Consider the following 72,089-nt stretch of genomic DNA (forward strand, 5'->3'; position numbering starts at 1 on the left):
GAACAGGTCACAAAAATATTCAAGAAAGGTAGTAGGAATAATGCACTAATTTACAGGCCCATATCGTTAACGTCGATATTCAGCAGGATTTTAGAACATATATTGGGTTCGAACATTATGAATTACCTCGATGAAAAAGGTCTATCGACACACAGTCAACAAGTGTTTAGAAAACATCGTTCCTGTGAAACACAACTAGCTCTTTATTCACATGAAGTGTTGCGTGCTATTGACAAGGGATTTCAGATGGATTCCGTAATTCTGGATTTCCTGAAGGCTCTTGGCACTGTTCCACACAAGCGGCTCGTAGTGAAATTGCGTCCTTATGGAATATCGTCTCAGTTATGTGACTGGATTTGTGATTTCCCGTCAGAGAGGTCACAGTTCGTAGTAATTGATCGAAAGTCATCGAGTGAAACAGAAGTGATATCTGGCGTTTCCTAAGGTAGTGTTACAGGTCCTTTGCTGTTCCTTATCTATATAAACGCTTTGGAGACTATCTGAGCATCCGCCTTCGGTTGTTTGCAAATGACGCTGTCATTTATTGACTAATAAAGTCACCAGAAGATCAAAACAAACTGCAAAACGATTTAGAAGAAATATCTGAATGGTGACAAAAGTGGCAGTTGACCCTAAATAACGAAAAGTGAGGTCATCCACACGAGTGCTAAAAGGAGCTCTTTAAACTTCGGTTACACGATAAATCAGTCTAATCTAAAAGCCGTAAATTCAACTAAATACCTAGGTATTACAATAACGAACAACTTAAATTGGAAGGAAGACATAGAAAATGTTGTGGGTAAGGCTAACCAAAGACTGCGTTTTATTGGCAGGACACTTAGAAAATTTAACTGACCTACTAAGGAGACTGCCTACTCTACGTTTGTCCGTCCTCTTTTAGAATGATGCTGAGCAGTGTGGGATCCTTACCAGATAGGACTGACGGAGTAAGATAGGACTGTCGGAGTACATCGAAAATGTTCAAAGAAAGGCAGCTCGTTTTGTATTAGCGCGAAATATGGGAGAGAGTGTCACAGAAATGATATGGTGTTTGGGCTTCTCACGAAATTCCAGTTACCCACTTTCTCCTCCGAATGTGAAAATATTTTTTTGACACCGACCTACATAGGGAGGAACGATCACCACGATAAAATAAGGGAAGTCAGAGCTCGTACGGAAAGATATAGGTATTCATTCTTTCCTCGCGCTATACGAGATTTGAATGATAGAGAATTGTGAATGTGATTCGACGAACCCTCTGCCAGGCACTTAAGTGTGATTTGCAGAGTATCCATGTAGAAGTAGATGTAGTTGTAGAACGTGTCTACGACAGTTATGGAAACCGACATATACCAGGGTTATCACAAATGCCTATTATGTCATCTTCAGCGCTGTAAAAGAGTATTTTTCAAATTCGTTGCCTTATCGTGTACTATTCCTGCCTTTACAAAAAAGTGAAATAAAGAAACAAATCGCTGTAACGGAGGGTTGTAAAACACTTAAGAAAAATTTAAGAGAATCGAAATGAATCACAATAAACGATGATTGACTGTTCGCGAATAGTAAGACAACGCGGGAACTAATTATAATGCTGCCACATATAATTGCAAAATTTCACGCAAAACTGACCACTGTTAACAAAAAAGGTCTGGAACGTTAGATTATATTTTACAATTAATAAAATTTCAAGACTGCGTCTTAGTCATAAAACTGTAGGCAAATCATATAGGTCGTTTATTTAAGACAGTTTTTAAAGAGCATATACGTGGTGAATCATAAAGGGCTTTATAACGTTGTAATTATTCTGGAATTTATTGAGATAACTTAAAGAATCGATAAAAGTGTAATTTTGTTTCGAAGAACCTCAAATCTGGTTCATATAGTGCATCGGGACTCCCTTTCGTCACTAGGAGCGTCGGCATAGTATACATTTAAAATGGCTGCTTTCATTGCTGCGCATCGTGCTCGCGGTGTGCTCTGATTTCATCAAACAAACCCTGTAACAACTTTTCGGCGTAAATTTCTCGCCTACAAGGAGGCCTACGGTTGAATCTTGGCACAAGAACTTTGTTGAGACATGATAAACCACCAGTTTCGTATGGTCAATCGCATGGCCACCTCTCTCCCCAGACTTGACACGACTAGATTTCTTTCTCCGGAGTTTCGTTAGAGAACGTGTGTATGTTCCTCCCCTGCCAAACAATTTAGCGGACCCGAAAAATTGAGTCTACGCTGCCGCTGCACAAGTATTTCCCGGTTTGCTGCAATGAGTGTGGAAAGAAATTGATTACCGGTGGGGTGTTTACCGCATCACAAATGGTAGTCACATCGGATCAATACGAGCTTAACACTTTTATGTGAAAACTGAGGATGTTTGCTACAAAAGACGCATTTACGTGAGCCAATTTCTACATCATTCCAAAGTGGCCAGGGTTCGATTCACGGCAGAGGACTGGGTGTTTGTCCTTCATCATCATTTCATAAGAATTGAAACGCATGTCACCGAAGTGGCGTAACTAAAAAGACATGCCCTAGGCGGCAGAAGCCCGAAAGGGGATATCCCGACCAACAAATGCTGCACAATCTTTTCATTTTTTGTAAAGCCGTGTTTGACTCAACCCGTATATTCAAATACAAAACGACCTTTAATACGTACGTTCCTAAAAGTAACTACTCTACAATAGATGTAAAACAGAATGTATGTGTGTTACATACAGCAAATAAAGGACGAAAAGTCATTGTTCCATAGGAAATCTAAATTTTCAGCAACAATAATTACTCATGAGCGATATTAGTTAGAGTTGTAAGTTAAAAAAAGGGTTGTAGCTAATGACCAGATATTTTGTCGTTACACTTTGAACTGTGCTGATTTAGAATTCGGAAACAATAGTGGTTATGAGGTTTCCTGCCTTGTACAACACCAAAACGACAGCGAGATCTCTTCCTTATGTCCCATCTACATTCGTCAGCGCTAAATCAGCGACTGGAAATACCACAGGAAGCTAGAAGATGCCAGCAGAAAGCTTTCCTAATTTGTCATTATACAGCGTTTGATTCTTCTATCACCTTCAGTTGGCTTTCTGCCATTCATTTTCGTGTATCATGTTTTCATGTGATAAAGGAACTGTGACCTCTAGCACGTGGCCGTTTGGTTCTTCAAAGTACCATCACAGAATATCCAGCAGTTTTAATGACACATCATGTTTTAGGATACGTTTAGCGAGGTTTTCATAGTATATCTCCGTTACTTTTTATATGCAGTATGTAAATTATGTAATTGCTATAGTTCACTTTCAGTGCTCCGTTCTGTCTATTATTAGTGTAAAGTCTGTCGCTTGATCAATCAACTACGCTCATCCAGCACAAATTTGCAATCATCTGAATGTTAATTTTATATTCAAAGTGTTTTCAACTTACGTTTGAATTCCGCGAACAAACGTTATGTGTTAAGACGAGGGCAACGGAGTAGCTGGGAGTAATTTAGCTGTCGTGCACTAAAGTGATTAACAAAAAATACTGAAAGTAGCTGTCAAGCGTATATTTCAAAAGCATATGGAATCACAATTATGACTTCGGAACCGTCATGACGTGACAGTTTTATCTTTGACAGTTGCTGAAAGTTAATCGAATATTGGGAAACTCCCTTAATGTGTCGCAGTACGGCGGCCTTTCTTGTCATCCACATTGATATGAGGTTGTTTATCTGTCACAGTGGGTATATAATGCCTCAGCGAAACACTGTTGGGTATCTTCTAACTACTGAAGACGCCCAGAGTGACTTGTATCTCATCCATAATGAAGGGTAAGTGAAAGTTCTGTTGTATTTTAAAGTGAAAAGAATAATTCTTTTGGCGATATTCTCTTGTAAGGTATTTGTCATCTGCATATGCGCAAGACATTCATTTTTACACGCAAAATGAACATTGGCAGCCAATTGAGTAGCAAACGTTTGTCACTCAAAGGCATCTGAAGAACTGCTAGTTACTTAGTTAGAATGATTTCAAGTGAGTCCAAGATGCTGTGCCATGACACGAGCATACACTCGGCCAATAAACGTTGATGCATGTGAATGCTTTGTAGTCACTATGTCACAGACATATATAGTTAACATGTGAAATTACATACAAAAATTAGTACATCGATGACTGGCAGTTCACGAGTCATTAGACCTGTTGCGTGACTGTAAGTTATATTAATCCAGCTCATTGTATCAGGAAGGGGATATGTTACCTCCTATTTCCTATTTGTTTGGATCAGAATTCAGTTGTTACGAATGTAGCTACAAAGTAGAGACCTCCTAATTAGGATGATAGCTCTTTGGTCACAGAGTGATGGAATTTCAACTTTCTGGTGAATCTTCCAGGCCATGAGGCTTGCCAACTCAGCTCTACCAGGAGCACTTCGGAAAATATGGATATGTTTAGAGCAGCTCTGTAGGAAACATTATGAGCTAAAAAACCTTTTCCGTCTATGGCCATACAGGCCAGAAGATTCATCAGCAACGGTGACAGTTAGTCACTTCATTGTATAAGGGCTATGACTACTGAAATGTAAATATATATTATTTAGCTATAAGCCTTTCTTGCTTTTCGTTAATTAATAATAATGGAAGCAGAATGTGTGCACCAAATTATAAAAGGAAATAATAAACTAGTTGAAATGGGGATATATAAGGAATAAAGATAAGATAATCAGAGATAGCACACATGACGCTCAAAATTTAGTGTTATTGAGGTTCTTTGTGACAAAGAAGCCATCATGCCACAAATTAGAAAAAAGAAAATTAGGTTGAAGTGAAGTAGCGCAATCACTAGGGATAAGGATTGGAAATCCTGCTGAAGGTATCATTAAAAGGAAATTTGTCTTCAAGTAGCACTCTCAAGCCAATTCCTTCGGCTACAGAGGGCCCACTCAATGTTCTACATCTACATCTACATCTACATTCATACTCCGCAAGCCACCCAACGGTGTGTGGCGGAGGGCACTTTACGTGCCACTGTCATTACCTCCCTTTCCTGTTCCAGTCGCGTATGGTTCGCGGGAAGAACGACTGTCTGAAAGCCTCCGTGCGCGCTCTAATCTCTCTAATTTTACATTCGTGATCTCCTCGGGAGGTATAAGTAGGGGGAAGCAATATACTCGATACCTCATCCAGAAACGCACCCTCTCGAAACCTGGCGAGCAAGCTACACCGCGATGCAGAGCGCCTCTCTTGCAGAGTCTGCCACTTGAGTTTATTAAACATCTCCGTAACGCTATCACGGTTACCAAATAACCCTGTGACGAAACGCGCCGCTCTTCTTTGGATCTTCTCTATCTCCTCCGTCAACCCGATCTGGTACGGATCCCACACTGATGAGCAATACTCAAGTATAGGTCGAACGAGTGTTTTGTAAGCCACCTCCTTTGTTGATGGACTACATTTTCTAAGCACTCTCCCAATGAATCTCAACCTGGTACCGGCCTTACCAACAATTAATTTTATATGATCATTCCACTTCAAATCGTTCCGCACGCATACTCCCAGATATTTTACAGAAGTAACTGCTACCAGTGTTTGTTCCGCTATCATATAATCATACAGTAAAGGATCCTTCTTTCTATGTATTCGCAATACATTACATTTGTCTATGTTAAGGGACAGTTGCCACTCCCTGCACCAAGTGCCTATCCGCTGCAGATCTTCCTGCATTTCGCTACAATTTTCTAATGCTGCAACTACTCTGTATACTACAGCATCATCCGCGAAAAGCCGCATGGAACTTCCGACACTATCTACTAGGTCATTTATATATATTGTGAAAAGCAATGGTCCCATAACACTCCACTGTGGCACGCCAGAGGTTACCTTAACGTCTGTAGACGTCTCTCCATTGATAACAACATGCTGTGTTCTGTTTGCTAAAAAATCTTCAATCCAGCCACACAGCTGGTCTGATATTCCGTAGGCTATTACTTTGTTTATCAGGCGACAGTGCGGAACTGTATCGAACGCCTTCCGGAAGTCAAGAAAAATAGCATCTACCTGGCAGCCTGTATCTAATATTTTCTGGGTCTCAAGAACAAATAACGCGAGTTGGGTCTCACACGATCGCTGTTTCCGGAATCCATGTTGATTCCTACATAGTAGATTCTGGGTTTCCAAAAACGACATGATACTCGAGCAAAAAACATGTTCTAAAATTCTACAACAGATCGACGTCAGAGATATAGGTCTATAGTTTTGCGCATCTGCTCGACGACCCTTCTTGAAGACTGGGACTACCTGTGCTCTTTTCCAATCATTTGGAACCCTCCGTTCCTCTAGAGACTTGCGGTACACGGCTGTTAGAAGGGGGGCAAGTTCTTTCTCGTACTCTGTGTAGAATTGAATTGGTATCCCGTCAGGTCCAGTGGACCTGGACAAACTAGGTAGTCAGTATTTTTGAAGGCAATGGAAACATGTAAGGCGATGCATACTACAACCAACTCCAGAATTGTATGACCTTCTCCCTAGTTAATATTAACTTAGTGTTAAGATCATGATACTTATTTAAATGTTGCCACTGTGGAAAATGTTGTTGTGACTTTCAGTCCAAAGACTGGTTTGACGCAGCTCTCCGTGCAACTCTACCCTTTGTAAGCCTCTACGAATACTGCAACCTACATCCTTCTGAATCTGCTTACTGTATTCATCTCTTGGTCTCCATCTACAATTCCCACTCCCCTCTCCGCCAACTCCACCCAGACCCACACCACTCACACACAGAATTCCCTCCAATAATAAACTGGTGGTCCCTATATGCCTCAGAATGCGTCCCAACAACCGACCCTTTCTTTTAATCGACTTGTGTCACGAATTTCAGGTCTCCCCAATTCTATTCAGTACTTTCTAGTTACTTATATGATCTACCTACCTCACCTTCAGCATGCTTGTGGAGCACGACAAGTCGAAGGCTTCTATTCTCTTCTCGTCTAAAATGTTTATCGTCCATGTACCATGTGGAAAAATATTTTCCATCAATCCTTGTAGCGCAACATGAGCAGCGTTATTTGTTTACGTTCTCAGTGCCATTTAGTCACTTGTTTTTACTTTTGCTAACTGATTTTTCTGTGCAAACATGTGCAGCCTTTGGTGGCGACAGTCTACATCTGACTACTCTTTCTGTTCCAGTGCTGGCTTCTCTTCTGGCTGTGTGCGTGCTGGTAGCCGTGGTGTCGGCGGCCCCCAACTGCCCGCAGTACGACGGCTCCACGCCCGTCTTCTTCCCTGACGAGAACGACAGCAGCAGCTTCTACGAGTGCAGCAACGGCAGGTCCGTCCACATGGCCTGCCCCAGTGGCACCGTCTGGAACTCCAACATCAACACCTGCGACTGGCCCCAGTCCAGGAAGTAGAAGGCACCGGATGAGTAGATCTCTGACATTTGACATAATATGGAATGACGCTAAAAATGTATTCAAGTAGATTTCACAATGTACTCTAATGTAATAGTCAACTTTAAATAAACAGCACTAAGAAAAGCAAAATGATTCGTTGTTATTATAAAAGAAGAACCTCGAATAATCTTACTCGCAGGTTCAAATCCTGCGTCGGGCATGGATGTGTGTGATGTCCTTAGGTTAGTTAGGTTTAAGTAGTTCTAAGTTCTAGGGGACTCATGACCACAGATGTTAAGTCCCATAGTGCTCAGAGCCATTTTTGAATAATCTTACAATGCAAGGTATTAAAAATTTCTTGATTAAGTTAATGAATGGGAGGCAAAGCGCCAAATGTGTTCTTCGCCGAACATGGTGATGGAACATTAGCCTCGCATTCAGGAGGATAATGACTGAAGTCCTTCTCTAGTCATCCAGACTGAAATTTTGTGTGGGGTCCCAAACTCTCCGCTATAATTCCTTACGTAGTGATGCAACCAGCATTATTCCCCGTTCTTGACCATTTCTAAATCGAAATCTGATATTGAACCGTAATCCTCCAAACATCCTTCCTCGAATGTTTAGTGTTGCATCGATAATATTCTTTACTTTGTCGTTTGACAGGTAATAATGCAAGTATGTCCTCTTCTTATATGGGAGTGGGGGGTGGGGGAGGGTAAAGGGGTGGTCGGATGGAGGACAAAGATGAATGTTTTAAGGAAATTTGAGAGATCGTCAACACATGAATATGATGATCTAACACAGCTCAATATTCACTAGAAATCGACCAAAACTGTGAAAAAAATGTTTTGGCTCTTCACTTACTACACAGTACTGAATTTTACTTCCTGAATATTACGTTCAAATTCCACTCCTAAGTGTGACAAAGATGATAACTGGCAAAAGCCTACACAGGGCGATGCCCGTTTTTTGTTGTGTATTTCCTCATATTTTTTTTATTCCTGTGGCGTTTTCTTACAGTTTATGCAATGACACTGCAGGTAATGTTCGTAAGGTACATTAAAAATTCTTTAGATTTGCATTATTGCCACTGATACTGTGTCCTCTGCTTTATGGTGTTCATTTACAAATGCTTGAGAAGGAGTAACTTTTACGAAAGTCGTGTGGAGATTTAATATTGCAGTCTGGAGCACGCCTCCAGTAAGGTATTTAAAAAATGTCGTTCTTCCCGATGTTACAAAGACAAGTTGAAAACGAGCTCATGAAGACGACTCAGCAAACAAGAAAACAAGTTCTTCGAAGAGGAGATTTGCTGATCTGACATCATATCTACTTAGTTCGAAAATCAGAGTAACCGATGACGACAAACAAACAAGGATTATTTGAGGATGAAAAGAAGTATACATATGGTTTGCACTAGTTTAGCCAGATAATGTAAGGCCTACCACAAACAGAGTCAAATATTTGGAAACTGTATGTAGTTTTCCTCACAGACGACTGCCAATAGATACTTAATTTGCGCATGCAATTAGTTAATACTGTACTGAAAGATAATGTGGAATAAATTTTCGTTTAATGGAGTATGATGGCAGTTATATAACAGGAAAACTCATAAAATCATGTGTATGTTTTCACAGACATTTGGAGAGCTGTAAAAATCCAGCTAAAGAAGATATCAAAATTATGTTCCAAAAATAGTGATGTTATGTCAGACTTTGTACGAAGAGGCATTAATTTCTTCTGACAGATCTTTCAAAAAGGGAACGTATGTACTCACCTCGTTGAAAAAAGCCCTATTGTTTATAATTAAAACTGTATAACGTCAATAAGCATGAAATTTCGTCATTTTTATCTGTTTTCCCTTAGCTGCTCTTAATTCGTGGAGGTATGTTCCGTCTATGCAACTAAATGAAAGCAGTTTGTTGCTATACTTGTTTCGCTTCTTTTATTTGGGAACCATCATCAGTGGCCTCAAATACATGATCCTTTTTATTATTTGATAGATATAATATGCTGCTATATCACATTTCGTCGTGTTTTTCTTTTGCTTTTTATGTTCAAAACAACTTTTGTTGCACAAGTTCCGTATTGTGAATGTGTCGTTCGGTGATATGGTTTCCAGCGCTGTTAACACATAGTTGTGTTCCTGGAGATGTATTTGTTAGTCTTCATACTCCAGTTGGCTAATTTTGGCGTTCTTTCATCCACATTTGTGACATCGCATATTTCACTTTCACTTTCCATTTAGTGATCAACATATGTGTGTTTTCGATGTGTAGTGTTGCCAACTGTTGTGTGTTTGTTGATCTTTTGTTTGTGTTATGTTTGATGTTCTTCATTTGTTGTGTGTGTGTGTGTGTGTGTGTGTGTGAGCACTCGCACGTACACGTGTGTTTGTGTATTCTGTTGTGTCCCTTATTTTTATGTGAGACTGTGTGTGTATAATAAATACGAGTGCATGTGTCTGTCTGTGTGTGTGTGTGTGTGTGTGTGTGATTGTGTGTGTGTATGTGTATTTTCCTGTGTGTAAATGTATTTTTTTACATAAATATGAGTTCCTGTGGGTCTGTGGGTGGGTAGGGGGATGGAGGGTGTGGGGAGAGACAGAGAGAGAAGAGAGGAAGGAGATTCATTAATTTATTATCCTGGTTACATTTCGGTTTGTTATGGGATTGGTGGCTAGCATGATCAGAGAGTTGGTGTTTATATAGATTTGGTTGTTGAGTACTTTCTTTTCCATTACAATGGTTGTTTGTATGTGAATGTTTTCTTGCAATGTCAGGGGCTTTTTGTTGGATTCTGATAACTGTCATGTCACATTCCATGTTGGATGGTTCATGTCTATGTTTTATCATGTTTTGGCGAAGGTAGAATGGCTATTTTCTTCTTCCCAACAACTTATATGTTCTTTATATCTAATTACAAAGTTTCTGCTTTCATCCCCAGATATACTGATTTACATTATTGGCACTGTAGCTGGTATATACCTGCTCCTTGGTATTTGTCTGTTTTGTCTGTTGTTTGTAAATGTGATTGGATTGAAATATGTTTCTTGTTCTGTAACCTACTTGTAATCTCTGTTTCTTTCGTATATTTGCTGTCTTGTGTGTTGCTTTGTGTTTGTATGTAAGAGTGTACCATTTTTTCTGTTATTCATGTCGTGAGTATCATTGTTTTGTGTTTACGACTGTGCAGTAGTGTCTATCGGTTTCTGTGCTCTCTGCTTGTTTTGATATTTCTTTAGTTATGATTTAATTTTTTGATTGAGTTTGTATACTATATGGGTGCTGTGACCATTGTTTGTGGCTATGAGTTGTATTGTTTGTAATTCTTTTTCTAAGTTTTCTTTGCTGAGTGGAATGTTATTAGGCTGTGTAACATGTGTCTAGGGACGCTAATTTTTGATTTTGTGGTTGGATGAAGTATGTGTAAGTGTATATATATATATATATATATATATATATATATATATATATAAACAATAAAATAAAGTTGTTATATTAACTTAAGTATGTTGTTAAATTAACCTAATTATGTCATGATTTTGGAAAATTCGACTCGTTCCACATCATTACGAAATATCGTATTCATGATCTATGGAACTAGTATTAATCTAATCTAATCTAATCTAATGCCTGTAGCTGTTGGCTTTCTGAAGATGTCAAATATGTGTTTATTGTTATATTCAAGAAATGTATTTGCTCTTGTGTTTCTTTTTCCATGGTTAATTGAATATTTTTATGTATGTTGCGTATATGTGTATGAAGTTTATCAATTTTCTCTGTTGGTTCATCTACCATAGAGATTATGTCGTCCACATATCTGTACCAGTAAATAGTTTTGTATCTTTTCTTTGTGATGACTGTATCAAAGATAGTTTTTTCTATGTGGCTGATGAATATGTTTGCTAGTGTTGCTAAAATTGGCGATCCCATTGGAAGCCCATCTTCTTGTAAGTAAAATTCCTTTTCAAATTGGAAGTAATTTTCGGATGTGATTGCTTTGAGGGTTTTAGTTATTTCATTAATATTGTCTGCAGGTAGTTTGTTGTATGTCAGTAAGTTTTCTTCAATTAGTTTTATTGTGTCTGCAGTGCGTATTGAGGTGTACATGTTCTCTTTGTCAAAAGAGATGAGTGCAGCTATTTGTGGGATGTGCAAGTCTTTTATTTGTGTTATGAGTTCATTTGTGTTTTTCACTGTTCTGCTGTTTTTCATTTCATAAAGTTACATTATGATTATGTTCGTGTGTTTTGCCACATGGTATGATGGTGCATTCATGAAATTAATAACAGGCCTCAATGGAATCAAGAGAAGTAAGTAATTATTTTGAATATTTAAGATCTGATGTTAGTATCAATCATCATTTCTTTTACATGGACTATTTTTCCACACAGCCTCCGTTCATAATAGTATTTCATCGACTTGTTTAGTCCTTTTAATAATTTTGAGTACTCTGATATTTTTTCTACCTTCTATGTCCCATATAAATTATATAGTTATGTACCATGTAGCCTCTAACTGAGGTCTAGAAATACTGCAAGAACAAAATACTTCTATAGGCGTCTGTGTACATGGTTCTGGGTAGATAATAGTTTTGTATCAACAGAACTTTTCATTTGTTTTAGTAAGGTCATAAAATTATCCCGAGTATGCACTGAGTTTACATACATATTTTGTCTTACAGTAATGTCAAGTACTCGCAGCTATCATGTTCATACTTATAATTATAGCTACGGATATCACCGACGAACAAGAACTAACTTCTCTGGCATCGACTCCAAAATTAAAAAAGAGGAGCACTAATGAATGCATAGAAAATAACGCGAATCTCTGCCCCACTTCAACATAGGTGGTAAAATCCAATTAATATTTGGTTATAGACATGATGTGTTTCTCGTTGGTGTCAGAAATAACAGGGCTGCTACGTTGCCCCAACGTAGATAGAAATTATTCATTTGGGATCTCTTCCTGCCTACTACGTTTCTAATTTAATTTATTTTTCAGTAGCGTGGCAGAGATATTAATCTTCTAAGTAGTTTACGATAGTTTGTATAGAAAGAAGTGTGCAATGCAACAAGTGACAAAAAAGACAAAACAATAGTTGCTAAAAGTGTGATTAACCTGAAGGTGTAATATACACTGCTAAAAGTAAGAAAGAATGGAAATTTTCTGGCAAACCTCTGGATAGTTCCTTTAAGGTCAGTAGCGTTATTTAGTAGATAATCTACAACATGACTCACTATATTTCCACATCACCATTTGTTTCATATTTCATATTCACATTAGCCAGTAATTTCTCGCAGCCATTTTTCTATATAGTGGTTGCAGTACTTGTTCGAACACCGCTCCATGACGCCCTCAAAACCATGAACATACAGTATTTCTAGACACATTGTTGAAGTTAACCGAGTCCACGACAGAGACGAAACGAGAGTACAAATTTCGGGGTAAGTGATCAGCTTCTTCGCGTTGGAGAGTGTTCGAACTTCATCACCGATTACAAACTTCCAGTAAGTTTTCAACTCACAGAGCTCACACTACGAATTATGTCGTCTAAAAGCTCGTCATACTGGCAGCACAGATAACACATGCATGACCATGTGTGACATGTAGTGTACACCTTTAAAAAATACATCACAACCCCCGACATAGATATGTCACTAGAATTTTCAGTCCAGAACGAAAAGTACATTGATCGCAAAAATTAAGAACGTAAAACAAACTTATCTATAAATCTGCAACTTCACCTTCTCTCATACAAAGTATTTATTTTCAATAGGAAGCCCCATATTACGTATTTCATTACGTGGGTGCAAGCTGGACCGAGAAAATCATAATTCTTTGCACAGATGCAACTATCCTTCACAGGGAACCTCTGAGTTTGTTCTCGAAATTACTGGTAAAAAATTATGAAGAAGAAAAGCAGTGCAATACCTTGTCCGATCAGAGTAAGATACCAAAAACACTGGTAGATAGTCAATGAGAGTTGATTAGCTCTTCATTGATTAGCTCTTCACGCAAATAAGATGTACAAGAGAGATTCACTTTCTTGCTGTCATATATCCTAATCCTACAGTTCTATACATACAAAGAGATATTGTTCAACTACGATTATGTGGGTTCCATAACTACTATCAGAAATCATTCTTACGTTAACACATGAAAAACACCTTACTTTCTAACACAAAGACGACTAATAAGGCTGTGCTAAACAATAAGTCATACTAGAGCCTGTAACTGAAAGACATTTACTTATGCAATATAACAAGTATTTAAATGACTTGTAAGCCTGTCAGGCGTAGCAAAAATTAGTGTTCCCTTTAAAATAACGAACGAGAAAACTTATCACTACCAAATGAAGCTTGAATCAAAATTACCTTGATTTATTTTGAGAAAGTTATTGATAAAACAACTAATAAACAGTGGCAACGTTAATGTAATAAGACCTTGGCATATCTGACACAGGGGTTAGGAGATGATGCTAACAATCGTGGAAGTTAATTAACTGTAGCTGCATAGCGCCAATTGACTGTGGTGGTTTTAACTGACAACAGACAGTACTAAATAAGGGAATACGTTACACCTGTGGTTGTATTTGAATGCAGACTGTTCACTGATTCGAGGTACAAATCTCCAAAGTGAAGCTTGAAGTGACTGAAATATTATAAAATGATTTTAGTTTCCCTATACATTGTATCGTGGTTGTCGCTCGATCTCACTGTAGTGTTGTACGTAGAGGCTGAAGTGGCTCCAAAATCAGTCGCTGGCGGAACCAACGACTCTCGTCAAAGTACAGATCGACACATCAGCCCTGGTGGCGGCACTCAGAGGTGATCAGGTCGAAGACAGGCCTCAGATGAAGTTGATTATGCTAGAAAAGATACGTTGGGGCCGAGAGCCATTGTTTAGTTTTATTCACACTCCAAATAATACGATATTTACTGTGGCCATGCTGTCACAAAACAAATGGTAACTATTACCATGATATACATTAAAACTTTGTCACATGGCGTAAGAAAAAATCTACACATCACAAGATAAAACAAATAGTTTAAAATACGCAGAACGTGAAGCATAAATCATCATAAAACAAAGCACATTGCTAAACACTTATACAAGATAGTATTTACACACAGTAAAATCTCTATAGAATTGTGAAATCATGAAAAATTATAACAGTTGAAGCACAAAAACCAAATCATAACTCTTTATGTAAAACTCTTGTGTCACTGGTTGTGACTCAATGTAGGAGTCTGTAAATACGATTTCGATTAATATTGAAGCTTTAAATTATCTTTGTTGGAGCTTAGCATACCCAAAAATCAGTTATTCAAGCAAATACCATAACTATCAAGTGAAAGTAGGACACGATTGCCAAATCAGTTGTAACATTTATTTGCATGACCTACATATGCAACATGATTCTATATCAAATTCACTATGCTCTTGCTGGGTATCGTTCCTGAAAAATCATTGCAGAAAAAGAGAAAAACTAACTGCAGTTCGAGTCATAATGAGTTTTTCGCATGAGAAGTTCAGTGTAAAAATCTAGGTATTACATGTACGTGGTGTAAAGGTCGCAAATCAATGTATTCGATGTCTGTTCACATCATAGCAGCACTCACGACAATCGTAGTAGTGGTCTTATCTTGACCTAAGACAACCTGGTTGCTATATATGACCGCCCACAGTACAGTGTATTTCCTTGGTGTGTTGTGCACGCACATAAATTAGTCAAAACTGAATTATTCACAGTGATGTGATCTTAATATGGTTATGTAAGTTCAGGTCCTTGATCAGACCATAGCTGGCTACACTGAAATCTTCAGTTGCAGATTTTAAATCAATTAAGTAACGTCATTTAAATATTGAAAGTTTGATGTCCTTCTGCTTTTAATGTTATCTGCTGTGACCAGTGTTGATACAAGGATGGTGGGCAGACATTTGCTTTCACACAACAACAGTTTCCATGTTCAGTGGTGTGGCACTGCAGAATCATATTGTTCTTTCTGTATGAAAGGTCTGTGTAACAATGTAATCAACGAGCTACTTGAAACATCTCTAGGTATTGCAAATAGTGTATCTTTGAATGACTCTGCCGTCGATTGCTCGTTGGTGGGGTGGAGAAGCAGCAAGGCTTCATGCAGGAGCAACAGCGGCTCATGTAAGACCAGGGGATCAGCTTCTGGAACCATCCCATATATTGTCATCACCTTAAGCTTTGGCACATGAGTCTCCATCAGGAGGCAGCTTCAAGTGACATTCTGTAACCGCAGCCACTTGCCGTAACTGTACGGTATGCTGACCCAGTTTTGGTGTGTGCGGCTCATGCCTGTCTATGGTTCAAAACACATCCAGTGATCTGTATCGTCTCCCATCGGCGTTTTTTCTCGTAGATCTGGTTCTTGTTGTTGGTTGTGCATCCTTAAAAAAGGTTTACAAGGAAATCATTAGTGATGAAGTTTATATATACAGGGTGTAAATTTTAAGTTGACAAACCAGAATAACTCGAAAAATAAGCTTCACACGAAAATGTGTGTTGAATCCAAAGTTGATTATTTTCGAGGGTGACATCTGCTGGTGATAAAATTAGCCACCCACGCGAGCCCCCTGGAGGTGGGGCGGGAGGCCACTTAAAATTTTTATTGCAGAATCAGAAAACTCCCTACATTTTGTGTTAAACATTTGTTTTGTTTCTTGAGAGCTGGCACTGAAATTCAAGAACATCCACGTTCTCATTTTTGCGTGGAAAATGGTTATGGATAAATAAAAAATACTTATTTACTTCGTAAATTTAGATTCGCTAAAACTAAAACTCTCCCTCTCTCCCCTGTAAACAAGTAAATACAAATATACACTCCTCTCTCATGTTCACAATTACTATGAATATGTTCAAATTATTTCTATTATGTCAATATGTGCAAGTGTTCTATTTTATTTAATGCATTTGGTTGCTGTTATGTAAAGTGCTGATCCTCACTTAGGGTTCTTAGTTAGTTTGTATGTAAAAGGTGTAGTGGTTCCCCTCAGGAATGGAAGTGTGGTTGGCCTAGGTAGAAAAGGTGGAATAAGAGTCAGTCGGGGACGAGCTACCAAACTGTGCACTGCCATGTAAAAGTGGGATATTGTCCTGGTTCTGAGAGAGGCTTTTTCTGCTACTTTCCAATGCCTCGGATGGATGGATAAATAGATGGAACGATTCTGGAATTGGTATTCATCATCGCCACCAAGAAGGGCCAGAGTCCAGCAATTCTGTCTGCGAATCCACCTACCAGCATGCAGTTGCCACCACATTGCGCAATCACTGTAACGGAATACTGTAATGACGTACAGTGAAGGATGTTTTAGTGTGCACAAATATAAGGTAACTTATAACTGAATTTATGTACCTACCTTAATTTTTTCCTTATCATCACACCTCTCAGGTTCCTCTCCGTTTGAACTAGAGTGATTACCGAGTGTCCCTACTGAAAGAACATTAAAGACTAGTTTTTTGCTAATTAATGCCTCTTGAACATAGTAAAAAGAAAGTTAAAGTTGATGTGGTAAGAATGAGTTAAAGTAAATGATGCTTACTGAAAACAATTTTCCTATTAAAACTGCTTATTAAAGTGTTGTTGCCAACTTCAAAATTAAAAGTTCTTAAGACTGAGGCTTATAAAGTTTTGCTTAGTAAATGATCACAGTTCTGCCTGTAGTAAATTTTAAAAGGTGAGTCAGTTTCTTGTAAATTTGTCAACATTGTGTCTCACTGTAGTAAAATTCGTGAACTGCATTTACGGAAAGTTATACACTTATGCTTGCTAAGCACTTGTTTCTTTTGGGTATTGAAAGTGCATATTAATAATGTAATAAAATCCACAGGTTATCCTTTACCACTATTTATGAAAACAATAATTTCTTTATTCAAAAGATATTGAGAAGTAACTTGTTAGTGAATTCCATTCAACTCTCATTTTAAATAGTAAAGTATTTGAGAGAGACTTATCCTATGTCCAATTTATGATCCTGCAGTGAATGTTAATAGTAATGTTATAAAGACCATAAGTTTAAACAAGTCCTGAAAGTAATAGAGTGTTTCGGTATCTGTTATATGTTTGCAAATAGTTTGTGCTGCTCTAGCTGCTAGCTTCAATCTTACCTTAAACATATGTATGTGTCAGAGTTCATTGCACTCGCGTGTGACCAAGTATAGGTTGTGTTTATCCGTTAAAGTTACTCATAACTACTTTCTTAAACGAGAACGTTAATCTTTCTCTTGCCTAATTAGGCTGGCGACCGTTTTCCTTATTCTCTAAGCAGTATAGCTAGGCAAAAATATTGTTTGTTACTGTTCGAATATTTACGAAACTCTGACTTTCATTTCCGATAAGCCATTTCCGTTAGGTACAACACGGTCAACCTAGCAAAATTCCTCTGAGAGAGTAACACTGTTCTGTTACGTTATACCATAATTACTTTAATAAGATTGTTTTATTTCACAACCTGCCTCCAGCTTCGAGGTTATGGTGTAGCTGTAGCAGACAGTAGTGTTATAAACTTGGTGGCATGCATTTATCGTATTTTTGTGCATTTAAATGCGTAATCTAAACAATTATAGGACATTCTTCATGCATAAAAAATAAATGTATCTTTCAAAAACATTTCAAATCTGAATATTTATAGAAAAGAATAAAAAATTGTTTGTGACTGTGCAAGGAAACGCTGATAAAAAAGGAAAACTTGTGCTTGAGTTGGGGGTTAACTCTACAAGGTGCAAACTGATCATTGTACCTAGCTGGCGGAACAAACAAACCAATCACTCGCTTCATATACCACTGTCACTGGACGCTAACGTCGGCAGATGCTCTAGCTCAACTCACATGAGGAGCTAAGGCACAATTACTGTGCTAGCGGAGAGGATTGCAAACATTGCTGGTGCGATAGTGAGTAAGATGGTCCCCCAGCGGTGCTCTCTCGTTGTGGCTGAGTTACAGACTGGTTGTATCAGTCGCTCAAACTCGTGCACGACCGGTTGCACATTCGTGTCGATCATCTCTATGACTGGACCTTCGTCGCCTTAGAGTGGTGAGAGTATGTTACAGCGGACATGAGAGCTGTAACTACTGGGAAGATATTGCGTTTTGAGATACCTGTCTGTTGAAATGACTTTGTCAGCAATTTGCTGTGGATCTCTAAAGTGATATATTTTATGAAAGTAGGTATATAAACTCGTTATGTATTACACCACCTGACTGCTCCAAATGTAATTTTTCTCTTGTCTATTTTGTTCTTGTGTCTTTTAACTTCACCTTTCTTCTGTCTTACCTCTTCTGTATTTGTTCTTGTAACTTATTTCTCTTCTTACTTGCCTCGTCTGTTAGCTGTGACGCATTGGGCCTATAAATCAAGAAGTCCGGTGGATTTCCGAATATCATACTCATGCTGATGTAGAATTCCGAGAGAATACATGCCTGCAGTGAGTCGGCATTTATGAGGGGATTTGTAAAGAGTTCTGTATGTCAATGACTTGTGCATTGAAGAAGCTGTTGACCTACTTGTCCACAGTGGGATTATGCAGTGTTAGTCAACAGACGACCAAATGTTACAAGCAAATGAAGCAACTTCCTTAAACCTCTTTTAAGCTATTGACCCTTTCAGCTCTGTCACAACGACCTCGGCAGGCCGTCGCTTTCGGCTACCCCCAGCAGGTAGATGCGGTGCTGTTTGCCAGATGTCACAATGGCCGTGCTTCCACAACAGTGACGTGTGTCAGTTCCCGAGCCACTTTCACCCCTCTGCGACGTTTGTCCACTCCAGCTGGCTGTTCCTCAGTCTCGGTGAAAACTTTTGTTTTCAACTGTCTCACCGATGTTTCGATGACTCACTGCACATACTAAAGCCAGTGTCTTATTTCCAATAACTACACTGACATACATAAGTGGCCATATGACAGTAAAAGCTTATTTATCGAAAAGAATACATTTATCTTTTCAAATCATTCAAATCTACATAATTATAGAAAAGTACAAAAATAACTTTACAAAAAAATGTTTGGTTCCTGCAAAACAAGATTTACAAAAACATGTCTTTTAATTCTGTTCTTTATTTAAGTCTATACAGAAATATACTATCAAACTCATTCATCAATTCATTCATCTTTGGGAAATGGAGTGACAAGGGCTCAAAGTTGTTCAAAGATCATCTGGATTAGTGGACTTAGCATTTGCCCAGTATCCCACGCTGTTGGTGGACATGGTAATCTATATGTTAGTCATCAATGTTCGCCTCTACTCTTCTGAGTGCTGGCTCCTCCTTGTATCTTTGTCTGGTTATTTATCATCATGTGAACAAACACATCCTACCAAAAAAAAACTTTTTTTGAGAGTTGCAGTTATTGAGTCTACACATAATTAAGCTATAAATTTATAATTAACTTGTACAACCGCCATTGATGTTATACCGTCCCTTACTAATGTTATATCTTACTAATCTCCTCTGATCTCTTATACTCCTCTTCACACATGTTGTAATGTTGTGCCAATATGTATTTACTATTTTACTGCAATGATACTCTCTTCTCATTGTTAGTTTTCCTGTTAAGTATCAACGAATGATAAGAAATCTGTAACTAAAAACATCGACTTTACGTGTAGAAACCCGCTTCTCATGCAGTCAATAAACTAACATGTCCCTTCTATTCCATAATTCTCACGCATCCTCCATTAGACCCTCTAAATTTTCAATAAACACGCGCTTCCGATTGCGGTCAGCTCGTCCTAACGTCAACATCACAAAATACTCCACCGCGTCTCTGGATGGCCAATCATATCACCATAAACATGATTTTTTTGTCGATCTCGACATGGGGAAAGATACAAACATTAGAAACAAGTCGCATTGATTTGAACATCGACGGCCGGGCCGGAGTGGCCAAGCGGCTCTAGGCGCTACAGTCTGGAACCACTGAAACGTCCCCTTAGAAAAATTATACATGACTGTGTTTAAACTGACACACAATATTTTTTAGCGCAACGCAATCTGACTTTCAGTAATCCCTACCAGAGAATGGCTCTGACTAAATGAACCTATACGTTTCACAAATCACTTACCTCACAAACATCTTCGTTTCACGAACTACTACAATACAGCGAGCGCCACTACTGCTAGCTAAATAAAAGATTCAAACTACGGAAGGCACTAACTACTGATAGGCATAGTTAGCAAATGAAAGGTTTTAATAGAGAACAAACAATGTATTTACCTTAATAGTCATAATATATATATATATATATATATATATATATATATATATATATAAGTTCATGACATCCATTCTTACAAATGTACTGTTTCTGATGGACACACCTGCAGATTATCCATTCTCAAAAATCCGCCATCGTACTTCCCCACATCCACCACCGCTGGCGGCGCGCCTCCAATTGCGCAACACTATGTGCTGTTAACATCCAGCTGCCCAACACTACAATGGCAGACAACAATGCAAACTAGCCACAGACTGCACACAGCACAGCCAGTGATTTTCATACAGAGCGCTACGTGGCGTTCCCAATATCAAAACCTAAACAGCCTACTTACATAGCCCCCATGGTCCCCACAAAAAATTTTACAAATTGTTTTGGGTAGTGGCCAATACAGATTTGAAAAAAATTTTTCATAATTACAATAACAAAGAAATCATATGCACACACTTATTGATACAATGTTGGTAAAAGATAAAATTTTTTCACAGTCCATAAAGACAGTCCTGATCATTCATCACAGTAAAATTGCAGTGTTTTCTTTTTTCAAAGTCTGAGCAGTAAGAGAAAATGCACATGGAACTAGTGGATTTCCATGCAGTCTTGAAGAAGTTTTGTTGTCCTTTCAATGGAAAGACAGTGCTCACTCTTGACATGCAGGCAGGTAATGGGCCACAACAGAGCAAACCCACAGTGGAGTCAGTCGAAGTTTTGAAGAATAATGGTAGGTAGGTCATCACAGAGCAGACCCACTGTAGTCCTGGTAGAGATTACGGTAATGGTGGGCCACCAGAGGTGCAGACCCACTGTAGTCTTTGTAGAAATAATGGTATTGGTGAGTCATCAAAGGTGTAGACCCACTGTAGTCCTTGTAGAGATGGCCAGCAGCCATCTGCTGCGACTGTGCAGGTGCACAGTCACCATCGAAGAGTCTTGCAGACAATATAGCAAGTTCATAAACCACCACTTGTCCTTAGAACCATCAATGCTGTTAATCAGTCCCTTGCTGAATTGTTAACACACGTCCAACCACTAACAGTCCCAACTTCTCACATATTTGGCATATACTATGACTATCAGAAATTTGATGAACTGGTGTCAATTACAATTTTATAACATGAGAATACAACAACAAAGGTACAAAATACATTATTAAAGAACATAACAATACAGATAAATTTGTAGTAGTACAGGCTTTACAAAAGAATAGAAATAAACAGATACATCAGTGTTACAGGAATTATGACGTAAGTGAATGTATAAAATAATGAGAATAGTTTTCGAAACATTAATTTCACAGATGAGCATTAAAACAGAACAGAATAAATAATGTCTAAACATCTTTACAAAGAAAATAACAGTATTTGAAAAATTCTACAACATAAATCTTATTAGCTAAACACATAAAGACAGGAAAAAGAAAAATACACAAGGATACATAAACACATAGCAGAATAATACAAAAGGAAAGATAGGGTTCGTTTTCAGGGTAACATTTGGTACTGCAGTCCAACCCAAAACTTCATTCCATAGATCTTTCGTATTATTTCAACATTTGTTTCCACCAAAAAAATTCAATGCAAGTTTGCTTTCTGTATTTATATGTTTACATATTTCTTACCTCATTATTTATTTTCCATTATCTTACCTCATCATTTATTTCCAAGAAAATCCTACCTAAATCTGTTGTCTCTAAACCCTACTTTTTTGTTCATATCCTCTTTCAAAATACTTTTTGGCCAAACCATTTTCTTATAGCTTCTCAATGCATTTCTTCCAATTCATCACAACTCGGTCTCTTATATAGCCTACCCCGTCTTAAGCTTACTTAAATCTACTGAGCTCAGATGCTAAACTAAGGGATGGGTCAATGCAGCAGCACAAAACAATTAACACAAACAGCAATGACAAAAAATGCAAATTGGCAAAGCAAGCAGCAATATATATATATATATATATATATATATATATATATATATATATATATATATATATATATACACTCCTGGAAATGGAAAAAAGAACACATTGACAACGGTGTGTCAGACCCACCATACTTGCTCCGGACACTGCGAGAGGGCTGTACAAGCAATGATCACACGCACGGCACAGCGGACACACCAGGAACCGCGGTGTTGGCCGTCGAATGGCGCTAGCTGCGCAGCATTTGTGCACCGCCGCCGTCAGTGTCAGCCAGTTTGCCGTGGCGTACGGAGCTCCATCGCAGTCTTTAACACTGGTAGCATGCCGCGACAGCGTGGACGTGAACCGAATGTGCAGTTGACGGACTTTGAGCGAGGGTGTATAGTGGGCATGTGGGAGGCCGGGTGGACATACCGCCGAATTGCTCAACACGTGGGGCGTGAGGTCTCCACAGTACATTGATGTTGTCGCCAGTGGTCGGCGGAAGGTGCACGTGCCCGTCGACCTGGGACTGGACCGCAGCGACGCACGGATGCACGCCAAGACCGTAGGATCCTACGCAGTGCCGTAGGGGACCGCACCGCCACTTCCCAGCAAATTAGGGACACTGTTGCTCCTGGGGTATCGGCGAGGACCATTCGCAACCGTCTCCATGAAGCTGGGCTACGGTCCCGCACACCGTTAGGCCGTCTTCCGCTCATGCCCCAACATCGTGCAGCCCGCCTCCAGTGGTGTCGCGACAGGCGTGAATGGAGGGACGAATGGAGATGTGTCGTCTTCAGCGATGAGAGTCGCTTCTGCCTTGGTGCCAATGATGGTCGTATGCGTGTTTGGCGCCGTGCAGGTGAGCGCCACAATCAGGACTGCATACGACCGAGGCACACCGGGCCAACACCCGGCATCATGGTGTGGGGAGCGATCTCCTACACTGGCCGTACACCACTGGTGATCGTCGAGGGGACACTGAATAGTGCACGGTACATCCAAACCGTCATCGAACCCATCGTTCTACCATTCCTAGACCGGCAAGGGAACTTGCTGTTCCAACAGGACAATGCACGTCCGCATGTATCCCGTGCCACCCAACGTGCTCTAGAAGGTGTAAGTCAACTACCCTGGCCAGCAAGATCTCCGGATCTGTCCCCCATTGAGCATGTTTGGGACTGGATGAAGCGTCGTCTCACGCGGACTGCACGTCCAGCACAAACGCTGGTCCAACTGAAGCGCCAGGTGGAAATGGCATGGCAAGCCGTTCCACAGGACTACATCCAGCATCTCTACGATCGTCTCCGTGGGAGAATAGCAGCCTGCATTGCTGCGAAAGGTGGATATACACTGTACTAGTGCCGACATTGTGCATGCTCTGTTGCCTGTGTCTATGTGCCTGTGGTTCTGTCAGTGTGATCATGTGATGTATCTGACCCCAGGAATGTGTGAATAAAGTTTCCCCTTCCTGGGACAATGAATTCACGGTGTTCTTATTTCAATTTCCAGGAGTGTATATATATATATATATATATATATATATATATATATATATATATATATATATATATAGCATAGCAAATGCAACATTATCACTAACATGAGCCAATCTGCAGCAACAAGAAATATAAATCAGTAGTAAATCTGGCTTAACAGAGTAATACAAATTGAAATTTAGTAGCACTATGCCTTGCAAACAGCAGCAGCAAACGCAATAACTTATACCTAAACATGACAAAGCTCAAGCAAAAAAAATATTACAGTAAAAACAACAATGCAGATAAGGGAAATGTCTATTCACATCTTAATGTCTATGTAGTTAAAGTGGTGCACCACAACTTATTCTACGAGAAATATTACCAAGTAGTTGAAAAGAAAATTATGTATGCAAGTCCTGTGAAGGGGAATGTCTTTTTGTGCTCCTTCGTTTTTTTTTTTTAAGTAGAACATACAGTTATTATTTACTGGATCTGTAGGCATAAAATATCTATATTAGTACATCCATTAAATTTTATTGTAACCAATGCTGCAGTGCAGCTAGAAACTAGATATGAAACAAAATAGGCAAAGCAAGGCGTGAAACGTCATTCACAAGCCATATGGCGTTTCATAATGCAGTAAACAATCTTTCAACTAGCAAGACAATAGACATGAAATGTTTCTCATCATTTGATTTCAGTAAATATCATAAATTAAGAGCTCCACAGTGTAATCATATGTTTTCAGGTTTGGGCGTGTCGTATTTGCGATGCTTTCTACAAAGAAATGTCAATAGCGAGGATAATGGCCTCTTTTTTTTCCACCTGTGCGTCTGAAAGGCACACACTAATGGCTTTTTTCCAGGCGACTGTCGCGCAGCTGGGTGCTTACAGTGACCTACCTTCCTTACCGAAATATTTACGACACTAGTTGGCACTACAGTGACAGTCTCATATAAAAAATTTTACAGGTCGAGAATTTGCGTTGCAAATGTGTAGAAACAAAATCCTATGAATATAACAGTGTGCAAAAAATTTTCGCCTGCATTGTGATACATTCACGTATTTACACACATTTCATAACACTTAAAGTACGATTCTCAGCTTATTGATCATAAACATACCTCAACAGCATAATACACATCGTCATCGTAATAATAAAATCATAACAGATCAATCACATCTCAGAATCATTGCAGCTTCTTTCAATAATTTCAAGACCTTCAATAAAGTCATCTACCTCAAACGTACTTAAAAAATCATGGTCCCTTACCAAATACATCATTCAAAGCTCTCATAGTATCACAATGTTTCCGAAAAAATATGAACAGTTCACAAAGTACAGACCAAATACATTTTCATAAGTGTGAAGTTATTCAACTGTGTAATTACGTAAACATCTGTCACTGATGTAGTAAAATAAATGTTTGTCTCTCCCAGTTAAATGATCAGATAGCTGTGTAATTTATGTGTTAGAGAAATATGGTACCAATGTGTAAAGTTGTATAAGCAAATATCATATTAGCTAGGGCTCCTTGTGCTTGCCAAACACATGGTACACTAAGTAAGCGTGTACCCCCCTGAGGATTAATGTAATTATACCCTCAGGTGTTACAGATTACAGCAATAGAATGAAATGTATCACAGAAAACCTTTGTATCTTTTTAATTCAAAAATCTTTAAAAATACATGTTTTAAGTACAAAATTAGTCACTCAAATACGTGTACTGTAGCGCTAAACTGTGCGTCTGTAAGATAATCTCTGTGGAAGTGTCGTAGTTATCGTCCTCTGTAAGCAAAGTTCTGCTGAAGTCAATGTACTTACCTCATCATAAACGAAAGGGAAATGCTTTGCGTATAGATATCGTAGTTATTACGTACCTTACTGTGATCAAGAAAGTACTATAATGTAACGTATTGTTGTGCTACGAAAAAGGCTGTCTCATTGTAGCTATACCACAAAAGTTACTACTAAAACATGTTTTACTTTCCAGAAGAATTCAGAAAAACTGTGCAGATACAAAACAGAAACACCGCAAAAGCAACATTGTAAATGGTCACTCATTAGTAGTGCCGTGATAAAATCGTGTAGCTGTCACATAAACTAACCACTGTGTCGTCTGGTATCTCACAGAAAGTACTTTAAATCCAGAATGTATTTTCAAGTAAACCAAAATGTTGCATTAAAATCCCATTAGCAGTGCCAGTATATGTTCTAAGTATGTAAGTCTGATAGTCGTTACGTAATCGTGCAACTAACAAGCAAGAATGTACAAATAACAACACTGTGTCGTCTGTTCACTATAACAATGCATTCGTAATTTCTGTTTAAAAACGTTCCCTAGGTTCTAGGCTGGATAGTTAACTTCAAAACATTGTTGCATGTTAACAGTTTCTCAGTGCGACAAATTGTACTAGTAGCGTGAAGTGAAACGTTTTATGGCAAAGACTAAGTTAAAAAACAGATTATCTTTCAATAAACGGTTTTACATGTGAAATGTGGTGTAAACCTTTACTCTTCCTAGTACGCAGAGTTTCAACTTCAACGCAATTATCATGTGGTATACGTCGGATTCTGTAAGGTCTATTGTAAACTAGAAAGAATTTGTGACTCAAGTGTTTCTTCTTATGTGACAATGAATGAGCTTTAATGAGAAGTTTCTGACCAGTATATAATTTCTTTGCATTTGCTTTACCGTGTAGTTTTCTCCTTTTGTCTGCTGCAGATTTTATATTTTCGATAGCCAAATCAATTATGTCTTTGTGTCGAAGTTTACGTGTATTTGGAAAAGGTACAGGCTCTCTGATTCTGTTCGGTGGTTCTTCATTCTTCAGTACAAAAATAGGTGGTAAAGCAGTGGAGTCATGAGGCATTTCATTCAGCACGTTTTCAAATAAGTGTAAATATCTGTCCCAATGCTGATGCTTTCTCTGACAATAAAGTCTGTAAAGCTTATTGATTTCTTTCATAATCCGTTCAGACGGGTTACAATGTGGTGAGTACAATGAAATAAAAACAGGTTTGATTTTATGGTTCCGAAGCATACGTGACCAAACAGCAGATCTGAATTGCGGTCCGTTATCTGAAATGACTTTACTAACGTGTCCAACTTCACGTAAGAAATTTTTAACAAAGTAGTTGGATACCGACCGTCCAGTGGCTTTGCGTAACGGAGTGAAAGAAACAAATTTTGAAGTAAGTTCAACAGCGACTAGAACGTAAGAAAATCTATTAGATGTTCTGACAAGGGGTCCCAAGAGATCAACAGCAGCAAATTCTTTTAATTTAGAAGGAATGATAGGAAACAACAGAGCACGATGTGACACAATAGATGGTTTAGCCTTTTGACAGAGTTTACAAATAGACAAGACTCTTCGAATTCTCTTTTCCATATTGTTAAAATAACAAGTCGTTCGAAGAATATGATAACATTTTCGTGGACCAAAATGTGCATAGCTGAAATGAATGTACCAAATGAGCTTATTAACAAAATCGCCAGGAATGCAAAGTACCCATAGCTTGTCATCAACAGTGCAGCGTTTGAACAGTATGTTGTTTCTAACCAGATAATAATGTCGAATCTGTGTGTGTGTCTTTTCATGCCATTTACTTTTGATGTCTTTCCAAATCGGATCTTTATCTTGTTCATGAGCAATGTTCTTTAAAGATGTGGTGATGAAGTTTTCAAAGGCGACTTTCTGAATGTAAAAAATACTGAAATTTTTCTCGAGGTTGCCTTCTGTGTTACCTTTCTCAAGCCCAGCCGGTGCGCGTGACAGTGCGTCCGCAACAATGTTCTCCTTGCCGAGAATGTAGACTATTGTGAAGTGGAATTCTTGCAGAAACAATGCCCAACGTTTTAACCTGTCATGATTTAATTTTGAAGACATAAGAAATTGTAATGCACGATGATCACTGTATACTTTTACGTGCTTACCAGAAAGAAAGAAACGGAATTTGTTAAATGCCCAAACGATAGCTAAAGCTTCTAATTCAGTAATGGAATAATTTTTTTCAGATTTTGTTAGCACTCGGCTAGCAAAAGCAATGGTTTTCTGAACAGTAGTGTCATTTTCTATGGCTTCTTGAAATAAATGGGCACCAAGACCGACTTTAGAAGAATCCGTGCTAAGGCAGAAATCCAGTGACAGATCTGGATGAGCTAGTATTGGCGCGTTAAGTAACGCTTCTTTCAAAGAATTGAATTCCAATTGTGCTTGTTCGTCCCAGTTCCAAATAGTATATTTTCCAGTGAGAGAACAAAGTTTTGGTGTAACTAGAATTTGCAAATTCAGAAAACGACGGTAAAAATTTACGAGACCTAGAAAACTGCGGACTTGTATTTTTGTGGATGGAATTGGAATGGCTCTGATTGCTTCTAACTTGTCAGGATCCGGCTGAATGCCTTCAGAAGAAATAATATGTCCCAAAAACTTCACCTTTGTCCTACCGAATTCAGACTTTTCCAAGTTAACTGTAATTCCAGATTCTGCAAAAATATGTAACACGCTGTTGAGGATGCGATTGTGTTGTTCCCATGAGGCTTCTGCTATCAGAATATCGTCCACATATAAGGTGATATGACATTTTAAGAACTCAGGTAATATGGAATTTAGCCCACGAATGAATGCTGCCGAAGAAATGTTCAAACCAAAAGGAAGTTTCCGAAACTGATAACAAACGACGAAACAAAGGAAAGCTGTGTATTTTCTACATTCTGGATGAAGTTCGATCTGATAAAAGCTGGATCTGAGATCAATAGAAGACAACACTTTTACACCATTAAAATTTTGAAGAAGTTCTTCCAACGTTTGCAGCCTGTCCGTTTCGGGAATGATGATAGTATTGATTTGTCTCGAATCTAAGACAAGCCTGATCGATCCATTTTTCTTCTCAACAACATGTAATGGATTGTTGTATGAGCTTACTGCAGGCTCAATAATGCCCTCGTCAAGCATAGATTTTATTTCTGTTCTAACACGGTTCCTATAATGTGCCAGAATTATGTATGGTCTAACACAAAATTTAGAATGCTCACGAACACGAAATTGGTATTGAAATCCCTTGATTGTTCCTGTTTTGTGAGTAAAAACTGTGGAATGTGGTTGTAAAATCTCAAAAGGGTCGTCCCTATCAGTGTCATTACAATTCTCAATTGTTTGAATTTTATTCTGAATTAACACATTAGTATCAAATGCGCCATCGATATCATCCCTGTCAGTACTTGCAGAGTGATTGTTAGTGTCAAGTTCCGTCGAAAATTCCGAACTGTTGTCTAACAGGAGTTAAAGCTGATTAATTTCTTCGTCATGGTTTGAGAGCCAATCTTCAAATTTCAAAGCTATTCACTTACCTTCTTTCTCTAAACTTATTTCAGCATCGTGAAAGTTTAAGATTGCTTTGTATTCATTCAAAAGGTCTACTCCCAATATAATTTCCGTCGACAATAATGGAACAATACGAAAGTTCATAGAGAAGCTGTGGCTTTGACAAAAGAATTCTAAGTTGGTTTGTTGGCATACATCTACATTTTTTCCAAAGATTGCACCTTGTAATTTAATCTTACGTATCGGAAGTGTGGGGCAATCGTTCGATTTGTTGCATTTACTAAAGGCTGCTTCACTAATTACTGAAATGGGACTGCCAGAGTCAATTACTGCCGTAAATTTTACATCATTTACTGTAATGTGAATCACAGGATATACAATGTTGTTATGTTTTATGTCGTGTTCCTGGAGTAAGATGTCCCTAATGTCTTCCATTTTTACGTAATTACTAGCTATGGCAGCTGCATCGTCAGTTTCATAAGTACGTTTTGTGGCTGCCAGCGGTATGAGTCATTGCCTATTGTCTTTTTGTTGGCGCGTGTCGTTATTGAGATTTGGAGACCTAACTTCTACAAATTCACCTTGTCGAGAGGGCCCTGCCCTGTTTGAATCCCGCCAGTTCTGATGCAATTCAGGTCTGTCGTTACGATCATATCGTCTGTCGTCATGTCGGTAGATTCCATAGTTTCTTTCTTGTCGGTCATGTGTTGGAGAATTTCTCCGGGAATCGTAACTGCACGCTGGACTGTTGCGTCTGAAGTTATTCTGTCTCCCTTGATAATAATTATTTTGGTTCCCATATTGTCTGTTTCTCTGATTGTCTCTGTGATAGTCACTACCACGGAGAGGTGATCTTTCCCTGTAATTATTACTACTCTGCCAACGGTTGTCATACGGGTGGTGTCTGTTTTGGTCACGATTTGTGTTGTGAGAATAGCCTTGTCATGTCCAGTTATTATTTCTTTCATCGCGGAATTGCGATGGATGCGACCTGTAATTGTTGTGTTCCTGTTTTTGCGTTCCGCGATTGTCAGTGTCAATTTCTAATTCTTCTAAGAGTCCCTGAAAAGCTCCAATGTCATCTTTGCAACGTCCTGCCAAAATAATATGTCGTAAATGTTCAGGCAATTTGATTAAGCAAATGCGGATGAGTTCTGAGGGGCTGTATGGATTTGACAGGTACTGCTTCTTGTGCAACATGTCTTGAAAATATTTCACAAGACTGGAAAATTCAGATTGTTCGAAATATTTAATCATTATGATGCTATGTTTTACTCGGTCTTGAGTAGCTTGAGACCAATATGCTGAGAGGAAGGCATGATAAAATTCTCCTTCACTGTGACAATCGTGAATGACCGATCGCATTCTTTCAGCTGGTTCATTCTCTAAGTAGCCACACATAAATTCTAATCTGTGCTCTAATGACCAGTTGGGAGGAAAACAATGAGAGAATTGATGGAGCCACACTTGTGGATGAATGTCGTTGCCAGAATTCTTAAATGATTTGAATTTACGTGTAGTAATGAACAGCTTATAGTCAAAATCATCGTGTCGGCGAGTAGCATATCGGTCATTGTTACGTCGTGTCGGCGGTTCCATCTCAAAATTCGTTGCACCTTGCCAATTTCTTTCATAATTTCCGAAATGCCCTGTGTTATTATTTTGTGGCTTTTCCGTATTTCTAAGTTCCTCTTCCCGTGTTGGAGCGCGAGTGTCCTCTGAAATATGTAATTTTTGTATTACTTGTGCCAACTGATCTTGTACTTCCCGGATTTCTCTTTTGTGTTGCGTATTAATTTGATTCTGATTTTGTTTGAATTTCTTAATTTGTTCATACTCTTTTGTGTCAGTGATGGCTACAGGTCTTGTGTCATTCAGATCAGATAAGTTAGTGAATAACTTAGTGAACTGATCCGAAAGTTCGGCTACTTTCTCCGATAGTGTACTTATTTCCTCAGTGTGTTTTTCTGAACCAAATTTCAGAGTGTCCATTTGTGTTGAAATCGTATCTACTGTGTCCTTTAAGTTTTCCTGAGTTTTTGCAAGTTGCATAACCGAATCGGTAGATGCAACTGAGTCAATTTTAGCTTGCAAGGTCTCATGATTTTCATGAACAATAGTTTGTAGTTCTTTTATGGCTAATTCGTGATTCTGTAATGTATTTTCATGCTGCGAAAAAATAGGCTGGAACTGCTCACAAATTTGTGTTTTTACGTCATTACAGACTTTTTGACATTTTCATTCGATTTTATGTAACTCAGTAGTTAAATCTTCACGTGTTTGTTCAAGCGTATGTTCCACTGAGTCTAACTTTTGAAGCTTTTGTTCCTTTATGTGTCTAACTTTTGAAGCTTTTGCTGTGTTTGTCTCTGATTTTGTTCCATTTGTTGCATTAATTGCAATAATAATATATTACTGTCTGGAATCTGTTCCTCTGTGCTTTTCGGCAGTGCATTTGCACCGTCAGCATTCACATTTTGACAAGCAGAAAACGTGTCTTGACTTATTGAGGACGCAAAACCTGAATCTACAGTATTTGCAAGATTGTGTCCTGTCATTTCGGATTCCTGAGGCGAGCTGTTGCCGACCGATCAATCGATAATGCTTCCCTGTTCACTAATTGTTTCACTGCCTACACCATTATTTGCAGCCCGCTCCATTTCCCTATGCACAATTACCAAATTACTACTTTGAACATTAGTTAATTCATTACTCGACGGCGCTAACACACTGCTTTCGTCTTCACTGTCATTTCTCAGTTTACTTTGGAGCCTAGTATTACGCTTTTCACATGCCATTATTGTCACAATATTTCACACGACAACACAGAAAACCACAATTTGAAGAGTAAAATAAGAAAACACATTAACATAGCATTGAAAATAATATCTCGTTAATTGCAAGCGCAGCTGAGAAATACTTGGTGCAAATCTACATGCATGCCACAACTGTTTTACTGTACAAGAATGAAAAACTACAACTACAAAGGAAATTCTGTCTACAATTACGCGCTAGCAATAAACGAAGGCTGCACTAATTACACACACTACAAGAAAAAATCAGAAGATTCCAGTGAGGTATCCTCGGCTAAGGGTCGACATATGAAACGTCCCCTTAGAAAAATTATACATGACTGTGTTTAAACTGACACACAATATTTTTTTAGCGCAACGCAACTGACTTTCAGTAATCCCTACAAGAGAATGGCCTTGACTAAATTAACCTACACGTTTCACAAATCACTTACCTCGCAAAAATCTTCGTTACTCGAACCACTGCAATACAGCGAGCGCCACTACTGCCAGCTAAATAAAAGATTCAAACTATGGAAGGCACTAACTACTGATAGGCATAGTTAGCAAATTAAAGATTTTAATAGAGAACAAACAATGTATTTACCTTAATAGTCATAATATATGTAGCAGTTCATGACATCCATTCTTACAAATGTACTGTTTCTGATGGACACACCTCCAGATTATCCATTCTCAAAAATACGCCATCTCACTTCCCCACATCCACCACTGCTGGCGGCTCGCCTCCAACTGCGCTACGCTACGCACTGTTAACATCCAGCTGCCCAACACTACAATGGCAGACAACAATGAAAACTAGCCACAGACTGCACACAGCACAGCCAGTGATTTTCATACAGAGCGCTACGTGGCGTTACCAATATAAAAACCTAAACAGCCTACTTACACCGCGACTGCTACGGTCGCAGGTTCGAATCCTGCCTCGGGCATGGATGTGTGTGATGGTTAGGTTTAAGTAGTTCTAAGTTCTAGGGGACTGACGACCTCAGAAGTTAAGTCCCATAGTGCTCAAAGCCATTTTTTTGAACATCGACCTAAAAAGACAGCAATATAGTCGCAACACAGACCTTTAGCTCCTGCTCTTTGCCATTACTTAGGACTATATATGCATCATTTCGTGTAGGGCTCTGTGGTTCCTTTCCATCTAATATAATGTTTTTTATATATATTTACAGAGGAGGAATCCTACATTCGTTTGTTAAGTCTTTAGTCTCGTACCTCAACTAGCAAATTCTGTTCACAATGTCTGATAACATATCGCTGGTACAAGGCTCAACATTCAAGACAGTAACTGCTTTCCATCACTCAAATCTAGAGCTCAGGGATTCCCTCAGAACAGTGTTCTGATACGAGTAGTTCCATTTTTTAATATATCCTCCAAACCAGCCTCCCCTTCCTTAAATACAAAGAGATATCTAACCCAATATTTACAAAAAGAATGAATGTTCATTTTTCATCTTACATTAAGCAGGAGGACAAAGAGTTTGTGCATTTTATTAGTGTGGGTTGCCTATATCAGGGCCAAGTAAGTACTCAGGGGCAAACCTTTTGTTGTCCTTTGACAGGTATTGACCCCCTGGGGATAAGCTACCCTTTTGATTGACGGGTCCTGAACCCTTACCCCCCCCCCCCCAAAAAAAAAACAGGGAACCTCCAACCCACCCCCTCCCTCTCGCTGATACAGGTACACTTTCAGGTCTGAGTTATTCGAATAGCCCCTTCTCATTCGTATCAATTTCATTGACTACTTAATTAAATTGATCACTTAATTAATCCATCTCCTCTGGGAACCTCTACACCCTCTCTCCCCTCTCCCCCTCCTGTCCTCTACCTGGAAATTGGCGGCTCTGTGGTGGAGAGGAAAGATATCATGATAGAAAAATTCAAGGGCATACAGTTAAAAAAAAATTCGGTTTCTGAGGGTTGGATTTCTCTTACTCATCATTCTCTGCTTTTTGGAAAGTTGCAAGTCTTGTAAGAAGTAATGAAAACGATCGCCTTTCTTTTTATTACGGTCGTGCAAGGAATACTGTCATGAAACACCTATCACACGTAATTACACAGTTAAAAATCTTTCGATTACGAGGCATGCACCGTCCACTGGACTCCACAGAACGCCGCCGCACACGCTGCCACAAGTCGGGGTACATGGGCGGCCCCCACAAAGCCACAACGAGTCAATCATCTGCAGGTGAATTTCCTATTTTCTTGGCCTTATCAAAATTTTGGTTGGATAACGGAACAAAACTAATCCACTGACTTCATAGTTTAAGAGTTAAGTGACATACTTTTTCATCGAAATACGATTTTCTTTGATTCACTAACATAGAGAAGGTAATTAATGTTTGCCTGTCTGTATCCGAGTGGAATTGTTTACCTTGTTAGAGCTTGGAATGGGTTTCCATCATTCGTTCCACTCTGAGCTGTCAAACAGCAACTCATGTGTAATGTAACTTGTTTTTGTGTTTGGCAGGTCATTAGCTATTTTTTTCGAACAGTTCCAAATATGTTAGCCATTCATTTCGTATACTGCTTTATAATACGTATGTGCACATAAATCAAGAGGGTTCACGGAAATCTCACCGAAATGACTTTCTTTCTGGACGATATCTTGGAATTTACACCTTAGTGTATTCAATTGTTCCTTAGAAAGTTTTTCCGCTTTTCTCTCGTAAATTGTGTACAATTGTCTGAGAGAAATGCTTCACGCTTATGAATACTCACAAAATAATAAGATTGTAGGCATCAAATTAGAGACGCACTCGTCACGTTACTGACTGCATCCAGCTGTTAATATTTACGAAATACGTCAAACAATGCTATCACGCAGCTGTCTCCACTTTTTACTCGAGGGAGACTTCCATAAATGTTGATAGCGGCAATTTGAAGCGGTTATGTTGGAACAATAGGAAGTTTTCACGGTTCAATGTTTCCCTTGCGTATCAATTGATTTATCTGCTTCACAACTCCGATCGCTTCTGATTGCTTTCGAAAGGCGTACAACATTTTGCAACTCGTCTCTCACGTCCACGCCATTATTCTAGCGAGTCTTACAACCCCTTTGACTAGCACACTGGGGCTAACTTGTCTGGCCGGAGTTAGTTTTTCTGTAGTTTGAGGTCAGCGGATTCCTACGAACCACGGTTTTTGATCAGAGTCCCTTTTTTTGTATCCTTGGTGGTAGTGTCCATTTATTTTTTTTCCACCGCCCATTGGCTGACTTTTTTGTGTTCCCAGGATCGGTCCTTTGGTTTGAGGCCGAGTGGAAAGGCTTAATGCAAAGGCTATGCTGTTAGTGGGTCTATCATCGTATTTTGACCAGTAATTGGCCGAATATGCCTTCTCAACGTCTTTACAAGTTGAGTACTTCTTTGATGATTTACTGGTCAACAATGCGGAACAGCTCTGTCATGTATCCTGTCACAAAACTCAATTCCTTGAATATCGTTCGAGCTATAGAGAATGAGCGACAAGATTAATTGTTCACCGCGGGGTGAATTTCATGTTGTCCTGGTGCAGTTGTGAACTGCCATAGTTAGAGTACGTTTTGATCCATAATACGAGTAGAAAATCAATATAATACATTGGCTGTTCTGACACACCTTTGTTCGTTAGTGGCACCCAAATCACTATCATAATTTCTGATTGAGTGGAGCATATGATAGATGCACTATCGAATGTAGATGTGCAAGAGTACAAAAATCGCATGTTATTTTTTAGTTCTGTTGTCTCACGGTCCACGGATTGCAGTTCGATGCCGACGTTTCCAACGTGTCCATTGTGGCCCTTATCAATTTTATATAACCGTTTTGTAACAGCTTAGAAACCTATGTTTCTATATCGCTTGAATGATTTTGGAACGACGTTCCGATATCGCTGTGAATTTGTTTAGTCTGATCCTGGCACCATTTTCAAATATGTTCATTTTGCGTTTGCTATAGAGCAGATACTTTGTCATCGATTGTTTCAGTTATTTCTTTATTCTTTCACATGTACCAATTGGATGTCTCTTCTTTCATTGCAGTAACCTGTTTATCATGTTCCTCATCAACGTGTTTTTCTAATTCGTCTCTGATAGTATTTATTCTTTGAGGTATACACGCACTCGCAAAAGGTTTGATGAATTTAAGCTCGCTCACAAGGTGAGTGGTTTTCCTCAGCTATGATTTGGCCAGTCCTAGCTATTTTCTAATCTGTGGTATTTATTTGTTCAGCAGCTTGGGTTTGTTCCTTACTAATGTGTTTTTCTTCTGACTACGTCTGCTATCGATTCAGTTCTAGACAACATACCTGAGACCGTGTCTCGAGGATCTGCATAGCTGCATTTTCCTGTATGTTTTCAGATTTTGTAGTCAACATTTCCTAATTTTCCAACCTACATCCAGGTCGAGTACGTAAATCTCTTTCGATTTCAGAATGCATTTCTGACTATGAAAACTGATAATAATCGCTCTAGTTAGTATTGTTCACCTACTAAACTCGAATTATATTCCAAATACATAAAACGGTTTCTGACGAAATTACAAAAACAATACGTAGTTCTATGTTCAAGAAGGGAACATACATGTTATGTAAACAATTGCAACTGCCAAAATTCACTTAAGTAAAAAAAAGAATCCAATTAGCTACAGCTAACTAAATTGTGCAGAATGTTGCTATTACAGTTTTCCTGTTCTGCTCGGGTGAACCATCTACAGCTAGATCCCAGTGAAGAATTTGCTACCCCAAATTCCAAGACAAGTCTAAAAATGTAACTTGCTTTCTATGTTTTTGTTGTGTGTTTATTATTTTGAATTCATGTGACATTTTTCTACTTTAGTTTCTCTACATGAATTATATATTCACATAGGCTAGCTAATACGAGAAACTTTGTATACTATTACAATAAAACATGCTGTAAAACTATGTCACTGCCAAGTAACATTGTTCGATGACACCTGGACAATACCTAGATAGATCTAATACAATGTAGTACAGAAGGTAGCTGAAAGAAAAATGGAATGTACGATATTGTTCTTGGAACATGAAACTGTTTTCTATTAATAGTACACTTAAGAGACACAATAACTTTTTAAATTAATTCGTAAAACTATTCTGAGTATGCACTTCCATTTACATTCGTTTATTTTCATGTAGTAAAGTTTAGTACACAATCGCTTTCAATTGCATTCATGTAATTGGTAGTGGCGGATCAGTTAATAAAATGCTTTTTTTGTAGCTTCTGTTGATGAAGGAGGACAAGGTGGAACCAATAGAGACCTTTTAACCGTGTGACAAAATTTCCATTTATTCCAGGCAGTGTTCCTGTTTCACACCGTTCTCTGTCGTGATCATGGAGTGGTGCGACATTGACACTCGATTGCATAAAATGGCAAAAGGTCCTTCTAAGACTCTACAGTTCGACAGAACCCACCCATATTTACCAATTATATTTAAGAATGTGTCTTTACAGAGAATAGCTGCGAGTTACTCCTACTCAACTGAGGCAGCAATTCGCCATGGAACTGCGACAAGTGGTTACCTATCTGCAGATGCTTTGGGCTACTTTGCAGGTTTATTCTGCAAATATAAATTTATTATATTTTCAATAAATGGGGATGGATGTCACCGAGGGTCTTGTGGAACCGTGGGACAGGTGGTTGGGGGGCGGGGGGGAGGGCTTGAAGCGACCCGTGGTCGTTTCATTCTTGCATGTGGCAACGTCGCGTCGTTCCGTGATCGCGCCACAAGAGGACATGAAATAGAAATACTGAAAAAGGCATAAGAACTCTTTGCTGCTTTGGATCATGTTCACATTTCGTCAGATGGTCTTGAACGGCCACTAGTGGTTTCACCCTGTACACCATAACTTCAACGGCGGTCGTGCTGCACGCCAAAGGGTTGCGGACACGTTCAGTTCCTCAAGCAGAGATGTGATTTCATTGACGTCCCTTTAGCCACCTCTTAAGGCTTTCCCGTTTCAATGCTGAGCGGCGGTGTGCCTGAAATGTTTCCTCTGCCACCTATAAGGAAACCGCGGAATTTCAACGCTGGATGTCATGATCCTGACTTCCATCGCAGAGACTTTCAAAGAAGGTGTGAAAGGTGGGTAAATGGGACTGTAACGGCCTTCCAATCGTGTGACACATCCATGATGGTGGGCAGAACTGCAACGAAATTTGGTAGCAACGTAATATCATTTACCCACTTTACGATTCACGCGATCTCCTGAGCTCTGTCGACAGGGTCGACACCTCGCTGTTCGAAGCGTCACCGGGCCCGAGGATGACATCACAGGGCGGCACGCTTTTGCATTATAACAGATGAATAGGCATTTTTTGTCCAAATTTCAGTCTCATGCGTTTTAGTGGGACACAATTAGAGAGTTTAGAAGAAGTGATCCTTTAATTCTGTTGACAAGTGTAGTAGAGCTTTTGCAGTGGTAGTAACTCTGAATCATTTTCCCTTTAACAAAAATTTATCATCAGAAGGAGAGTACTGCGACGGGCGTCTGCAAGGCGCAATGACAGCTATTCCTCACTGTTCCGGAGTACAAATTTCTTGAGAAAAATCACTAACTTAAATGGAAACATAGCACAAACTATCCAGAACTTCGTTTTTGATGTAATGATAACTATATCAACTATGTGGAGAATACGAAATAAACATGTCTTTTGAAATAACAGAAAACCGACACGCACCGATGTTATCGTAGGCGCTATAAAGACCATTTTTCAACCCTGATTGTTCGCCTAGTACGCCTACCGTCGTAAAAAAGGGAAATAAAGAAAGATTTTGATAAACTGACAGAAGTCTGTGCAGGAACGGCTACAAAATGTTTGATAATATCCGATACCAGTGAAACGTATACAAAAATTACCAAAACGAAATGATTCACTATGAATAGAGATAGGGCTCTCGCTGACTGTAGCCGAAAGACAGATACCCATTGTTGTATTCCAACATATAATGGCAAAATTTCACAGAAAATGACTTCTTCAAAGAAATCAAACCTTAGAGTTCGTTTTCAGATGAACAGTATTTTTGGATTACTAATTTGTTATAGAACTGGACCTAATCGTGGTACCTTCGTGAAGTCAGGCATATATGAAATTAGCTGCAGTAACTGTAACTAGCATGATGTGCTTCAGGCGACTCGTTTATTTACGGCACATTTGTAAGGGCGTACTCGTTCCCAGAAGAAAGTGGTCTATGGCACACGTTTCTGAGAATAAATAGTACGCAGCAGAAATGAGAAGGAATGTGTTAAATACAGCCGCGCGGGATTATTCGAGTTGTCTAAGGCGCTGCAGTCATGGACTGTGCGGCTGATCCCGGCGGAGGTTCGAGTGCTCCCTCGGGCATGGGTGTGTGTGTTTGTCCTTAGGATAATTTAGGTTGAGTAGTGTGTAAGCTTAGAGACTGATGACCTTAGCAATTAAGTCCCATAAGACTTAACACACATTATTTTGTTAAATACAGTGCCCAAGGGTAGGCTGCTCGGTGTTCTAGAGGAAGTGAAAGTGTTTAGGAAGAGAAATTCCCTCCAGAACAAATTTTAAAAGAACTGGGTGAGGTTGGTTAGAACTATAATTTAATATTTTTTTAAGGATTTTCCCCAGTGACCAGATGTTTTGACGTTACACCTTGAAGTGCGGTGCATTAGAAAGCAGAAACCAACCTGGTGCTGACACTTGCTGCCTCGTACAACACTAAAGTAACAGCGAGACCTCTTCCTCGTGAGCAGTCTACTCAGCGGTTGAGAAGGATCACACGAAGTTAGACAGCGTGCCCAGATAGCGACCTGTGTTGGCTGTAATAAACTCGTCAGCCCTACGATGTTTTCACTCTGCTTTTACTACTTTGCACTTCATATTTTTGTATATTAAATTTGTTTAAAGTAATACGCACTACATTGATATACGGCTTTAGTTGTGTTTCCATTATCAAGTAGCAGTCTGGGCGTTTATAATATGACCTGTTTTCTTGAGAACCTTCCCATTTTATGATAATTCAGGACTGAATTACCCTATGATCTTCAGTTAGATTTGTAATATTCGTTTTCTACATTACGTTAATTTTTGTTTCATTAGATGAACTTATTTATGCAGCTGTGACCTCTGCTACCTCTAACAAGGTTTCACGGTTATGTTCACCATAATTTTTGTATACAGTACATAATATATATAATTACGAAAGTGTATGTAGAATGGTTTTATCAGTCTCTTATAGATCAGGGTATGGTTACTTGGTCAATAGACACCGACCATCCTGCGGAGCATCGTGTATACATTTGGAATCAGTACAGGGTAAATAATACACTGAAATTTTTCGTCGACTTCTAAGTATTTCGCCAACAAGCCTTACGTCTTCAGACGATGACGCCGGAATAGCCGGAAAGAACTTTGTTTTCACGTACTAATCCGATTTACGAAATGTAATGAAGGTAGCTGTCAAGCGCATTTCCAAGAAGCGCATGGAATGTTATGATTTCGGGTAGGTCATGACGTTGTGCCAGTTTTATCTTTGACAGCTCTTGAGAGCTAAATCGTGTAAAGGAAACGCCCTTAATGTACTGTCGCAAGGCGGTCTTTTTTGTCATCTAAATTGATACGAGGCAGATTATCTGCTCTAGTGCGCATATAAAGACTCAGTGGCAGACTGTTGTGCATATTCTAAATACTAAAGACGCTCAGAACGTGTTGCATACTATCCATCATGAAAGGTAAGTGAAAATTCCTGTTGTAAGTTGGAAAGTTAAAATTTTTCCGACTATACTCACTTGTAACCTTTTTCAAACTTTCGTGTGTGCAAAACAGTGATTATTACCTGTAAAACGCATATTACATGCGAAATGTGCAGAAAATATTTCTCAGACAATATATGAACAACTGCTACTTACCTGCTAGAATACATGGGAATGCCTTGCGGCTTCTGTGTGTCAGACATATACTGGACACTCATTAGACTTCTCGCATGACTGTAAGTTATATTAATAAATTTCGTTATTTTAGGAAGGCGACAGTTCACTCTCAAATTCCGTGGCGAAACGGGGATCACATTTTTTTTGAACAGAACCCAGTTTTTATGAATTTAACCACAATGTAGAGACCTCCTGATCATAATCCTATTTCTTTTGTCGTAGAGCTATGAAATTTAAATTGGTACTTACTATTCTGATGTAAATATACGGTGTATTACTAGGCGGATCTTTTATTATGTACTTTGTTGACTAATAATCGAAGCAGAAGCAATGATGTTGTTGGGGACACGTTCAGTTATCGTTGCACCACATACACAAAAAACATAAACTAGTTGAAATACAGACGCACAAGGAACAACGATTAGCGATTTAGAGAGATGGCACACGCTACTTTCAACATTTAGTGTAGTTGACGTTAATGGTGACAAGGAAGTCATCCTGGGACAAATAAAAGAGAATATTAGGATAATTGGCACACAGATACAATTATTGAAAAGAAAAGGAATAAAAGTAGTAGTCAGGTACGAGTAGGACTGGCGCACTGAGAGTTTCGTAGAAACATAATTATGCACGTAGACAGCTCATCCATTTCGGGAATGAGAATCTCGGCGACTTTTGCCTGTTATCGACATTGATTCTGGCAAGATATTGATTGCCCCGGTGATTGCAAGATTTTCGAGAATATTTCAATTTAATCAACACAGACGTGACATACAGTAACTGCCGGATGCAAGCGACCGTAATTATAACAATCAACAGTTCTGCATTCAGGTTGAATGGATCGAAGTGGTAAAAGTCAAACATCACACAAGGAATCACTTTGTTGTTCATGTGACGCGTTTCGGAATTTAGCCATCATCAGATACCCAGGAGCCATCCCGCACATATTTTCGAGTAGTTTGTGAAACAAAAATTCGCAGATTAATGCAGTAATCTCTCCTGAATATCTAATGATGGAAAAATTCTGAAACGCGTCTTATGAACAACAAAGCCATTCTTTTCCTGATGTTTGACTTTTATCATTTCAGCCCAGTCAGCCTGAGTGCATAATTACTAATTGTTTTGATTTCAAGTTGGACGTCGGATAGCAAACGATAAAATAAATATTTTTTCGTTTGATTTACTTACAAAGATTTTCGAATTTTTTTCCCCTTTACTTGTACTATGAAACGTTGCTTCTTGCCAAATTTCATTTTATTAGGTCAACGGAATATACCCTATAGGTTCTGACGATTGAGTTCACTAGTATCCAGATGTGTGACGTGAATGGTCGTATCTTTTGGTTGGATTGGCTTAGAAGCTCACATTTATTTCATCGCCAAAGACCTATAGACCTTTATACGTGATATAAGTTTCAGATTATAAGTCTACCCTTGCCTGAGGAAAAGTAGCCTTGACAGTCGGACAGATTTAGAGTCAGATAAGAAAAGAAAAATGTTTTTTAGTGTGGCTTAGTAGCAAATTTACGGTATTAAGATTCTTTTCCTTTGGTTGTACTGTGAAATATTATATCTGCCAAAATTCATGATTCTAGGCCAAATGGAAGTACCCTATATGTATTGATGAGTGAGTTTGTGAATATCAAAACATGCGACATAAATGGTGGTGACTTTGAAGCTCCAGGATTTTACACTGCGAAGGGACCATTCAGCTCAGTACGTGACGTAATTGTCAGCTTGATACTATTATTAACAGTCGGACAGACAGATAGGCAGGCAGGCAGGCAAACAAAAAAGTGATCGTATAAGGGTACCGGTTTTACCAATTGAGTTGAAAATCTAAAAAGGATTTAAATCATGCAGACAGTCTTACTGAAGGAAAATTTTGCTTTAAATAACACTCCCTAGTCTGTCTCCATTCTGAAAGCAATCTATGGAGTTCAGACTGAATATCGTATTAACATTACGACAGTATCGGTATTCATTATATCTGAAAGCAATGGAAACATGTAAATCTATGCACACTGGAATAAAGCCCTTGAGCAGTTAAACAGAGAAACGACTCGTGGCGATAACATATTAGACCTTCTGGTGACAAACAGACCCGAACTATTTGAAACAGTTAACGCAGAACAGGGAATCAGTGATCATAAAGCGGTTACAGCATCGGTGATTTCAGCCGTAAAGAGAAATATTAAAAAAAGGTAGGAAGATTTTTCTGTTTAGCAAAAGTGACAAAAAGCAGATTTCAGAGTACTTGACGGCTCTCAAGTACAGATAGTGTTGAGGATCAGTGGACAAAGTTCAAAACCATCGTACAATATGCGTTAGATGAGTATGTGCCAAGGAAGATCGTAAGGGATGGAAAAGAACCACCGTGGTACAACAACCGAGTTAGAAAACTGCTGCGGAAGCAAAGTGAACTTCACAGCAAACATAAACATAGCCAAAGCCTTGCAGACAAACAAAAATTACGCGAAGCGAAATTTAGTGTGAGGAGGGCTATGCGAGAGGCGTTCAATGAATTCGAAAGTAAAGTTCTATGTACTGACTTGGCAGAAAATCCTAAGAAATTCTGGTATTATGTCAAAGCGGTAGGTGGATCAAAATAAAATGTCCAGACACTCTGTGACCAAAATGGTACTGAAACAGAGGATGACAGACTAAAGGCCGAAATACTAAATGTCTTTTCCAAAGCTGTTTCACAGAGGAGGACTGCATTGTAGTTCTTTCTCTAGATTGTCGCACAGATGACAAAACGGTAGATATCGAAATAGATGACAGAAGGATAGAAAAACAATTAAAATCGCTCAAAAGAGGAAGGGGTGCTGGACCTTACACAGAGTAAGCGAAGGAACTTGGCCCCTTTCTTGCAACGGTGTACCGTAGGTCTCTAAGAGCGTAGCATTCCAAAAGATTGGAAAAAGGTACAGGTCATCCCGCTTTCAAGACGGGACGTCGAACAGATGTGCAGAACTATAGACCTATATCTCTAACGTTGATCAGCTGCAGAATTTTGGAACACGTATTATGTTCGAGTATAATGACTTTTCTGGAGACTAGAAATCTACTCTGTAGGAATCAGCAAAGGTTTCGAAAAAGACGATCGTGTGAAACCCAGCTCGCTCTATTCGTCCATGAGACTCAGAGGGCCATAGACATGGGTTCCCAGGTAGATGCCGTGTTTCTTGACTTCCGCAAGGCGTTTGATACAGTTCCTCACAGTCGTTTAATGAACAAAGTAAGAGCATATGGACTGTCAGACCAATTGTGTGATAGGATTGAAGAGTTCCTAGATAACAGAACCCAGCATGTCATTCTTAATGGAGAGAAGTCTTCCGAAGTAAGAGTGATTTCAGGTGTGCCGCAGTGGAGTGTCATATGACCGTTGCTATTCACAATATGTATGTAAATGACGTTGTGGATAACATCGGAAGTTCACTGAGGCTTTTTGATGCTGTAGTATACCGAGAGGTTGTAACAATGGAAAATTGTACTGAAATGCAGGAGGATCTGCAACGAATTGACGCATGGTGCAGGGAATGAGAATTGAATTTCAATGAAGACAAGTGTAATGTGCTGCGAATACATAGAAAGAAATATCCTTTATCATTTAGCTGCAATATAACAGGTCAGCAACTGGAAGAAGTTAATTCCATAAACTATATGGGAGTACGCATTAGGAGTGATTTAAAATGGAATGACCATATAAAATCAATCATCGGTAAAGCAGATGCCAGACTGAGATTCATTGGAAGAATTCTAAGGAAATGCAGTCCGAAAGCAAAGGAAGTAGGTTACAGTACACTTGTTCACCCACTGCTTGAATACTGCTCACCGGTGTGGGATCCGTACCGGATAGAGTTGATAGAAGAGATAGAGAAGATCCAAGGAGAGCAGCGTGCTTCGTTACAGGATCATTTAGTAATCGCGAAAACGTTACGGAGATGATAGATAAACTCCCGTGGAAGATTCTGCAAGAGAGACGCTCAGTAGGTCGGTACGGGCTTTTGTTGAAGTTTCGAGAACATACCTTCACCGCGGAGTCAATCAGTATATTGCTCCCTCCTACATATATCTGGAGAATATACCTGAGGATAAAATCAGAGAGATTAGAGCCCACACAGAGGCTTCCGACAATCTTCCTTTCCAAGAACAATACGAGACTGGAATAGAAGGGAGAACCGATAGAGGTAGTCAAGGTACCCTCCGACACACACCGTCGGGTGGCTTGCGGAGTATGGATGAAGATGTAGACGTAGATTGTATGACCATTCCCTCAGTTAACATTACCTTCCTTATAAAAAGTGACACTTAGTTAACAGTCGACTCTGAGGAAAAATGTTTACATCAATACTTGTACCACAGTTTTTAGCAGAGGTACTTCTGTACATACTCAGAGCTATTTAGCTGCGAGTTTATACTTTTTCTTAGCAAAGAAGTGCATACCACGGTGACGACAGTCCACACCTGACTACTCTTACTGTTCCAGTGCTGGCTTCTCTCCTGGCTGTGTGCGTGCTGGTAGCCGTGGTGACGGCGGCCCCCAACTGCCCGCAGTACGACGGCTCCACGCCCGTCTTCTTCCCTGACGAGAACGACAGCAGCAGCTTCTACGAGTGCAGCAACGGCAGGTCCGTCCACATGGCCTGCCCCAGTGGCACCGTCTGGAACTCCAACATCAACACCTGCGACTGGCCCCAGTCCAGGAAGTAGAAGGCACCGGATGGTTATCTCCCCCGTGATATCACATTACTTGACATGACACTCTAAAATATTCGAATAGGTTTCACACTGTACTCTAGTGTAATATTTAACTTTTAATAAACAGCAATAAAATAAAAGTGACTTGTTGTTATTAGGAAATAATAATACTGCGAAGTCTTTTAATGCGTGGTATACAAAAGTGTCATTAACATTTGATGATATTGAGACAAGTTAATGATTGGAGTTAAAGCGCCGATTATGTACTTTATCGAACATGGTGGTTAAATATTGACCTCGCGTTGATTAGTGTGAAGTTTCAAGTCCATCTTTAGCAATCCACATTTAGATATTATGTTGTTTCCCTAAATTGCTGAGGTATTTCTCTAAATAAATATTAATCTAGTTTTGTTGTTCTTTCTTGCCTATTTTGAAATCGTGCTCTGATGTTAAGCCTTAATCCTGCTTTCTTTGGTGTTTCTAGTATTATTGTTCGTATTTATTTGATGGGGGGGGGGGGGGGGGCATCAATGATGCACGTTTTAAGCAGATTTGACAGATCGTCAGCAGAGAAACACTGTGATCTACTACATGCCAGTATTCACAGTTAAACACAAGTGGCGGGAGAATTAGTAAATTAAGGCTGCTAGCTCAGGGCAGTTCTAAGTATATTACAGTAATATGGGAATGTAACTGAGGTGAAAGACCCTTATTCCAGCAGACTTCGGTCATTCTATAAAACTGTGTGTCTTGTTTCGATGTCTTATGAAGTACCACATACGGAGGGATGCTGTACGTCGTCATGTTTGTGACAATTTAGGTTATTACTTACCCGCGAATTTAAATTTGTTCTGTTCCCGTGGTCTGGAGATAATCAAAACGTTCCGGGTCCCTGGTGTCAATCAAACCACTACTGAAATTCTATTGCCCTTGGATTGGGTAACTACCAGTAAATGATGGATGAATCAACAAGGAACACTGGCTTGAGGACGCAGATGGCAATGGAAACCACTGCATTAAAGTCTAGTTATGTGCATCCGCAGTACATGTGGCCTGTGATTGAAAAAGTGCCATGAGTAACTTTTCTGTGTCCAGACTAAATTTTATTTTTCCAATAGTTATCCACCGCTACGGCTTTGTCGTTGGCTTGTAGCAGGTCACTACAACTGCAGGGCTCCGGCAGTAGTCGGCACATGAGCAGATGTGCCTCGTCTTGTACCTCTCCGCATCAGCAAAGAACGTCGTCATCGTTAGTCAGCAGTCCCCACTTGCACAGATTAGTTTTGCATCTGGGTACACCAGCCCTCAGCCTATTTAGTGTTCTCCACACTGTGTAAGGAAGTTTGTTTCCAGGTGCCATTTGCTATTTTGGTATTATCTGCAGTGCGGTTTGTTCATTCTCCCATTTGCGGACTCTATTATCTTCCTGTGAATCGTCAGGGATCTTGGTTCTTGCAATAAAGCTATTTCTAGACTTAAGCCTCCGAGCCTGAGTCACGTGCCCATTCAGTGGGTGTCGAGAATCTGTTTCTTTCTTTGTTCTCTCAGCGTCTGCTGCCACCTGCCTTCTGATCTTGCGTGGGGCAATTCCAGCAAGTAGGTACAAATTACCCGTTGGTGTGGGTCTGAGACAGCCTGTAACAATTCGCATTGTCTCATTTACACTTTCATCAACCTGTTTAGCATGTGCAGATGCTTCCCATACTGGCGCTGCATAGTCTGCTGCAGAAACACACAGAGCAGTGCCGATGTTCTCAGTACTGATGGTTGAGCTCCCCATTCATAGTTTGTCAGCCTGCGGATGATGTTATTCCTGGTCGTTTGGCAATGCTGCTTGAAGGAAAGCGTTCTGCCAAGTACAACCCCAAGGTATTTAGGTGTTGGACAGTGCTTTAGCTTCTCACCTAGCCATGTAACGTCGAGCTCAACTCCAGCATCTCTATTGCGCAGATGGAAAGCACATACTTGGGTTTTGTCAGGGTTTGGCTTGAGGTGATTGGCGTCGTAGTATTGAGCCAGTTCTTCAAGCGCTCTAGAGAGATTTCCAGATGTTGCATCAAAATTGGACCCCTGGACCACCACAGCTGTGTCATCAGCATATACGAACAGTCTTGCATCTTGAGGTATAGGTTGGTCATTAGTGTACATATTATAAAGGATGGGAGAAAGTACACTTCCTAGTGGTAAGCCTCCTAGAAGATTGTGAGCCTAAAGACAGGCACAATCGGGCGTACCCTGCAAACGGTGAAAAATTTCACCGGCTAATACTTCTAACACCAGATCAAGTTAAAGTCCATGATGAACTATCTATCTGCGACACATTGAGAATTATCGCCATTTGGATGTCTGGAAGGGGACTGGCAAGTTGGAGGGGACCATAAGAAAAAGATGGAATAGTCAACGACGGGATAACATTCTAAATGTGGGAGCAGAGAATATCAGAAGTTGGAACGTAGTAGGAAAGCTAGAAAATCTGAAAAAAGAAATGCAGTGACTCAATATAGATACAGTGCTGCTCATTGTAGTGAAATGGAAAGAAGAAAAGCATTTATGGTCAGGTGAATGTAAACAAATAACAACAACAGTAGAAAGTGGTATCATGGGAGTAGGATTCGTTGTCAACTGAAAAGTAGGGCAGAGACAGAGAGTTACTGTCAACAGTTCCGTGATAGGGTTGTTCTCATCAGAATCGATAGCAAACCAATGTCAGCACCAGTAGTTGAGCTATACATGCGGGTATTATAAGCAAAAGATGAACAGATAAAAAAGTATAAGAGGATATCGAATAGGTAATTCAGAACATACAAGGAGGTGAAAATGTAATAGCAGTCGGAGACTGGTATGCTGTTGTAGAGGAAGGAGTGGAAAAAGGGGTTACGGGAGAATAAGGTCTTAGTGGTAGGAATGAGAGAAGGGGAAGAGTAATCGAGTTCTGCAATACATTTCAACTAGTAATGACGAATAGTCTGTTTAAGAAAAACAGTAGGAGGAGGTATACTTGGAAAAGGCCCGTAGACACATTAGGATTCCAGATTTATTACGCCATCGTTAGAGACAAATTTCGAAAAGTTATTTGATTGTAAGGCGTATCCAGGAACAGACAGAGACAGTGACCACAATTTAGTTCTTCGTAGTTAACTTTCTAGTATCAAACTTCGTCCTTCCTACATCAGTGATGAGAGCAATCACTGTTATTGTATAGACAAACATAGACACTAGAGAAGTAACTGCGAAGAACCTTTGGGTAACAGAAAATATATCAATATATCGACGAAACGAGGACATACAAAAATTTCAAGGAATCACAGAAGTACAGATAAATCACATAGGAACGAAAAAAAGACAATGCAGGGAAGCCAAGGAGAAGTGGTTGAAGAAAAAATGTCAAGATATCGAAAAAGAAATGACAGAAAAGTTGAAACAGCCGCCGTGGTATTAATAGCAGGAGCGACAACACTGAGGGTGCAATGGGAATTACACTATTAAATACAGAGGCTACAGTGGATAGAAAGAAGGCTTCGATGAAGTGGACGAATTGTGGGATGACGTGACAGATGAAAAAATTGGGGTCGATATGGAAGAGATGGGAGATCCATTATTAGTCAGAACTTAATAGAGCTTTCAAAGACATAATATCAAAGAAGACAAAACGGATAGATCACATCCCGACAGATTTGCTACAAACACTGGGGGAAGTGATAGCCAAACGACTATTCATGTTAGTGTGTAGAATCTAAGAGAGTGGTGACATACCATCAGACTTTTGGGAAAACTATATCCACACAATCTGGAATACAGCAACGCTGATACGTGTGAGACCTATTGCGTAATCAGCTTAACAGCTCATCCATCCTAACTGCTAATGTGAATAACGTACAGAAGGATGGAAAAGAAAAGTGAGAATCTGTTAGATGACTTAGACTTTCACTCTATGAAATGTAAAAACACCAGAGAGGCAGTACTGTCGTTGCTCTTGATAATGGAAGCAAAGCTGAAAAAATTATGATACGCTTGTAGGATTTGGCAAGCTAGAAAAGGTGTTCGTCAGTGTAAAATGGTGCAAGATGTTCGAAATATTCAGAAAAACAGGCGTAACCCGTAGGGAAAAAAGGGTACTATACAACATGAACAACAACCACGAGCGAACAATGAAACTGAATGAAAGTAGTAGAGGACCAACCTTCGTACTTGGGCAGTCTGCATTGTAATCAAATTTATTCAAGGGCGGCAGCAGATGTATTCGTATCGCACTGATGAGATCACCAGGTAACATCATTAGTTTCGTCTCATCTTACACTCTCGTCACTTTCCCCAACCCTCACCCCTGTCCCTCCCAATCCTCCCAGCCCCACCTCTCTCCCCTCCTCTGCTTTTTTTTTATAACCTGTTGAAAATTTTCCTACACCACTCGAAATTGCTGAGGAAAGCTCAGGAAGGAGTAAGTCTTACGTCTAGCAATCACATATACTAATTAAACTGCTATGCATCATCAATCTAAAAAAATTATAAGCATAGCTACAGATCCAATAACGTATTGCGAAAAGGGTATCAAAAATCTCTCCTACAGATCGTACATAAATTCGTGAAATGCAGCAGAAAAAAATATTCCAATACAGCTAAAAACCTCACCTAAAGTGCACCTACAGAAATTTCACTACAGATCACATATACGTTTACTACATACCGCAAATGGAGTCTATAATAATATACGCACCGTCTGCTAATAGCTCACAGCAGATGTGCGATGCTAGAAAACACCGTTACTGCACTATGCTGAATGATGGGGACCACAGAGTTACTGCACTGCGCTAAGAACCGCTGACAAGATACCACAGGGCTGCCCGCTGCCTGCAGTTATAGCTGGGGTCTGGCAGTGCAAGAGGCAATTACCATGGATCCAGGAGGTAGATAATATTATTCCGTTCTACCCCGTGTGTAATAATTTGTAGATTTAATAATAATTGCAGCCAAACAGACGTGGTTGCAGAGACCTGACCTCTTCTACAACCTCAGACCGACTGAACTAGTCCACAAAACTATCACCAAAGGGCACTTAAAAATGTGATCTCATGGATTTTTCTGATCTCATGTGTTTTCCTACCCCCCCTTCCCCCCCCCCCCCCCACCTTCACAAGCATCAGCTGCCAGTTCAGATCTGGCAGGCTATTTATATAACACTGTGGAATTCTGGCTGAGACTTGAGTGAGGGTCGACTGGTCAAGTACAAAACACCACCGCCTCCACCCTCTCCACCCCTATCTCGGAATCGGACGGACAAGCTCAGCCTGGTCTGAGCTGCTAGAGTGGAAGGACAGTGATTGCTGGTTTCTTTATTTAATCATTTGTGGGGATGAGCAGACGTTATCCTGACTGAAGACGACTTCACAACAACCCCCCCCCCCCCTCCATCCGACCACACCACCCCAGCTCCCAACTTTTTCGAATTGTGTGTGCTCATCTTGACATGCAGGGGCCAACTGGCCTAGTTCGGAATATCTCCACCACAGAGCGTTCAAAATTGTGAACATCATGGGTTTTCCGCCTCCCCCCACATGACAAAGCCCAGTTGCCAATTCAAACCTAACCAGCGTCAGTAGTGTAGAATTACTGCTGAGAGTTGAGTGGGAGTCGAGTAGTTTAGTTCACCATATCCCCCCTTGGGCCTAAGTTTCACTACCTCGATTTGGGAAGAGGTGGGAAAAGTTCAATCTTGGCTATGGAAAGCTTTCTTTAATCTAGCTTCTAAGATACGTCGTAGGGTCAGTATTGCCTCATATGTTCCAATATTTCTACGGAATCCAAACTGATCTTCCCCGAGGTCGGCTTCTATCAGTTTTTCCATTCGTCTGTAAAGAATTCGAGTTAGTATTTTGCAGCTGTGGCTTATTAAGCTTGTTGTTCGGTAATTTTCACATCTGTCAACACCTGCTTTCTTTGGGATTGGAATTATTAAGTTCTTCTTGAAGTCTGAGGGTATTTCGCCTGTCTCATACATCTTGCTCAACAGATGGTAGAGTTTTGTCAGGACTGGCTCTCCCAAGGCTGTCAGTAGTTCTAATGGAATGTTGTCTACTCCCAGGGCCTTGTTTCGACTCAGGTCTTTCAGTGCTCTGTCAAACTCTTCACGCAGTATCATATCTCCCATTTCATCTTCATGTACATCCTCTTCCAATTCCATAATATTGTCCTCAAGTACATCGCCCTTGTATAGACCCTCTATATACTCCTTCCACCTTTCTGCTTTCCCTTCTTTGCTTAGAAGTGGGTTTCCATCTGAGCTCTTGATATTCATACAAGTGGTTCTCTTTTCTCCAAAGGTCTCTTTAATTTTCCTGTAGGCTGTATCTATCTTACCCCTAGTGAGATAAGCCTCTACGTCCTTACATTTGTCCTCTAGCCATCCCTGCTTAGCCATTTTGCACTTCCTGTCGATCTCATTTTTGAGACGTTTGTATTCCTTTTTGCCTGCTTCATTTACTGCATTTTTATATTTTCTCCTTTCATCAATTAAATTCAATATTTCTTCTGTTACCCATGGAGTTCTACTAGCCCTCATATTTTTACCTTCTTGATCCTCTGCTGCCTTCACTACTTCATCCCTCAAAGCTACCCATTCTTCTTCTACTGTATTTCTTTCCCCCATTACTGTCAATTTGTCCCTTATGCTCTCTGTGAAACTCTGTACAACCTCTGATTTAGTCAGTTTATCCAGGTCCCATCTCCTTAAATTCCCACCTTTTCGCAGTTTCTTCAGTTTTAATCGAGAGTTCATAAGCAATAGATTGTGGTCAGAGTCCACATCTGCCCCTGGAAATGTCTTACAATTTAAAACCTGGTTCCTAAATTTCTGTCTTACCATTATATAATCTATCTGAAACCTGTCAGTATCTCCAGGCTTCTTCCATGTATACAGCCTTTTTTCATAATTCTTGAACCAAGTGTTAGCTACAATTAAGTTGTGTTCTGTGCAAAATTCTACCAGGCGGCTTCCTCTTTCGTTTCTTAGCCCCAATCCATATTCACCTACTACGTTTCCATCTCTCCCCTTTCCTACTACCGAAATTCCAGTCACCCATGACTATTAAATTTTCGTCTCCCTTCACTATCTGAATAATTTATTTTCTCTCATCATACATTTTAATTTGTTCGTCATCTGCAGAGCTAGTAGGCATATAAAATTGTACTACTGTAGTAGGCATGGCTTCGTGTCTATCTTGGCCACTATAATACGTTCACTATACTGTTTGTAGTAGCTTACCCGCACTCCTTTTTTTATTATTCATTATTAAACTTACTCCTGCATTACCCCTATTTGATTTTGTATTTATAACCCTGAACAGAAGTCTTGTTCCTCCTGCCATCGAACTTCACTAATTCCCACTATATCTAACTTTAACCTATCCATTTCCCTTTTTAAATTTTCTAACCTACCTGCCCGATTAAGGGATCTGACATTCCACGCTCCGATCCATAGAACTTCAGTTCTCTTTCTCCAGTAACGACGTCCTCCTGAGTAGTCCCCGATCCGAATGGGTGACTATTTTACCTCCGGAATCTTTTACCCAAGATGACGCCATCATCATTTAACCATACAGTAAAGCTGCATGCCCTCGGGAGAAATTACGGCTGTTGTTTCCCCTTGCTTTCAGCCGTTCGCAGTACCAGTAAAGCAAGGCTGTTTTGGTTAGTGTTACAAGGCCAGATCAGTCAATAATCCAGACTGTTGCCCCTGCAACTACTGAAAAGGCTGCTGCCCCTCTTCATGAACCACACGTTTGTCTGGCCTCTCAGCAGATACCCCTCCGTTGTGGTTGCAGCTATGGTACGGCTATCTGTATCGCTGAGGCACGCAAGGTCCGTCCATGGTTCACACGGGGGGGGGGGGGGGGGGGGGGACATAAAAAGATGAAAATGTATCAGCAGAAGAAGAGTCTCGCGAAGGTTATCAGTCTACTCAGCACAATGGAAGAAATATTCATCAATGATCTGCAGAACAGATTTCTTGAGAAAAACTATAACAATAAACAGAAGAACTTTTGTTATACGAGTAAACACTACACTGAGGTGACAAAAGGCATAGGATAGCAATATGCACATACAGATGGCGGTATTAACACTTTCACAAAATACATATGAGCAGTCCATTGGCAGAGTTGTCAATAGTACTCAGGTGATTCATGTGAAAACGTATAAAAGTGATTATGGTCGCACTGTGTGAATTAACAGACCTTGATAGTGGAATGTTAGTTGGAGCTAGACGCTTGGGATACTCCGTTTCGGAAATCGCTAGGGAATTCAATATTCCTCGATACACAGTGTCAAGAATGTGCCGAGAGTAAAAACAATTTTGGCATTACCTCTTAGCACGGAAAACGCAGTGGTCGACAGCCTTCACTTAACGTTCGAGAGCAGCGGCACTTGCGTAGAGTTGTCAGTGCTGACAGACATGCAACACTGCGAGGAATAAACGCAGAAATCAATGTGCAATGTGGGACTCACGACGAAAGTATCCGTTAGGACAGTGCGGCGAAATCTTGCATGAATGGGCTTTGGCAACAGATGATCGATGCGAGTGCATTTGCACCAGTATTTCGGAATACAATTTGTATTTAATACTTTTTTAAACACACTGATTTTCTTATTCATTCTGACCGTCGTCAGAATTTTATGAGACACTCACGAATCTTGAAATACTTCGTTTCTAAGTACTTGCAGTTCAAATTGAATCTTGCTTCCTATACCTGCACCGTTTCGACACGTCAACTACAGGCTTCCTACGACGAAATTCTCTAACGGGTAAGGACTTTTTTCATATATAGCTGATGTGACTGGGTTTTTCCAGGCTGCAGCAGCACAATCGTAGCATAACCAGGAACAAAATGAACCTGCATTAATCTTCATGCAATTATTTCTCCTTCCAGTTCTTCAATAGCAGACCATTTTCGCTATCAAGAAGTAGAGCCAGGAATATTTTGGACATAGAATGCTGAATTTCATTCGTAGGTAGAAGTCTGCAATTCTGTGAAACAAATAAGCTCAATAAATAAATGGTCAAACATTTCTTTAACCTCCTGTTGTAATTTCTTCTTTCATGTGCATTTATAATGAAAATTTCGTCCGATAAGCCTTCCCAAAGTATAGAAGGTATAAATAAATGTCTCTCTTAACTTCCACAGTGTAACTCCCAATTAATACAAGTTAATGATCATTGTTTCAACCGGTTACAGACGCAGCCAGAGGTAACACGTCCGCCAAGAATAGCAAGTGTGCGTACCAATTTCACTTCAGTGTTTGTTACTGTGAGATTAAACTGAAATAAACCTGTAGCATTCAAAGTTAGGTTCTATAAAGCCGTATCCAGTTGTTAATAGTTCAACTGTGAAATATTAGGCCCAAAATTCACAGACTATGAATTCAAAACTTTTTTTAATAATTCTCGTTTTTGGCCTCGGAATAGCGAATGACTATTAATTGAGTTATACAGTTCTTAATACTTCACTAACAGTCTAATACGCGATTTAACACTGAAATGTCAGTTAATCATCTAAGTTACTTCAAAATTCACTCTCAGAGATATTGCTGTCACTTCAGATCACATGTGATGAGTAAAACCCTTTAACTTCCTTATCATTCATTTAAGGCTTTCCTAAAATTCGTCTGACCTCTGCTAAGCTGCATTAAAGTTGGATACCAGGAGTATATCGTCCTTTGAATGTAGCTACCGTGATATTAAATAGCTCCGTATGTGCGCACACTCCGCTGCAGAGTGAAAATCTCAACCTGGAAACATCCCCCAGTCTGTGGCTAAGCCATGTCTCCACAAAATCCTTTCTTTCAGGAGTGCTAGTTCTGCAAGTTTCACAGGAGAGCTTCTGTGAAGTTTGGAAGGTAGGAGACGAGGTACTGGCAGAAGTGAAGCTGTGAGGAGGGGGCGTGAGTCGTGATTTGGTAGCTTAGTTGGTAGAGCACTTGCCCGTGAAAGACATAGGTCCCGAGTTCGAGTCTCGGTGCGGCACACAGTTTTAATCTGCCAGGAAGTTTCATATCAGCGCACACTCCGCTGCAGAGTGGAAATATCATTCAGGAATAAAATCAGAATTTTTAGTAAAATAGTTCGTTTATGTAAGAGGGATTCTCAACTATTGGAAGAAAGTGTATTGTATGTGCGTGTCTATAACATTTAAAATACGGATGCTTTTTCTGTGATATTTACATTTTGTAGCGATGGCGTGTAGGAGTCACTGTAACGTCAGAACTTGAAAGTTGTGAAAATAAATGGACTACCATAGTAGTATTGGACACTGCGCTAATAATTCCTTTTTTACTCTATACAGTGAAGCAAGGGAATCAGAGAAAGAGAACTTCATTATTACAGATAATGTGGAGACTGTGGCCTAATTTGCGATCGTATAAAGTCTTATTTAGACCGGATTCGTTTCGCTTTAGTTAAAGGCATCGTCAGGCCGCACTGGTACAATCGTGGTTTCGTTTACATATCGGCTTAACACGATCACAAACATTACTTTTAGTGCTCTCGTTTTCAGGCGTCTTACATTTCTCCCATGTGTTCTGCACGCAGGCGTACGTTTCAGCACAATTGACTGTCTATGCTAGCCACTATGCTTGCTCGACTACGACAAAGGAAGATCGCCTCAAAAATGAAAGACAGTATTTAACTTCATTATTGTCCCACCAAGCAGCATAGCTGACATGTGAAAATGCTAGTACTTGAAAGTGGTTCTCTAGATACTTTGTACAGTTGCGCAATAACTAATCCTAGAAGTAATTTGAAACAGGAATGTAACCTTAAGAGCACACAGTCCTTTCTACATTCACATCATTACACAAAGTGTACATTGCAGTACATGAACATGAAATAATTTTACTAGAAACTGAGTCTGTCACCTGCAGAATATCAAGCATTCATCTCAACAAAATTGGTGTAACATTTGCAATGTGACCAAAGAAAGTTGGATTTCTGGTTTTCGAATTTCATGCAGTGAGCATATGAGAGATCAAGTTCTCGTGTATGACACATCTGAATGAAATCATTTTGATCTTCGCGTACAAGACGCAAGGACTGCATAAGAAATCAACAATAACAATTCAATGCAGCAGTGCAGAGTTCACAGCTAACTCACTTCAGTCGATCCGTTAATCTCCGTAGACGTTTATGAACCAGTCATCTTTTCTTCAGAAAAAGAGGCGAGTTTATTTGCGGATTCCTGATGCGACATCTCTCACAGAAACTCAGTCTTCAGATAAAACTGTCACCGTTTCATCTGCAAGTTGCAGAGCATAATAGCTTTCTTATGTAGACTGACATTTGCGCGAGAGGAAACTCGTGAACACAGTAAATTCTCTGTCCTTCAAGATAAAGGGTTTCCTGTGTTTTACCTTCTTCAGACTTTAGCTGTATTACAAACGTTAGCAGCATCTGAAGTCAGAAGAGATAAAAAAACTGTTGCAGTTACTAGAACTTTCTGAATAACAGAACAAACTCAGCTGTGAATATTGGTAAACGCAACTAAGGAAATGTTTAACGGAGTTCGTTAGTCACTGAGCTCTTAGCGGCACGAGTCGTGAACAAAGGAACATAAATATGCATTTTAATGGCTGGAGGGCGAGGAGCGATTGGCAGAACAGTATAAAATAATATTTAAGAACATAATATACTGTACGGTTATATCAATTTTGTCTGGATTTGTGAGATGACACAGTGAGCTCAACGAGCAGAATCGTAACACATATAAGCCCTAATACTTATATAAATTAACATTTTGACGTTTCAGCTGCATAAAGTATCATACATCTTTACTATTACTGACATAATACTAGGGGTAATGTGTAAAAATTCCGAAATACAAAAAGAAGTAAAAATTTGAAATATCAGTGTTTCAATCTTTTATCTCAGAACACTTTTAAACAAGTCAAGCGAAATCGTACTCTCTATGAGAAACGTTTTCGACAGTCTACCGACAAGTAACCGACATAAACGTGACCCCACATTTTAAGAAGAAAAAAGTACAATTTTAACGTATCATCTCAAGTATTCGATTTCGAGAGAAAATTTGGAATCGGTCATGAGTCCCGTTTCGCATTGAGCCCTGTTAACCAGCAAAGACGTGTCTGGAGGCGCCACAGACAGCGGTGGGCAGTATGCGATTGCAGTCTTTCTCGGCGTATTCCACTCTTCGCCAGAAGATGATGGGTACGAAACTCATTGAAACGTTGCGACAAGACGACGCCACCACTCGGCTGATAACGCGAGAAGTATTCATCACTGGGGGCAGGGCCTTCCAACCAACTCGGGATTCCGACGATTCTGCCCATTGGGCAGAATATGGCATGATATACTGCATAGGACATCCAACAAGTCATTCTATGAAAAGCCATATGCTTGCATAGGGGCCAGAGTATTCCTTCGTGGCGTGTCTTTATTTATTTGTTTTTTGTCTCAGAGTGTATTCCAATATCTGTCTACCCCACATTTTGTACGTTCGACAGCTCCCTGAAGTACCAATGAAGGTATTTCTCGACGTCTTAACACATAATCTATCATTCTGTACCTCTTCCCATCAGTATTTTCCTCGTGGTCGCCTCCTGGCCGATTCTGCTGACAGCCTTTTCATTTCTCGTCTTCCCAGTCCACCTAATGTTCAACATCATTTTTTTGTATCACACCTCAAATGCTTCGACTCCCTCCTTCTCCGGTTCTCCGATGGCCAATTACTTCACTTGCAAACAACGCTGTGCTCGAAACGTACATTTTCAGGAATTTCTTCCTCGAATTAAGCCTGGTGTTTGATAGTAGTAGACTTAGTTTGACCAGCAATGACCTCTTATGTGTGCTATTGTTTATGTCCTTTTTCCTTCGGGCTTGTTGCTTCGAGGCTACTAGACCTAATTACCAAACTTCAGAGAAGCTCTTCGACTTTGATTACTGGACTACTATTCTTGGAAAAAAAGATGTCGTGTGCAGTGTTAGTCCAGTGAGGTATAAAAGGGAGCATTTAGAAATGAGGAGAGAGATACCGCCAAAGGTTAAGCCTCGAAGCGGCTAGACACACTGACACAGGAGGGCAAGGTTCTTGGTCTGAAAGCGGTCCATTGTCGTAATCTGAGAGGAAGTTTCAAAATAATGTACGGTCTCTTGCAGAGCGGGCAATTCGCTCTGTCGTTTAAAATTACCAACTTTTCATAACTGATGACATCCGCAAAAGACAATAACGGTGGCGTGGTTAGAACTTTTAGATACTCGCTGGTTTCCATACGAATTAATTTTTCTCCATACTGAATGTTTCACTATCATAGAATATTGCACCCAGAGGTAAAACCATAGTAATTTTTTTCTCAAATTAATGCATATGTTTGATACTAGTACACATTCATAACGAGTAATTCCCTCTTTTCCTTTGATAGTCCGCTTCTCATATTTTCCATGTTTCATCCGGCAATCATTAATTTGGATCCAAGGTAGCAGAGACTTTTATTTCATCCTCTTTGTTGAATGCAATTTTTATGTTATTTTTACCGACAGTCCCGGTCGTTACTTTGCTCTTTGTTTGATTTACTCTAAATCCATATTTTATGACCATTTGATTGTTCATTCCACTCAAAAAGTCCTGTTATTCGACCTTCCTGTCACTCCAGGTAATCATGAATAAATTCCCTGTATTATCACTGATATTGTTTCATTTTGCTTTTCAGTCACACTTCTGATTAGTGGTTGCCACATCTAGGTACAATTTGAATAGCTGAAAAAAAAGGATTGCATTACGTTCTTTTTAAAATCAACATTTCTTACATGGTCTTCCATATGTATTGCTTCCTCTTGTTTCTTGGGGACCGATGACCATAGCAGTCTGGTCCCTTTGATCCCCCAAACCATCCATCCATCCATCTTGTTTCTTGAACTATACATGTTGTTTATCATCCGCATTTGACTACAGATTTAAGCTACTTTTACGAGAATTTCAAATGTCTTGCGTCATTTTAGGTTGTAGAACGTTATTTCTAGAGCGACAAATCGTATTAAAGTGCTTTAATTTTTCTAAAGTCCTGCCTCCATTATCAAGTACAACGTCAGAATTGCCAACTTCTCGCTCGTAAATTGTGTGCACTGCCACGTGTTTAACGCAGACACTTTACAACTAAACCTATAAATACTGAACCCTGGTACTACTCAATTTTTTAGAAAATCAGAAATTATAATCTCACCACATTTATTTAAAAGAAATAGGAAGCCCGGGATCACTGGTGATGGACAAGCTTGTGTTTGTTTTACAGTTTTAATTTGACACGAAACAGACTTTATTATAAACTTCAATTCGGACATTTGCGCTCTTACTGATGCTATATACAAATCTTCACTTTAATTGAATTACATAAACACGAATAAGAATCGTATTTTGCGTCCGCAACCAAAATCATAGATAGTAGGCACAGTAAATAATCAATCATAAACAATCGTTCTTGTTTACCCACATCTAAATGGTTCAAATGGCTCTGAGCACTATGGGACTCAACTGCTGAGGTCATTAGTCCCCTAGAACTTAGAACTAGTTAAACCTAACTAACCTAAGGACATCACAAACATCCATGCCCGAGGCAGGATTCGAACCTGCGACCGTAGCGGTCTTGCGGTTTCAGACTGCAGCGCCTTTAACCGCACGGCCACTTCGGCCGGCTTTACCCACATCTCAAAAGACTAGTAACACTATACACTTCCAACGCAAAGTTACACAGCCACATAATACAACAACTTCATTAAAAAAATAAATATCTTAAAGCTTAATAAAACTGAACTACCCACATAAAAGTCCATAGTGAAACATGCTTATACTAAAAATGCAAAGTGGGCCAACCAAGATCGCAAAACTGGCACACAGGAAGCATAACAAGTTGCACATTCATTAAAGATACACAAATGATTAACATACGCGTTAAATAAGAATGGCTAGTAATAACTCAACCAGTAAAATAACTTACAGAAACGGTAAGTGGCTTCACTTAACTTTAGAGAACAGCGTTACGGCCCACAGCAGTATTTGGAAGCAATGACGCTACGGCCGGCAGGCAGTACGAGCGTTCACTCCCCATGGCTTGTGCACACGCTCACTAGAAGGCGGTATATATATTTATATATAGTCCGACCGGCCTTATGATGAGCGGTCCTGACAAGAATCCATAACCGCACCCATGCCAGGAAACGAGCAGACTTAACAAATGGCAATAGATTGCAATGAAAACAAGGTCAAATCACAGCCACACTGGAATATATAATAAGCAAGCCCCAAAATTCTTATGGAGCAATACTCTAACATCACCCGTCTCCCAGTAAATTAGCAGGAAACTTACAGAACACTTCCAGTTGCCTTAAGGCACTTTCAACATTAAATAACATACCAAATCCTGCCGTGACAGATGATTAAACGATTAAGCTACGGCTGCCGGGCGCATACACAGCGGCAACCAGTCCCCAAGCGGTCAGTATGTCCTAAAACAAGTTAAAACTTGCATGAAAACCACTTAAAACATACACTCCACAGACGAGAAACAAAATGAGGAACCTCAGCCTCCTTAAACTAGCTACTGTGGAACCAAGTTACCCATGCCACAATAAATTTCAACAATCTTCTGGTTAAACACAGAATAAAGGTCATGCGTAACTTGGAGCTTGCAAATTACGAGCCGGGAAGCTGTTCAGCGTGAGACGACGAACCCAACACAATTTTGAACGTCAAGGCGCCCAATGATCGGCACCGTACATCCGGAGTGACAAAAGAGAGGGGCGGCGAGCACGGCGAGGCCCATGTACCACGGTTAGGGACGCCGGTTTGTTTTCAACACAAGTTGGCTGGCTGAACGCCGACCAGAGACTCCCCGTCACAAGTTCACCGGAAAACCGCCGGGGGAAGAAGTCAAAGATAGCAAGACAGCCGAATATCGATATCAGCGATGCAAGTAGAACACCATAGCTCCAGCCGCCACTGCTCAAATACTCTCATTTCATGGAAGGGCGTTATGCGGTCGTCTGATTTTTGTGCTGAGTAAGTGACAAATTGGTCTAGAAAGTAAATCAAGAAACTGGAAAGAAAGATCATGAGAGGATTAATCCTAAGGTATGGCAGACACGTTCATGTTTTCATTAGGATCTTTCGGAAAATTGCCATGTAGCCTCACTGTGATCTGAGGTGATCTATGACGAGTGGCGGTCAGCACTGTTACACTCATCTTATTTGGTTGAGATATTAGACTTTGTTAGATTATTTGATTATTTGGATAAGTCTACACTGTGGAACGAAGGTTTGTCATGAAACTTTATGGCAAGTTAAAATTGTGTCTGGGCACCGCAGGAGGTAATAAGCTGTTAGGGAGATTCATATCAGCGCGTACACCAGAGCACAGTGAAAATACACTCTGGAAGCAAAACTTTTCTCCATGAGTGATACTTCCGCCAGGTATACAAGAGATCCTCTGTAAAGTCTGAAACGTAGGAGATTAGGTAGTGGTGGAAACAGAGCTGTGAGGAGGCGTCGAGAGTCATGCTGGAAGAGCTGGGTTCGTCGTGGATATGATGGTGGTGAGCAGACGAGTATGGAAGGGCGTTCCTCGCCTGCAGAAGACAACGCCGGCTACAAGGAAGAAACAATTTAATCACGACATACATTTTCTAACTCTGGTTTGTATCATTTAGTAGAAATTTCACATTTTCTGTCAGTAGTGAATGAATTAAGATTTTGTATGTGTATATTTGTCTTTATGAGAAAATTACGCTGACAGATGCTGAGTGATTTGGTTTTGCATATTTCATGGGAAACGTCATTTATGACAAAGTAAATAAATAAGAGTGGATGTGAGAATTAAGAAAACCGTAGGGGACTCCTGAGAATTTATCTCGTCGATTGGTGAAATTGTTGTCATCATCGTCACCAGTGTTGGTTTAAGACTACGCACTGTGCCGACGTTTAATTTACCCTTGTAAACCGAACTCGACAGGATAAAAAGGACACTTTCACGATGCACTGACGTCATACAGATTCAGGGCGAAAAACGGACACAAAATAACCATTTTAACGTAGACGGTGGAGTGAGCAACGACATACCGAAGCTGCTGTTGTTGTGGTCTTCAGTCCGAAGGCTAGTTTGACGCTCTTTCCTGTGCAAGCCTCATCTCTCTAAATACCTACAGCCTTCTGAATATGCTTGCTATATTCATCTCTTGCCATTCCACTACGATTTTTACCTCCCACACCTACATCCAACACTAAATTGGCGATCCCTTGGTACCCCAGAATGTGTTCTATCAAGCGATCCCTTCCTTTAATCAAGTTGGGCCACAAATTTATTGTTCAGCTTTGGCGCAGCAGTTCGACTTACATTTCCGCGAATGTCCTCTTTGCGACATATATCGATAGTGGTCAACTATGTGGTTGTCATCAGAGGGTATGACGGAGGGGAGCGAATGATCGATAGCGCTCCCTTGCCGAGCGACCATCAGAAAAAAAGAAAAAGAAAAAACGTGACAGAATTGCGTTGGCTGAAGCGGCTTGAGCTCTGGTGCACTCCTAGTGGTTAATTGTGCAGTTGCTACGGACTTGAGTGGCGAATGAATGGAGCACACCTATACTGCCATTATATTTTGAAGCGCTTCTCAGCGTAAGCGTTCGCTGGCCTGGGGCGGTCAGTAACTTCTACTGCACGCCTGGGGAAGAGCCATGGCTGTTGGGTCCGGCTTCTTTTGTCCGCTTCTTGCGCAAGCTTCTTTTGTTTAATAGTAAGCTCTGATAAATTTCCTTGAGAAGTTATTGTTCTTATGCGGAAACCTACCACCTTTATCGCACTTTCGTTGTCTGCCACCGTAAGGTACAAAAAAAAAAAAAAAAAAAAAAAAAAAAAAAGGAAGAGAGTCCGGAGACGTGTTGAGAATACTTATCCGGGCTGTGATAAAATTTGCCCTGAAGCTTGTGCTGTAATTAAAGTGTTCTGGGGGCTGGGAAGTTTGGTGATTGAGATTGTCAGAGTGATTAAATAATTACCTAATTGTGTAAGACCCTGGCCGGAGACATTGACACATTTTAATAGTTATATTGAGTCACATCCTGAATCAACACGATAGTTACTGCAGTCCATGTAATTAGAGTTTCTTCGTTTGTGGAAATCTGAAAGGGGCAACAGCCTCCAGTCAAGAGAGAGCAGCAACAGGGAAGTAACCGATTTTGTGAAATTTTGCAAATTCCCATCCAGAAGCGAATTGTATACCGTGTGGTTACAATTAAACTTTTCCTATTTAACACATTGTTGTTGTTGTTGTGGTCTTCAGTCCAGAGACTGGTTTGATGCAGCTCTTCACACTGTGCAGGCTTCTTCATCTCCTAGTACCTATTGCAGCCTACATCCTTCTGAATCTGCTTAGTGTATTCATCTCTTGGTCTCCCTGTACGATTTTTGCCCTCCACGCTGCCCTCCAATACTAAATTGGTGATCCCTTGATGCCTCAGAACATGTCCTACCAACGGATCCCTTCTTCTAGTCTAGTTGTGCCATAAACTCCTCTTCTCCCCAATTGTAATCAATACCTCATGAACCATGGACCTTGCCGTTGGTGGGGAGGCTTGCGTGCGATACAGATGGCCGTACCGTAGGTGCAACCACAACGGAGGGGTATCTGTTGAGAGGCCAGACAAACATGTGGTTCCTGAAGAGGGGCAGCAGCCTTTTCAGTAGTTGCAGGGGCAACAGTCTGGATGATTGACTGATCTGGCCTTGTAACATTAACCAAAACGGCCTTGCTGTGCTGGTACTGCGAACGGCTGAAAGCAAGGGGAAACTACAGCCGTAATTTTTCCCGAGGACATGCAGCTTTACTGTATCATTAAATGATGATGGCGTCCTCTTGGGTAAAATATTCCGGAGGTAAAATAGTCCCCCATTCGGATCTCCGGGCGGGGACTACTCAAGAGGGCGTCGTTATCAGGAGAAAGAAAACTAGCATTCTACGGATCGGAGCGTGGAATGTCAGATCCCTTAATCGGGCAGGTAGGTTAGAAAATTTAAAAAGGGGAATGGATAGGTTAAAGTTAGATATAGTGGGAATTAGTGAAGTTCGGTGGCAGGAGGAACAAGACTTTTGGTCAGGTGATTACAGGGTTATAAATACAAAATCAAATAGAGGTAATGCAGGAGTAGGTTTAATAATGAATAAAAAATAGGAGTGCGGGTTAGCTACTACAAACAGCATAGTGAACGCATTATTGTGGCCAAGATAGACACAAAGCCCATGCCTACTACAGTAGTACAAGTTTATATGCCAACTAGCTCTGCAGATGATGAAGAAATTGATGAAATGTATGACGAGATAAAAGAAATTATTCAGGTAGTGAAGGGAGACGAAAATTTAATAGTCATGGGTGACTGGAATTCGTCAGTAGGAAAAGGGAGAGAAGGAAACATAGTAGGTGAATATGGAGTGGGGGGAAGAAATGAAACAGGAAGCCGCCTTGTAGAATTTTGCACAGAGCATAACTTAATCATAGCTAACACTTGGTTCAAGAATCATAAAAGAAGGTTGTATACCTGGAAGAATCCTGGAGATACTAATAGGTATCAGATAGATTATATAATGGTAAGACACAGATTTAGGAACCAGGTTTTAAATTGTAAGACATTTCCAGGGGCAGATGTGGATTCTGACCACAATCTATTGGTTATGAACTGCAGATTGAAACTGAAGAAACTGCAAAAAGGTGGGAATTTAAGGAGATGGGACCTGGATAAACTGAAAGAACCAGAGGTTGTAGAGAGTTTCAGGGAGAGCATAAGGGAACAATTGACAGGAATGGGGGAAAGAAATACAGTAGAAGAAGAATGGGTAGCTCTGAGGGATGAAATAGTGAAGGCAGCAGAGGATCAAGTAGGTAAAAAGACGAGGTCTAATAGAAATCCTTGGGTAACAGAAGAAATATAGAATTTAATTGATTAAAGGAGAAAATATAAAAATGCAGTAAATGAAGCAGGCAAAAGGGAATACAAACTTCTCAAAAATGAGATCGACAGGAAGTGCAAAATGGCTAAGCAGGGATGGCTAGAGGACAAATGTAAGGATGTAGAGGCTTGTCTCACTAGGGGTAAGATAGATACTGCCTACAGGAAAATTAAAGAGACCTTTGGAGAGAAGAGAACCATTTGTATGAATATCAAGAGCTCAGATGGCAACCCAGTTCTAAGCAAAGAAGGGAAGGCAGAAAGGTGGAAGGAGTATATAGAGGGTTTATACAAGGGCGATGTACTTGAGGACAGTATTATGGAAATGGAAGAGGATGTAGATGAAGATGAAATGGGAGATAAGATACTGCGTGAAGAGTTTGACAGAGCACTGAAAGACCTGAGTCGAAACAAGGCTCCGGGAGTAGACAACATTCCATTAGAACTACTGATGGCCTTGGGAGAGCCAGTCATGACAAAACTCTACCATCTGGTGAGCAAGATGTATGAGACAGGCGAAATACCCACAGACTTCAAGAAGAATATAATAATTCCAATACCAAAGAAAGCAGGTGTTGACAGATGTGAAAATTACCGAACTATCAGTTTAATAAGTCACAGCTGCAAATACTAACGCGAATTCTTTACAGACGAATGGAAAAACTGGTAGAAGCGGACCTCGGGGAAGATCAGTTTGGATTCCGTAGAAATGTTGGAACACGTGAGGCAATACTCACCTTACGACTTATCTTAGAAGAAAGATTAAGAAAAGGCAAACCTACGTTTCTAGCATTTGTAGACTTAGAGAAAGCTTTTGACAACGTTAACTGGAATACTCTCTTTCAAATTCTGAAGGTGGCAGGGGTAAAATACAGGGAGCGAAAGGCTATTTACAATTTGTACAGAAACCAGATGGCAGTTATAAGAGTCGAGGGGCATGAAAGGGAAGCAGTGGTTGGGAAAGGAGTGAGACAGGGTTGTAGCCTCTCCCCGATGTTATTCAATCTGTATATTGAGCAAGCAGTAAAGGAAACAAAAGAAAAATTCGGAGTAGGTATTAAAATTCATGGAAAAGAAGTAAAAACTTTGAGGCTCGCCGATGACATTGTAATTCTGTCAGAGACAGCAAAGGACTTGGAAGAGCAGTTGAACGGAATGGACAGTGTCTTGAAAGGAGGATATAAGATGAACATCAACAAAAGCAAAACGAGGATAATGGAATGTAGTCAGATTAAATCGGGTGATGCTGAGGGGATTAGATTAGGAAATGAGACACTTAAAGTAGTAAAGGAGTTTTGCTATTTAGGGAGTAAAATAACTGATGATGGTCGAAGTAGAGAGGATATAAAATGTAGACTGGCAATGGCAAGGAAATCGTTTCTGAAGAAGAGAAATTTGTTAACATCGAGTATAGATTTAAGTGTCAGGAAGTCGTTTCTGAAAGTATTTGTATGGAGTGTAGCCATGTATGGAAGTGAAACATGGACGATAACCAGTTTGGACAAGAAGAGAATAGAAGCTTTCGAAATGTGGTGCTACAGAAGAATGCTGAAGATAAGGTGGGTAGATCACGTAACTAATGAGGAGGTATTGAATAGGATTGGGGAGAAGAGAAGTTTGTGGCACAACTTGACTAGAAGAAGGGATCGGTTGGTAGGACATGTTTTGAGGCATCAAGGGATCACAAATTTAGCATTGGAGGGCAGCGTGGAGGGTAAAAATCGTAGAGGGAGACCAAGAGATCAATACACTAAGCAGATTCAGAAGTATGTAGGTTGCAGTAGGTACTGGGAGATGAAGAAGCTTGCACAGGATAGAGTAGCATGGAGAGCTGCATCAAACCAGTCTCAGGACTGAAGACCACAACAACAACAACCTCATCATTAGTTATGCGATCTACCCATCTAATATTCAACATTCTCTTGTAGCAACACATTTCGAAAGCTTCTGTTCTATTCTTGTTCAAACTATTTATTGTCCATGCTTCACTTCCATACATGGCTACACTCCATACAAATACTTTCAGAAACGACTCCCTGACAATTAAATCAATACTCGATGTTAACAAATTTCTCTTCTCCAGGAACGCTTTCCTTGCCATTGCCAGTCTACATTTTATATCCTCTCTACTTCGACCATCAGTTATTTCGCTCCCCAAATAGCAAAACTCATTTACTACTTTAAGTGTCTCATTTCCTAACGTAATTCCCTCAGCATCACCCGACTTAATTCGACTACATTCCATTATCCTCGTTTTGCTTTTGTTGATGTTCATCTTATTCATTTAACACGTTATAAAACTGAAACTAACTAGCGTAGAGTACCAAACTTGCTAGCGTTAATATCACGGACATGGCGAAGAGAAGTAATGCAGAATCAATTCAACTGAAACAGTTTCAATGTGCTGCTACGGTCCATCGCACGATTACATACCAGTACCATTACTGCTACAAAAGGGGCTCAGTATGGCACCCATCAGTGTCGAGAAGAATCTGAAAGCGCAGGATTGCATTCTGCACAGATCTGAGTGGGTATGCTGGCTGCCTCTCTTGATATGATGCGCTTCAGATCAGCACATGTGTGAATGTTCCCCTGGCAAACTCTGTCCTTCAGGTAGCCCTACAACCGAAAGTCACAGGGAGTGAAATCAGGTGATCGTGCTGGCTAAGCATGAACTTCACAAGCGATGTGCGGTGGGGTCTCATCTTGTGTGGCGCAAGCTGCTGTACAATATGGATCTTGTACGGATACCATTTGAGAACGGTTCGAAGCACCTACCGTACAGTGGACCACGGGATGTTCAACTGTCGTGACACAGCATTCGCTCTGCCTGACGATCGGGAATTGCGCGCAGCGTTGTCTGCTATAGCAACATCGATTTCATCAGCCACCTGTGGTGCAACCGATCGTCGGCCTCTTCCCGTAGCGACGACCAGTTTTCCAGTTGATTCGAACTTGTTCATCATGCTCCGCATCGCAGGTGGAGAGAGAGGGCGCTTCCGTAACCCGCTCAGCCGGCGACATTCTCGAAGTGCAGCTGCAGCATTACTGTTGTTTTGATAATAAAGCTTCACCAATAATGCCCTGCTCCTTTTGTCCAAGCTCATGTTGGCACATCAACAAGTGCACTGCGACTGGTCGGGTGTGTGAGGCTATGAATCACGATGACTGATCACGGCACCTGGTGGCCATACTTGGAAATGAACGGTGGCGCTGTGACGCATGAAAATCAAGCACCCCATACTCTGAACATTAATGCTACCAAATTTGGTACTTGTACGGTAATTAGTTTCCGTGTTATAACGTGTTAAATACACAAAGTTTAATCATATGGTTCAAATGGCTCTGAGCACTATGGGACTCAACTGCTGAGGTCATTAGTCCCCTAGAACTTAGAACTAGTTAAACCTAACCAACCTAAGGACATCACAAACATCCATGCCCGAGGCAGGATTCGAACCTGCGACCGTAGCGGTCTTGCGGTTCCAGTTTAATCATAATCGCAAGGTAATTTCATCTATGTGGTTTGGTAGTTTAGTTTTTGAATTCTTGTGTGTTAATTTTATATTTGATACCCAAAGTTCTCACATTAACATTTGTATCGGAAACTAACCGATTTTGAGTTCCTAATCAGGAACGAGTTATTTAGTCTCGACTTTTGTGCTTTGGTAATTTAGTTTTTGAATATCTGTGAATTAATCTATTTTATTAGAGATATATAATTCGTTTTCGTCAGTGCTTACAGCAGGGTCTGAACCGCGTGTCGATAGTCAAATGATTCAAATGGCTCTAAGCCATCAGAGGTCCTCAGTCCCCTAGACTTAGAAGTATTTAAACCTAACTAACCTAAGGACATTACACACATCCATGCCCGAGGCAGGATTTGAACTTGCGACAGTATCAGCAGCGCGGTTCCGGACTGAAGCGCCTAGTACCCCTCGGCCACAGCGGCCGGCTGTCGACAGTAGTTTGTTTGTCTGTGTAGTATAGTTTTTCACGGACTTTAATATGAATGACTGTGACTGCTGTGTGCGGATGCGAGCTGAGTTGGCCATCCATCGCTCTCACCTCCAAGCTGTGTTCCTTTCGGTTATACAGCTTGAGGCTGCAGTGGATGGGCATCACCGTTGTGGACCGGCGGCGGAGTTCCAACAGACGTCCAGCATGACCCATTATCCTCACCGGTGGCCACGTCAGTTACTGCTCACACTGAGGTTGACTCCTCACCTATGGTCAAGTGGGAGGTCGGCTCGGGGCATGGCAGGCTGCAAAAGACTTCCTGGGGAGCCGAACGTAAGGCCTCCCTCGTTAGACTGACAAACAGGTTCTAGGTTCTGTCTGTTGCTGACAATGTTCCTCAGCCACACGCAGTCGCTTTTCCTATTTCAGAGAAAACCTCCGGGAAGTCACAGGGGGTGGGAATATTCGTAGGTGGGAGCTCCAGTGTTAGGCGCGTTATAGGAAGTCTTAGGGATATGACTGACAAAGAGGGAACGAAAAAGCGCACTACGTGTGCATACCGGGTGGCGTCATTCCAGACAGGGAACGGGTCCTTCCGGTTGCCATGGAGAGCGCAGGTTGCAGCCAACTGCAAGTGGTGGTTCGTGTCGGTACCAATGATGTGTGTCGCTTTGGATGGGAAGAGACTGTCACTGGTTTCGAGCGGCTATCAGAAGTGTAAAGGCTGCTTACGAGATGAGAGCAAAGCTCACCATTTGCAGCATAGTCGACAGGACCGACTGCGGACCTCTGGTACAGGGCCGAGTGGAGGGTCTGAATCAGAGGTTCAACGGTTTGCTACCGTGTAGGATGCAGATCTCTCGACTTGTTCCATACGATGATGTGTTTTCTGGTTCCGTTAAATAGGTCGGGACTCCATTGAAAAGTAGGAGGTGGCTACACGGGTAGGGTTGGCTGTGTGGCGCGAACTGGGCGGCGAACTGGGCGGTTTTTTAGGTTTGAGGCGCTCGGGGAAACACAGAGAGGGCTTCGATAAAACAATTGTAAATCGTCGCAGCTGCACTGGGAAAGTACCCTAGCTCCAAGCGCTAATACAATAGAAAGCACTGATGTTTACATCGTTATAGGCACTAAAATCTGGCAAAAGCCGAAGACAACTTCAGCCTAAATTTTGACGAACGACCTAACGGTGTTCAGAAAGCATACGCCAAATACACTTGGCGGTGGAGAGTTGTTGCTGTTAGAAGTAGTTTTCCTTTTAGAGAAATTGAAGTAGTTAGATTCTTTGAGTTAATACGTGTAGAAGTCATTCATGGCAACCGGAATTAAATAATAATTGGATCCTTTGACCACCCTCGCAACTCAGATGATACAATTGTTGAAAGGCTCAAAAAAAACTTGAGTGTAATTTCAAACACGTACCTGACACATACAATTATATATATGGTGGTGACTTCAATTAACCTCTGTTGACGAAAATACGTGTTTACATCCGGAGGTACACATAAAACTTAATCCGAAATTGTGTTAACCCTATTCTCTGAACGTTATTTCGAGCAATTAGTTCAACCACCAAAAACAAACTAAAAATATATCTACTCAAAACAGTAGATAAAAATTCGCCTGACGCTTTTCTGAGAGATAAACTCCACTCCATCCAGATGAACAGTGCAAGGGTAGACCAGGTGTATCCTGAATTCGAAGAAATAGTATCCACAGCAATTTAGAGATTTACACCAAATAAATTAACAAACGACGGAGCTCATCCTCTTAGTAAACAAAACAGATCAGAACACTGTTGCAGAAACAACTGAAAAAGCATGTCAGATTCAAACGAACACAATTTTCCACAATCTCGAGATTTAGCGTGTATTTCAATGCAAGGTGCTGAAAATATTTTCAACAACGAAACTTCGTCTCGAAACCTGGCAGAAAATCCAAGGAGATTCCGGCCGTATGTAGACTATGCTAACGGCAGGACGTAATCAATACCTTCTCTGCTCGATAGCAAGGGAAATACTATATATATGACATCTCTACTAAAGCAGAGTTATTAAGCACAGATTTCCGAAATTCCTTCTTCAAAGAAGAGAAAGCAAATATTCCAGAATTCGAATCAAGAACAGCTGTCAACATGAGTAAGTACATATCCTCAGAGTAGTGGAACAAAGTAAATCATTTAATAAAAGCAAGTCTTCCGGTCCAGAGTGTATACCAAATAGTTTGCTTTCAGAATATGCTGATGCAATAGCTCCATACTTGAAAATCAGATGCAACCGCTCGCTCGATGAAAGATTCGCATTCAAAGACTGGTAAGTTACACGGGCCACACAAATAGCCAATGAAGGAAATATGAGTAATCCATTAAATTACAAGGAGATATCACTAACGTCGATATGCAATAGA

At 40.2% G+C, this 72,089-nt stretch overlaps 1 protein-coding gene across 3 annotated transcripts; it reads left to right on the plus strand.

Annotated features, from left to right (window-relative positions):
* Positions 1–3,719: 3,719 nt before the first annotated feature.
* On the plus strand, positions 3,720–45,877 carry LOC126251782 (peritrophin-1-like). 3 transcript variants are annotated; one of them, XM_049952409.1, is made up of 2 exons: positions 3,720–3,802; positions 45,526–45,877. In XM_049952409.1, the coding sequence occupies exons 1-2, from the start codon at positions 3,796–3,798 to the stop codon at positions 45,747–45,749; spliced, it is 231 nt and encodes a 76-aa protein (XP_049808366.1). In that variant the 5' UTR covers positions 3,720–3,795; the 3' UTR covers positions 45,750–45,877. The 3 variants fall into 3 exon arrangements, with proteins under 3 accessions (XP_049808366.1, XP_049808364.1, XP_049808363.1); XM_049952407.1 differs by lacking the exon at positions 45,526–45,877 and adding an exon at positions 7,154–7,509 and having other exon boundaries at positions 3,741–3,802; XM_049952406.1 differs by lacking the exon at positions 3,720–3,802 and adding an exon at positions 40,684–40,836.
* Positions 45,878–72,089: the final 26,212 nt, after the last annotated feature.

This window comes from Schistocerca nitens, chromosome 4 (assembly GCF_023898315.1).
Source record: "Schistocerca nitens isolate TAMUIC-IGC-003100 chromosome 4, iqSchNite1.1, whole genome shotgun sequence".
Classification (NCBI taxonomy): Eukaryota; Metazoa; Arthropoda; class Insecta; order Orthoptera; family Acrididae; genus Schistocerca; species Schistocerca nitens.